The following is a 72,089-nucleotide window of genomic DNA, read 5'->3' as shown; positions in this document are numbered from 1 at the left end:
GCTAGGCCCTTCATTTGTAAGCAAAACAAATGTATCCAATTTAGGTAGCATCATATTCTCATGAACATTAGAATCGTTACTAAGAAACGAAAGTACCTGATAATTCAATTGGTGTGCGCGAGCTCTAGTAATTGGTCCAGTATGTATAGCAACAGGGGTTGTGGGTGTAACAATGGTATTGATGTCCTCATCAGGGAGCAAAGCAACCGTGAGTACTCATCCAAAGTACTCGTAAGCAAGGATCTACACTACATATGCATCAATGTCAATGAAATGGGTAGTGTCGGTGTCAAAACCGGCGGATCTTGGGTAGGGGGTCCCGAACTGTGCGTCTAGGATCGATGGTAATAGGAGACGGGGGACACAATGTTTACCCAGGTTCGGGCCCTCTCGATGGAGGTAATACCCTACGTCCTGCTTGATTGTTCTTGATGATATGAGTATTACAAGAGTTAATCTACCACGAGATCGTAGAGGCTAAACCCTAGAAGCTAGCCTATGGTATGATTGTTGTATCTCTCTATCGACTAGCCTGGCCCTGGTTTATATAATGTACCAGAGGCCTAGGATAACAAGAGTCCTAGCCGAATACGCCGGTGGGGGAGGAGTCCTTGTCTTGATCACCAAGTCTTATGGAATCTTCCTTGTATGCGGCAGCTGTCCGGACTGGCCCATGAGTATACGGCCATGGGGGTCCTCGGCCCAATCCAACTGATCGGGAGACGACGTGAGGAGTACCCCCTAGTCTAGGACACCGTCAGTAGCCCCCTGAACCGGTCTTCAAGTTAGGGACGCTCCTCGGTTCTTCCGAACTGCTCTTCATCTTCGGTCGTCGGTCTCGAAAATTGGTTCAATAAATCTTCTCATCTTCGATCTTGAGGATTGCCGAAATGCATTCGACGAGTTTATACGTCGGGTATCCGAGGAGCCCCTTTAAGTTTCCGGCCTTTATCAATGCGTTGTTATTTTTAGGCCACACCTCGGGTTTGAGGTTGTTCTCGGGAGGCAGTGTCCTCTTGCGTCCGAGCTCCAACACCGGACTGCATTCGAGGTATCTTTTGCAGACGAGCACCAACGTCGGACCGCTTCCGAGCTCCAATGCCAGAACGTATCCGAGCTCCAACACCGGACTGTATCCGAGATCCAATGCCGGACTATGTCCAAGCTCCAACGTCGGACTATGTCCAAGCTCCAATGCTGGACTGTCATAAATCACCTTGGTTCAAAAAAGTTGAAGGAGTTTAGCCGAGCTTAATGCCGGAAATGCCCTCTATGGAGCCAGCCACTAGCGCATGAGCTTTATGCCGGACTGCTTCCGAGGTGGTGCACCACCCCGACTGTGGGCCGATTTTTCGTCAATAGTTTTGATTGGTGCAATTTATTCTCTGCCGAGATATATAGCCAGTAGCCCTCAAGGTGTGTATCGGTCTAAAACCCGAGATGCACCTGAAGGATGACGTAAGACTGCTGATCCCAGTAGCCGCTGAGACTCAGGTTGATTTGCAAAATCGGCCTGAGGATCAAGTCCTAGCTCGGCAGAATACTTTGGGACAGAAAAAGCGGCGTGCTCAGTCCTCGAGGCTCAGGTTGGGTGCGGCCGACCAACCTAAGGATCAAAATCTTGTCGCAAACTGTATTGCACTTAAAATTTTGTGCATTGAACAGGCAATGCAGTAGCCCCCGAGACACTGGTCGGGTGGCAACACCAGATCAGGGGATCGATGTGCCCCTTTAATATTTGTAAATAATAAGCCCGAAGCCCAGTAGCCCCGAGCCTTAATGCGGGCACGGGTGGCCGAATTAAGGATCGATATCCATAGTAAAGTCACAAATTATGTGTAATGACTCTATGTATCGAAGTACTTTACGTCATTAATACTCGGATCCGCATTGTACAAAACTTTGTTGACCGACCATCGGCTTCCACTGTAACACCCCGGATATGACTTTTCTCAATATGTATTCCAACTCTTGCCATTTCCGGCATTAAGTTATTTTATTTTCTCGGGTTCGGGTTTTTGTCTCCGTGTGTTGTTGTCGTTGTCATGCATCTCATATCATGTCATCATGTGCATTGCATTACATACGTGTTCATCTCATGCATTCGAGCATTTTCCCCGTTGTCCGTTTTGCATTCCGACGCTTCGTTCTCCTCCCGTGGTCATTTCTTCCTTTCTTTCGTGTGTGGGGATTAAACATTTCCGGATTGGACTGAGACTTGCCAAGCGGCCTTGGTTTACTACTGGTAGACCGCCTGTCAAGTTTCGTATCATTTGGACTTCGTTTGATACTCCAACGGTTAACCAAGGGACCGAAAAGGCCTCGTGTGTGTTGCAGCCCAACACCCCTCCAAGTTGGCCCAAAACCCACCAAAACCCTCTCCATCATCTAGAGCGTTCGATCACGATCGCGTGGCCGAAAACCGCACCTCATTTGGACTCTCCTAGCTCCTCCTATGCCTATAAATAGACCCCCTCCGAAAATTCCCGTTCTTCTTCCTCTGAAACCCTAGATCCATCCCTCGTCCGCCGCCGGACATGTCCGAAGTCTGCCGGACAGAGCACCGCCGCCACTCGTAGCGCACCACGTGGCAGGCGCCACCACCTCGCGCCCGCGGCCCGCCGAGCCCGCTCGGGGCCCCCGCGGCCCAGATCCGTCCGCCGTCGCCCGCCTGCTTCATCCCCGTCGGCGATCCGCTCCACCCGCCGCCCGGTGCCTCCTCCATGCCGCCTTCGACTCCGGCGCCGGCCACCACCTCGTCGCCGGCCTCCGCACTTCTCTGCCCGGGCCCCTCGTCGCCGGCCATCGCCCCGGCCGCCGCAACGCCGCAAGTCCCCGCCGCCGACGCCGCTCCGCTCCGGCCGGCCTCCTCCAACTCCGGCCTCCTCCTCCCCTCACTCCGGCGAGACCTTCTTCTCCGGCGAGGACGAACCTCGGGAAGCCCACCGCTACAGTGCACATCCAGATCCAGATCTGGATCGGGTTGACTTTCTGCCCGGAACCCTAATTTTCTTGCTATGTTCATCGCATTGTATCTCTTCATCCGTAGCTCCATTTTGGGCATATAGCATATCAAAATGTTCATCTCAGAGAGTACATCATTTCATCTCATTGCATCATTTTCATTTGAGTTCATCTTGATGCCCGAAATGCTGTTGGAAGAGTGCTACTTGAGATAATTGTCAGATCTGCTGCTCCATTTAGATATTTGTCATTTTTGCCATGATTTTTGTGTGCATGATATGCCCATGAGCTCTACATATGTTTTGTTAAGGGTTTTTCCATCTTTCCATAGGTGAAACCCATGTATTTTTCTGATGTGTGTGGTGACTAGCACAAGCTTGCAAAGTGAGGCACTTGGTAATGCTGATTTCAGGGACTTAGCATTTCCACAAAGTCCTTGAGCCGTTTATCTCATATGGTCATATGTTCATGTTGTTTCCTAGTGATCCGTGCCTCTTTTGAGGATGATCAGTAAGGATGTTTTGTTAATCTTTTAGTGCTATATCCATCCATGTCTTTGTTTGCAATTATGGAGCACCCTAGCTTGAGTAAATCGAGCTCTACTTTTGCTACTTCGTGAATCTGGGAAGATTGTCTACTTGTTAGCGATTTTGCCGTGGATGTTGTAGTTGATCCATGCATGCTATGCTATTGTTCTTGCCATGTCTAGCTTTTATTTTGTGTATTCTTGATGAGTGTATGCTTAGTTTGCCATGACTTGCTCTGTAGTGAGTGCATCGAGCTCGTAAACATGCCTACTTGATATCTGTTTCAGCATGCTCCAGTTTTCACCAAGTCTGAAAACTGATTATGTTTTTTTCCATGTTCACATGCTTGCAAATGTATTTTCTGATCCCTTTTGGCTCAAGGTCACTAAGGGACTTTTGTTAAGCTCTTTGAGTAGCTCCATGCCATGCTTTACTTTGCCATGTTCAGGTCCTGTAGCATATAGTTTTCATGCTCCAAAGTGTGCTACCTGATCTGAAATTCCAGACAAGTGTTAATTTCACTAAGTCTGAGATCTGTTTGCCATATGCATTTTTGCCATGCTTGTTTGAACCTGTTAATGGATGAATTGGCCGTAGCTCAGTGCTAGACTTTTGTTAAGCATCATGAATGGATCCCTGCCATGTATTTTGATGCCATGTTTGGGTGCTGTAGCATGTTCATCTTGTTGCATTTAGATGGCTACTTGCTGTAAATCGCAGAACGTGGCCATATTTGAATCGCTTGCCATTTCCAAACCGTAACTCCGATTCCGGCGTTCTTTATATCGTTTTCAAGAGATTTCATCTCATATTTCCAGTGGCATACTTGGATTCCCAAGTTGAGGCCAGATTCTTGCATCCTTTGTCAAATCTTGCATATGCATCCCGCATCGGATCCCGCATAGCATACCATCTTTGCATCATATTGTTTGAGCTTTGCACGTGGTTGATTGTGTTACGTTTGCTTGTTTGTCTTGTTTGGGTAGAGCCGGGAGACGAGTTCGCTAACGAGGAGCCCGTTGAGTTTGCTTTCGAGGATCCAGTCAACTCTGACCACTTTGCAGGCAAGATGATCATACCCTCAAAATCACTACTATCTTTGCTTTGCTAGATGCTCGCTCTTTTGCTATGCCAATGCTATGATGCCTACCACTTGCTTTCAAGCCTCCCAAATTGCGATGTCAAACCTCTAACCCACCATGTCCTAGCAAACCGTTGATTGGCTATGTTACCGCTTTGCTCAGCCCCTCTTATAGCTTTGTTAGTTGCAGGTGAAGATTGGAGACTGTTCCTTGTTGGAACATTTATTTACTTGTTGGGATATCATTATATTATCTTGTTATCTTAATGCATCTATACACTTGGTAAAGGGTGGAAGGCTCGGCCTCTCGCCTAGTGTTTTGTTCCACTCTTGCCGCCCTAGTTTCCGTCATATCGGTGTTATGTTCCCGGATTTTGCGTTCCTTACGCGGTTGGGTTATAATGGGAACCCCTTGATAGTTCGCCTTGATTAAAGCCTTTCCAGCAATGCCCAACCTTGGTTTTACCATTTGCCACCTAGCCTCTTTTCCCTTGGGTTTCCGGAGCCCGAGGGTCATCTTATTTAAACCCCCCCGGGCCAGTGCTCCTCTGAGTGTTGGTCCAACTCGTCAGCCGCCGGTGGCTACCAGGGGAAACTCTGGGCTGGCCTACCGGAAGTTTAGACAATCTGAGTGTGCCCTGAGAACGAGATATGTGCAGCTCCTATCGGGATTTGTCGGCACATTCAGGCGGTGTTGCTGGATTTGTTTTAACCTGTCGAAGTGTCTTGAAGAACCGAGATACCGAGTCTGATCGAAACATCTCAGGAGGAGGTCTATTCCTTCGTTGACCGTGAGAGCTTGTCATGGGCTAAGTTGGGACTCCCCTGCTGGGATTTGAACTTCCGAAAGCCATGCCCGCGGTTATGGGCAGATGGGAATTTGTTAATGTCCGGTTGTAGATAACTTGAACCTTAACTTAATTAAAATGAATCAACTGAGTGTGTTACTGTGATGGCCTCTTCTCGGCGGAGTCCGGGAAGTGGACACGGTGTTGGAGTAATGCTTGTGCAGGTTGCTCTCTAGTTTCTCGCTCGCGCTTTGCCTCCTCTTCTCGCTCTCTTTTGCGAACAGGATACCCACCACATATGCTAGTCGCTTGCTGCAGCTCCACATATATTTACCTTGCCATACCTATTAAGCTTAAATAGTCTTGATCGCGAGGGTGCGAGATTGCTGAGTCCTTGTGGCTCACAGATTACTATTACACCAGATGCAGGGCCTGATGATTCCGCTCTAGGTGACGCGCTTGAGCTCAAGTGGGAGTTCGACGAGGACTCTCAACGATACTACGTGTCTTTTCCTGATGATCAGTAGTGGTGCCCAGTTGGGGTGATTGGGACCGTGTCGCATGTTGGGTTATCTTTTATTTTGGCGCCGTAGTCGGGCCATGAGTGTTTGGATGATGTAATGTTATTTATGTACTTGATTAACGTGGCGAGTGTAAGCCAACTATGTTATCTCCCCTTTTATCTTATATATATTACATGGGATGTTGTGATGATTGCCTAACTTGCGACATATGCCTTCAATGCGATTATGCCTCTAAGTCGTGCCTCGACACGTGGGAGATATAGTCGCATCGAGGGTGTTACAAGTTGGTAATCAGAGCCTTACCGACCTTAGGAGCCCCATTGCTTGATCGTTTTTAGCGGCCGAGTTGTGTCTAGAAAAATATTTTGAGTCATTTAGGAATTATATATCGGAGAGTTTAGGAATTCTTTTTACTTCCCAGTCTCCTCATCGCTCTGGTAAGGCATCCTGACGTAGAGTTTTGACTCTTCTCTTCTCAAATTTCACTAAAAAAAATTTAGGATCACGCGGGTATCTTGGAATCGTTCCGATGGTTTTATGACGAGAACATTGTCTTGGTGCCTCCTGTCAGGGGTTTTGTGGAAGTGTCCCGGGGAGTTGAGCTCTGAGGTGCTGTCGTCATAATTTTTTCGTTGCAGTTCTGGAATACCTGAGTCTAGTATGCCGACATCGAAAATCTCTTTTATGCAGTTCTTTGGTGAGATAACCTCGACGCCAGCCAGTACTGGGGCGGGAGTTCGGGAGTATCGCCATAACTTGTATAAGGGATGCTTTTCGAAGGTTGAGGTAGATGGTTTCCGAAGTTTTTCTCGGTTATGTGTTGAAGGATGGATACAGCTGGATGTAGGATTTGCTAGATTTGGGTGAGATATTATGCTTCCCCTGTATCCCCAACACCTGATTGCATAACCGGAAAGGTTCGGGAGTTTCATAGGTGGGAATTCTTGTAGCTCTAGTTCTTCTTCCACGGATATTTGGTTTGAGATTGGGATTTCTTACCGAGTATTCGTTCTTGATCCGTACCTTGTTGATTTATTTCTCTACCTAAATTCTAAGTGGCTTCTCAATTTATGGATATGTGACCATTTCAAGAGGAATGCATTCGTTCATTTTATTCGGATGTGAAGACTATATGTTGCAATTTTCATTCCGTTGGATTCAGCTTCATTTTATCTGTCTGTGTGCTAACGGTGGTCAACCTCTTCAGGATGGCTCCCACTAAGAGCACCAATCAGAATCAGAATCAAGATCTGCCACCACCTCCACCTCCTCCGGAGACATGGCAAGCTGTGATGGCCGCAACCAATGCAAACACACAGTTGATCATGCAAATTCTCCAAGAGCGCAATCAAGGCAACCAAGGGAACCAAGGCAACAATCAGAATCACTTTGCTACACTCAACCAGTTCCTTGCTAACGGGCCAAAGACTTTCAGCAATTGTGTTGAGGCAACCGATGCTGACGATTGGCTCGTGGATCTGTGCAAGCATTTCGAGTGCAGTAACGTCAGGCCTGAGGACTTTGTCAAGTTCACTTCCTTCCAACTCAAAGATCAAGCTGCAGAATGGTTCCAGCAGTACAAGGATTCCAGAGGTGGGCGTGTTATTACCTGGGATGAATTCCGTCAAGATTTCAGAGCTCATCACATCCCCCAGAGCGTGGTTGAAAGCAAGCGTGAGGAATTCCGCAACCTGAAGCAAGGCACTTTGTCTGTCTATGACTACAACAAGTTGTTTCAGAAGCTCGCCCGTTTTGCTAAACAGGACGTCCCTGATGAGAAGAGCATGATATACCAGTTCAGGGGTGGTCTCAGAGAAGAAATTCAGCTAGCTCTTGTTCTCTTTGAGCCCTTGAGATACGATGAGTTCTACAACATGGCATTGAAGCAAGAGGCCGCTCAACTGAGGTGTGATGCTTCCAAGAAGCGAGTCAGAGATGCTACTCCTTCTTCCTCTACTCAAGTGGCCAAGCAGCAGAAGTATTGGCTTCCTCCTCCTCCGTTCCGTCAGCCGTATCAACAGAAGAGCAAAGGTGGCAGTGGATCTTCCCACCCACCCAACCCTGGCTTTCAGAACAAGACTTCGTCTCAAGCTCCAAGATCGAGTGCTCCGTATCACCGTCCGCTTTCAGAGGTCACGTGCAACAAGTGCCAACAGAAGGGTCACTATGCCAACAAGTGTCTCAATCAGAGGCGTCTTCCTCCTCCTCCTCCTGTGAGATCGGCAAGTACAGCTATGGTCAAGCATAACCCCAAGTACGCCAAGGTCAATATGGTGAATGCAGCTCAGGCAGAGGATTCATCAGATGTCATCATGGGTAACCTTCCTGTTAACGATGTTCCTGCAAAAGTTCTTTTCCACACTGGTGCATCACATTGTTTTATCTCGAGACCTTTTGCATCTAAGCATGGTTGGTTTTCTCAAGTCATGCATAAACCGTTAGCAGTTGTCTCTCCGAATAGATGTTTGCTCGCTAACTACGAGGTTCCGGATATTTCTATCTCGATGGGTGATTTCAAGTTTCTGGCTTCTCCAATGATCCTTAGTAACTCGGATATTGATCTTATTCTCGGAATGGATTGGCTTTCTAAGCACAAGGCACATCTTGATTGTGCTGCCAGGCAGATTCAATTGACTCATTCGTCTGAGGATGTAATTGTCTTTGCCACTCGGGATAATACCATCCGTCTGTTTTCTCTCAATGAGAAGGGTGAACTGGATGCTATCTCGCAAATTCCAGTCGTTTGCGAATATCAAGACGTCTTTCCAGAAGAGCTTCCAGGAATGACTCCGCACCGGCCAGTTGAATTCGTCATTGATCTTGAGCCTGGCACGGAACCTGTGTGCAAGCGTCCTTACAAGCTCGGACCTGAAGAGTTGAAGGAGCTGAAGAAGCAACTCGATATTCAAGAGAGAATGGGTCTCATCCGGCCTAGTTCTTCTCCGTGGGGTTGTGGTGTTCTTTTTGTGAAGAAGAAGGATGGAACGGACCGGCTTTGTGTTGATTACCATCCATTGAACAAGAAGACCATCAAGAACAAATACCCACTTCCCAACATCAACGAGCTGTTCGAACAACTCAAAGGTGCCCAAGTATTCTCCAAGCTTGATCTCCGTATGGGTTATCATCAGATTCGAATCCGTGAACAAGATATTCCCAAGACGGCTTTCAGGACAAGCTATGGGTCATATGAATACACTGTCATGTCTTTTGGCCTTGTCAACGCACCTCCGACGTTCTCTCGCATGATGAACTTCATCTTCAACGCCTACACCAATGACTTCGTTTTGGTCTATCTCGACGACATCCTGGTTTTCTCGAAGAACAAGGAAGATCATGCCAAGCACTTGCGTTTGGTGCTCGATAAGTTGAGGGAACACAAGTTCTACGCCAAGTTCTCCAAGTGCGAATTTTGGCTCGATGAGGTTCTTTATCTTGGTCATATCATCTCTGCCAAGGGCATTGCCGTGAATCCTGAAAAGGTGTCTGCAATTGTGAATTGGGAACCTCCTCAGAACGTTAAGCAACTCCGTAGCTTCCTCGGTCTCGCAAGCTATTGCCGAAGATTCGTTGAAAACTTTTCCAAGATTGCGAAGCCTCTCTCAAATCTTCTCCAGAAGCACGTCAAGTACGTTTGGTCTCCGGAGTGTGGCATTGCTTTCAACACTTTGAAAGAGAAATTGATCACTGCTCCAGTTCTGACTCCGCCTGACGAATCCAAGCCGTACGAGGTCTTTTGTGATGCCTCTCTCCAAGGTCTTGGCGCAGTATTGATGCAAGAGAAGAAAGTTGTTGCTTATACCTCTCGCCAGTTGAAGCCCAATGAGAAGAACTACCCCACTCATGATCTTGAGTTGGCGGCAGTTGTGCATGCTCTTTTGACTTGGAGACATCTCTTATTGGGAAGAAAAGTGGACATCTTCACCAACCACAAGAATCTCAAGTACATCTTCACTCAGCCTAATCTCAACCTCAGGAAAACTCGATGGGTCTAAATGATTCAAGAGTATAATCCGAGTATCGAGTATACTCCAGGCAAGGCCAATGTGATTGCTGATGCATTGAGCAGAAAGGCTTATTGCAACAGTCTTATTCTCAAGCCTTATCAACCCGAGCTTTGTGAAGCTTTCCGCAAACTTAATCTGCAAGTTGTTCCTCAAGGTTTCCTCGCCAACCTTCAAGTCTCTCCCACCTTGGAAGACCAGATTCGCCAAGCCCAGCTTCTTGATGCTATGGTGAAAAAGGTGAAGATTGGGATTGCCAAGAGTCAACCCAAGTACAAGTGCTACCGCCTTGATGACAAGGATACTCTCTTCTTCGAGGATCGTATTGTCGTGCCCAAAGGTGACCTCCGTAAAGTGATAATGAACGAGGCTCACAATTCTCTCCTCTCCATCCACCCTGGGAGCACGAAGATGTATCAGGACCTCAAGCAGGCTTATTGGTGGACTCGAATGAAGCGCGAGATTGCTCAATTCGTGAATGAGTGTGATGTCTGCAGAAGAGTGAAGGCAGAACACCAAAGGCCAGCTGGTCTCCTCCAACCTCTTGCCATTCCAGAATGGAAGTTTGACCACATTGAGATGGACTTCGTGACTGGGTTTCCAAAGTCCAAGCGTGGCAATGATGCTATATTCGTTGTCATCGACAAACTCACTAAAGTGGCTCACTTTCTGCCTATCAAAGAGTCAATCACTGCAGCTCAATTGGCGGAACTCTATACCTCTCGAATTGTCTCTCTGCACGGTATTCCTCAAGTGATCTCTTCAGACCGTGGCAGCATCTTTACCTCCAAGTTTTGGGATTCTTTTCAGAAGGCCATGGGCACCAACATCCGCTTCAGCACAGCTTTCCATCCACAAACTAGCGGTCAAGTCGAGCATGTCAACCAGATTCTTGAAGATATGCTCAGGGCTTGTGTGATCTCCTTCGGCATGAAGTGGGGGGATTGTCTTCCTTATGCTGAATTCTCCTACAACAACAGTTTTCAAGCAAGTTCGGGCAAGGCCCCATTTGAAATTCTGTATGGCAGGAAGTGCCGTACCCCTCTCAACTGGTCTGAAACCGGTGAACTTTAGCTTTTGGGAAATGACTTAATCACAGAGGCAGAGGAAATGTGCAAAGTCATTCGAGATAACCTCAAAGCAGCCAAATCCCACCAGAAGAGCTACTATGACAGTAAGCACCGTGATTTGGCTTTCGAGATCGGAGATCATGTTTACCTTCGCGTCTCTCCAATGAAAGGTACTCGTCGCTTCGGTATCAAAGGGAAGCTTGCCCCTTGATACGTGGGACCTTTCAAGATTGTCAGCAAGAGAGGTGACCTCGCCTATCAACTCGAGCTTCCTTCAAACTTTGCAAATGTTCATGATGTGTTCCATGTCTCTCAGGTCCGTAAGTGCTTCAAGACTCCTGACCGCACCGTCAACTTCGAGGACATTGAGCTCCAAGAAGATCTCTCTTATCGTGAGCACCCAGTTGCTATTCTTGAAGAGACTGAACGCAAGACTCGCAACAAGTCAATCAAATTCCTCAAAGTCAAGTGGTCACACCATTCCGACCGTGAAGCTACCTGGGAACGCGAGGATCACCTCCGTTCTGAGTACCCGGCGTTCTTTCAGTCCTAGATCTCGGGACGAGATCCTTTCGTAGTGGTGGAGTGTTGTAACACCCCGGGTATGACTTTTCCCAATATGTATTCCAACTCTTGCCGTTTCCGGCGTTAAGTTATTTTATTTTCTCGGGTTCGGGTTTTTGTCTCCGTGTGTTGTTGTCGTTGTCATGCATCTCATATCATGTCATCATGTGCATTGCATTACATACGTGTTCATCTCATGCATTCGAGCATTTTCCCCGTTGTCCGTTTTGCATTCCGGCGCTTCGTTCTCCTCCGATGGTCATTTCTACCTTTCTTTCGTGTGTGGGGATTAAAAATTTCCGGATTGGACTGAGACATGCCAAGCGGCCTTGGTTTACTACCGGTAGACCGCCTGTCAAGTTTCGTATCATTTGGACTTCGTTTGATACTCCAACGGTTAACCGAGGGACCGAAAAGGCCTCATGTGTGTTGCAGCCCAAAACCCCTCCAAGTTGGCCCAAAACCCACCAAAACCCTCTCCATCATCTAGAGCGTTCGATCACGATCGCGTGGCCGAAAACCGCACCTCATTTGGACTCTCCTAGCTCCTCCTATGCCTATAAATAGACCCCCTCCGAAAATTCCCGTTCTTCTTCCTCTGAAACCCTAGATCCACCCCTCGTCCGCCGCCGAACATGTCCGAAGACCGCCGGACAGAGCGCCGCCGCCACTCGTAGCACGCCACGTGGCAGGCGCCGCCACCTCGCGCCCGCGGCCCGCCAAGCCCGCTCGGGGCCCCCGCGGCCCAGATCCGTCCGCCGCCGCCCGCCTGCTTCTTCCCCGTCGTCGATCCGCTCCGCCCGCCGCCCGGTGCCTCCTCCATGCCGCCTTCGACTCCGGCGCCGGCCACCACCTCGTCGCCAGCCGCCGCACTTCTCCGCCCGGGCCCCTCGTCGCCGGCCATCGCCCCGGCCGCCGCAACGCCGCAAGTCCCCGCCGCCCACACCGCCCCGCTCCGGCCGGCCTCCTCCAACTCCGGCCTCCTCCTCCCCTCACTCCGGCGAGACCTTCTTCTCCGGCGAGGACGAACCTCGGAAAGCCTGCCGCTACAGTGCACGTCCAGATCCAGATCCGGATCGGGTTGACTTTCTGCCCGGAACCCTAATTTTCTTGCTATGTTCATCGCATTGTATCTCTGCATCCGTAGCTCCGTTTTGGGCATATAGCATATCAAAATGTTCATCAGAGAGTACATCATTTCATATCATTGCATCATTTTCATTTGAGTTCATCTTGATGCTCGAAATGCTGTTGGAAGAGTGCTACTTGAGATAATTATCAGATCTGCTGCTCCATTTAGATATTTGTCATTTTTGCCATAATTTTTGTGTACATGATATGCCCATGAGCTCTACATATGTTTTGTTAAGGGTATTGCCATCTTTCCAGAGGTGCAACCCATGTATTTTTGTGATGTGTGTGGTGACTAGCACAAGCTTGCAAAGTGAGGCACTTAGTAATGCTGATTTCAGGGACTTAGCATTTCCACTAAGTCCTTGATTTGTTTATCTCATGTTGCCATATGTTCATGTTGTTTCCTAGTGATTCGTGCCTCTTTTGAGGATGATCAGTAAGGATGTTTTGTTGATCTTTTAGTGCTCTATCCATCCATGTCTTTGTTTGCAATTATGGAGCACCCTAGCTTGAGTCAATCGAGCTCTACTTTTTCTACTTCGTGAATCTGGGCAGATTGTCTACTTGTTAGCGATTTTGCCGAGGATGTTGTAGTTGATCCATGCATGCTATGCTATTGTTCTTGCCATGTCTAGCTTGCATTTTGTGTATTCTTGATGGGTGTATGCTTAGATTATCATGACTTGCTCTGTGGTGAGTGCATCGAGCTCGTAAACATGCCTACTTGATATCTGTTTTCAGCATGTTCCAGTTTTCACTAAGTCTGAGAACTGATTATGTTTTTGCCATGTTCACATGCTTGCAAATGTATTTTCTGATCCCTTTTGGCTCAAGGTCACTAAGGGACTTTTGTTAAGCTCTTTGAGTAGCTCCATGCCATGCTTTACTTTGCCATGTTCAGGTCCTGTAGCATGTAGTTTTGTTCCTCCAAAGAGTGCTATCTGATCTGAAATTCCAGACAGGTGTTAATTTCATTAAGTCTGAGATCTGTTTACCATATGCATTTTTGCCATGCTTGTTTGAACCTGTTAATGGATGAATTGGCCGTAGCTCAGTGCTAGACTTTTGTTAAGCATCATGAATGCATCCCTGCCATGTATTTTGATGCCATGTTTGAATGTTGTAGCATGTTCATCTCATTGCATTTAGATGGCTACTTGCTGTAAATCGCAGAACGTGGCCATATTTGAATCGCTTGCCATTTCCAAACCGTAACTCCGATTCTAGCGTTCTTTATATTGTTTTCAAGTGATTTCATCTCATCTTTCCAGTGGCACACTTAGATTCCCAAGTTGAGGCCAGATTCTTGCATCCTTTGTCAATTCTTGCATATGCATCCCGCATCGCATCCCGCATAGCATACCATCTTTGCATCATATTGTTTGAGCTTTGCACGTGGTTGATTGTGTTCCGTTTGCTTGTTTGTCTTGTTTCGGTAGAGCCGGGAGACGAGTTCGCTAACGAGGAGCCCGTTGAGTTTGCTTTCGAGGATCCAGTCAACTCTAACCTCTTTGCAGGCAAGATGATCATACCCTCGAAATCACTACTATCTTTGCTTTGCTAGATGCTCGCTCTTTTGCTATGCCAATGCTATGATGCCTACCACTTGCTTTCAAGCCTCCCAAATTGCGATGTCAAACCTCTAACCCACCATGTCCTAGCAAACCGTTGATTGGCTATGTTACCGCTTTGCTCAGCCCCTCTTATAGCTTTGTTAGTTGCAGGTGAAGATTGGAGACTGTTCCTTGTTGGAACATTTATTTACTTGTTGGGATATCATTATATTATCTTGTTATCTTAATGCATCTATACACTTGGTAAAGGGTGGAAGGCTCGGCCTCTCGCCTAGTGTTTTGTTCCACTCTTGCCGCCCTAGTTTCCGTCATATCGGTGTTATGTTCCCGGATTTTGCGTTCCTTACGCGGTTGGGTTATAATGGGAACCCCTTGATAGTTCGCCTTGATTAAAGCCTTTCCAGAAATGCCCAACCTTGGTTTTACCATTTGCCACCTAGCCTCTTTTCCCTTGGGTTTCCGGAGCCCAAGGGTCATCTTATTTAAACCCCCCCCCCCCCGGGCCAGTGCTCCTCTGAGTGTTGGTCCAACTCGTCAGCCGCCGGTGGCTACCAGGGGCAACTCTGGGCTGGCCTACCGGAAGTTTAGACAATCTGAGTGTGCCCTGAGAACGAGATATGTGCAGCTCCTATCGGGATTTGTCGGCACATTTGGGCGGTGTTGCTGGATTTGTTTTAACCTGTCGAAGTGTCTTGAAGAACCGAGATACCGAGTGATCGGAACGTCTCGGGAGGAGGTCTATTCCTTCGTTGACCGTGAGAGCTTGTCATGGGCTAAGTTGGGACTCCCCTGCTGGGATTTGAACTTTCGAAAGCCATGCCCGCGGTTATGGGCAGATGGGAATTTGTTAATGTCCGGTTGTAGATAACTTGAACCTTAACTTAATTAAAATGAACCAACTGAGTGTGTTACCGTGATGGCCTCTTCTCGGCGGAGTCCGGGAAGTGGACACGGTGTTGGAGTAATGCTTGCGCAGGTTGCTCTCTAGTTTCTTGCTCGCGCTTTGCCTCCTCTTCTCGCTCTCTTTTGCGAACAGGATAGCCACCACATATGCTAGTCGCTTGCTGCAGCTCCACATATATTTACCTTGCCATACCTATTAAGCTTAAATAGTCTTGATCGCGAGGGTGCGAGATTGCTGAGTCCCTGTGGCTCACAGATTACTATTACACCAGATGCAGGGCCTGATGATTCCGCTCCAGGTGACGCGCTTGAGCTCAAGTGGGAGTTCGACGAGGACTCTCAACGATACTACGTGTCTTTTCCTGATGATCAGTAGTGGTGCCCAGTTGGGGTGATCGGGACCGTGTCGCATGTTGGGTTATCTTTTATTTTGGCGCCGTAGTCGGGCCATGAGTGTTTGGATGATGTAATGTTATTTATGTACTTGATTAACGTGGCGAGTGTAAGCCAACTATGTTATCTCCCCTTTTATCTTATATATATTACATGGGATGTTGTGATGATTGCCTAACTTGCGACATATGCCTTCAATGCGATTATGCCTCTAAGTCGTGCCTCGACACGTGGGAGATATAGTCGCATCGAGGGTGTTACATCCACCTCCTCGGCCAGTAGCCGAGGAGTGTTTGTCCTACTTTATAAAGCCTTTATGAGGGCAAAGATTTACGACAAACAAGGCAATCTGGCCATACGGTTTTATAAACAAAGGTACATAGAGAGATATGTTATATTAGTGTTTAACATAAGAAATGTCTTCCAAAGAAAATAGTCCCGCTATCGGTTCCTTTCTTTGGGTTGTCATGCTAAGCATGAACATGAAACCTCAGCTCTAATGTAAGAGCAAAATATCGAGGATTTAGTTTGGGACGCCAGTTAATAGCCCCTGGTAGTGTTCGGCGACAGTCGAGGTGAAGCCGTAAACACTTCGGCCATTGTTATGAATGGCCCGTCATTTAAACAGTCATCGGATCACTGACCAGTTTACGCTTATTGTGACAGTAAGTTTTCGGCTTTCTCCACTGAGGTGCTTAACCATGTGAGCTGGAAGCACAGTCGCAGTGGTTCTTCCTTTGCACGCCTAGACGAACAAAGCGGAACGTAGGAAGCAAGTGCAGGAGCCGGGCAACCCAACTATTGACCGAAGACACAATTCGAAACCAATGCATACATAGCAATATCCGAGAATGTTTTTGCCGAATCTCTAAAGGTGTCTAGCGTTGCACTGCGAGACTTGTGCTGAAAACACACAAATAGTTTAAAAGTGTCATAAGCTTGGAAAACCAAAAAACGTCAATAAAAAGTTGACGTCCGAACAAGATCAAGTGTTCGGTGCCAATCCGAAAATTGGTCTTAGAAAAAAAAAAGAGTGCTTTTGTCGTGCCTTAACATGTCACATCCTATCTCAAGACTTCAAGCGGGTCAGCCTACGGCTTCAACCTCCTATCCCGAAGGCGGAGTACTTCTCATTAGGCCAGTTTAGCAAACTAAACTCTAGTGGCTTTGAGAGCGAAATTAGGCTCCCCGGCTAGTGACCACACACTCGTGTCGAAAAAAGGAGTGATGAATAATAATAATAGTAATAAAAACTTTGCAACAACTAAGAAGAAGAACACTTATTATAAAACAGCTCAAATAAATTTAAGAGCCCCCAAGTGACTTGGGTAAAAGAATTTTATGTATAATGATTGTATGTACCGAAGTACTAATATCATATCTTTGTTCATCCGAACTTTAAACGCGTCTTAACCGACCGTCGGCTTCTCCCTCTTCGGTCAAGGACCGAAAAGTGTTATGTACTCCACCTGTCGAGAATATCGACAATGTTTTCGATAACCAGGCAACCGGGCCCTAAGGCTGTAACAGACAAAGCGCGCTTAGAGAACTTATGCTATATTACAGACGAAGTGTAAGAAGCATCTTCGAAGAAAATAGTACCCACACCGATACCTTTCTTCGGTGCTCATTATTACTATGAGACTTGTGCAATAGATTTTTTGTACTCATGAGTTCCGTTGTGTGCCGACCATGATTGAAAATAATAAGAGCGCTAGCTTTCGGCTTCACCCAGTCTGAGGTCAGAGGTCGGAGGACCCGGTCGTGACAATCGCAGAGGTGCTCCCTTTACTCCCTAGCCGAAGAATCGGGAACGTAGGGGTAAGCACAGGAGCCAGGCAACCCAGCTTGCAAATCGCTTAACTCAATATGGTGCATATTGTGGCGTAATACACGAACAAGGAACGAAGCCGTACAAGTATAATCATATGCAAGAGGAAAAGCTTCATAAAGGAAGCCCCCAAATAAACGGGGTATTTGAATTTGTGCGTCACAAACAAAGTTTGGACAAGGAAATTTTTTACAAGCAACTTTTTTCCAAAAAAGTATAATGCTTGGTCGAACCGAACACAAGTTAAAAATTTAAAACTTTGAACATGAAGGCAACTTAGCTGGTTAATGTGTTCGGTATTGATGACGCGGTCTGAGCTTGATGGGGGACAAGGTTCCATCCTCCAAGCCGGTCCCAAGGTGGCGGAGCAAAGGGCTCGGCACTCCGAAGTGGTGATATAGCACAATCAATGCAAGCTGGCAGAGTGATGCCGAAGTCCCCGGCATGGGGTAATGAAGTGTTGTCGAAGCCCCCCGTCCAGCCGAGGTGACGTGGTATGTCAGTACGTCGAGTTGACGATACTGCCCAACCCGGATCATTTTCCTGTGCACAAGAAATAGTGCAAACCGGAGATAATAGTAATGATAAAAAAATGTTGCATAATAAATAATTTATGTAAAGTGAGTAATAAAAGAAATATGGCCTGGCGCCGAAGTCAATGTCGATGCAGGGCGTCGGCGTGATGCGGTAAAGGTGTGGCAAAGCCTGAATTCACAGGTCGGTCCGAGTTCCGGATGCGGCGTTCGCCGGACTATGTACAGAAATTGACCGAACCACCACGCGACCGTCGTTAGTGCGGACATCATTCGATAGACCTGTGTACAGGAACAAACCAGAGTAATAATTTCTTGGGAAACATAAACTCCAACGAGCAAAAATTACTAGGATTAATAGCACCTGATTTATTTGTTGTAGCAATCCGAAGAAAGGTGACTCCTAAAATTGGGACTCGATCCACACCCATTGCCCGATGGGCGATAAAGCGACGGCATGGTGATGCTCGCAAAGGTTGGCTTGCGGAGGCAAAGCCCTCGGTCCAGCTAACATGACGAAGCTGATCGGCTAGTGATGCTGAAGTCTCCGGAGTAGGTTGATGAAGAGATGGCGAAGCCCCCGGTCCAGCCGAGATGTCGAAGCCTCGATGTCAGACGATGAGTCGAAGTAGGTCGTCATGATGGACATCGGCTTGAAGAAGCAATAGTGCGGCCCTGCCGATGCCGGTCGTGACGTGGTCGATGCCGGCTTGATGAAGTGACCGTGCGGCGATGCCGGTGTACCCGCTCCGTGTAATCTGTGGGGCGGCGATGTTGGTGATGATTTATCCATCGCGATGCCGGACTCTTGTTCGGCTCGCCGAGATCATGATCCGAAGAAGTTGAGCTCGGCTCAACAAAGTGACGACGTGTCTAGCGCAGGTCGGCAGCCTTGGAGCAATATTGTCGGACTGGTTTGACACCAGCATGATGATAAAGATGACCTTAGAGGAGGTTTAACAATTTATGGGCACGTGTTTAAAAACAACGCGCAATACCCTAGAAGATAATTCCTCTAAAAAGGTTGTCCAATATCACGTTCATAAAGAAACATGAATTTGGGTCGCATCCGTATTCGCGCAGAAAACAGATCCGAAAATTGGTCCACTCATCGGAAGGTTTCCAGAGTTTGAACCGTCGGATCGAGCTGAAATTTGGAGGGGTGGTAGATATGGGAATGCCGTAGTAGATGAACGGTTCGATCTTCCAAAGGACCTCCGAGCTGGGATCTGGATACCACGCCCTAAACTCGTCCAGATTCCCGTCCAGGTTTGACAGGACTCCGGTATATCGTAGATTGTCGGAGATTCCTCCATCGGAACTCGACGAAATTTTGCATGGCTGTTGTAGATGTAATTCCACACTATTACACTGAAGCAATCGTCAAATTGACGCTCGAGGAGGTGGTGATGGCGGATACGAGTTCGCTGTCCATAAAAACAGCATGGCTACCCCAGGGCAATGTTGACGTTGAGCCCTCGAGCTCCATGGATGATTCCTCTATGATCATGATAGAGATCCGAGTTGATGTTGAAGAAGGCACCCATCTGAACATGACGATCGGAGATGGAGCACGGTCCTCGGTCGAGCCAAGCTGACCTGTCGAGCCGGCGACAAAGATGCCGGTGTCGCAGTTGACCTGCGGGCGAGCCATTGATCCTTTTGCCGATCACACAGCGGAACTCTCAATGAAAGCACCAATGTCGGTGTCAAAACCGGCGGATCTCGGGTAGGGGGTCCCGAACTGTGCGTCTAGTATCGATGGTAACAGGAGACGGGGGACACAATGTTTACCCAGGTTCGGGCCCTCTCGATGGAGGTAATACCCTACGTCCTGCTTGATTGTTCTTGATGATATGAGTATTACAAGAGTTGATCTACCACGAGATCGTAGAGGCTAAACCCTAGAAGCTAGCCTATGGTATGATTGTTGTATCTATCTATCAACTAGCCTGACCCTGGTTTATATAATGCACCAAAGGCCTAGGATAACAAGAGTCCTAGCCGAATACGCCGGTGGGGGAGCAGTCCTTGTCTTGATCACCAAGTCTTGTGGAATCTTCCTTATATGCGGCAGCTGTCCGGACTGGCCCATGAGTATACGGCCATGGGGTCCTCGGCCCAATCCAACTGATCGAGAGACGACGTGATGAGTACCCCCTAGTCCAGGACACCGTCGGGTAGTATCTGTGGATTGAACTGCAGAATGCCTGAAGAGAAGGGGGAAAGCCTAGCCTATCAAAGACTATCATCTTCAAGCAGCTTCAACAATCTTGCAACATCCGAAGAGATAAGAGTAGCATAAAGTAAAGTAGTAGCAGTGTTATCAACCTCGTCCAGAGATCGTTTCTCAACTCCCTACGAGAAAGCAATCCCACAGCCATATTATCCAGTTATCACCTCAAGTATCTAGTTCTAGTTGTATCGATCGGGATATAACTCCAATTGTCCGTTACCGTAGGGCAGGCTATCGATAGATGTTTTCTTCCCTACAGGGGTGCACCAACTTACCCACCATGCTCGATTAACTCCGGTAGACACACTTTCCTGGGTCATACCCGGCCTCGGCCAAACAATACGCCGCAACCCGACCTAGGCTTAATAGAGAGGTCAGCACGCCAGACTAAAGTTATGCCCCTAGGGGTCCTGGCCATCGCCCCAGGAACTCCTGCATGTTGCATACGCGGCCGGTGAGCAAACCTAGCTACCTCCTTCAAAAAGGCAGGTGCTTACCAGTCCAACCCGGTGCGCGTCGCTCAGTCGCTAATGTCTATTTAGCGTTGGCTGATGCATACGACGGAGAATGCCCATACTATGCCCACGTGATGGTTAGTGCTATCAGGCCAGAGGCCCCTCGGATCAAATATCCAAATCATAGTGGATTAGGAACGCGTGGTAACAAGCAGAGATTCACGAAAAATGTGACCCCGCCACCCCGTCTCGAGGACCTGCGGCAAGGGCTAAGAATGCCCAGCCACGCCTCGTAAGTATCTCGCGGGCACCTTCCAGGTCAACCTGACTCCACATCACTCGCAAATAAGCTCGTGCGGGTACCCCTCAGGGTCGACCCGTCTTTAGTAACATGGTTCAGTGTAAAGTCATAGTAACCATAGTAACTGTGTGTCTAACATCAAGGGGAACCCTGAGGAACAACCCTCGGTAGATTCCACTTGATGTAATTATCAAGGTGAACATAAGAGGAACCACCCTCGAGGTTCACACTTGAGGGGTTGCACGACAGAGTCGTATCGGAAGTGGTTAAGGAGGAAATCACCCTCGATGACCACGACTGAATAGCTACACTACAGAGATCTCATCAGGAGTGATGTATGAGGTGTCACCCTCGGCATTCGATAGTAACTCTACAGAGTCATACAACCAGGGGGTGATGTGATGTGAGGTGTCAGGCTCTGGTCGTCGATCACGTTGATCGAGTCGTTGATGATGAAGCAAGGGCAAAAAGGACAAGGTGGGGGTCACTGATGGATCACTAACCAACCTATACTAAGCAGTTTAGGATAAGCAGGTAAGGTAACAATAAGCAGGTTACAAAAGCAGGCTATGCATCAGAATAGGAGCAAACAATAATGGTACCAAAAACTAATGCAAGCATGAGAGAATGGAATGGGCGACATCGGGATGATCAAAGGGGGGGCTTGCCTGGAAGCTCTGCTGAAAAGGGAGAAGTGTCGTCGGTGACGTAGTCGATCACAGGGGCATCATCGGTCTCGGGGTCTACCGGAGAGAAGAGGGAGAAGAAACAGTAAATACAGAGCAAACAAAGGTACCACTAAGAATGACATGACGAAAAGTAGAACTAGGGTCGACCTAACGTAGTACTACATGATATAGGTGAAGGGGGGATTCAACGGAGAATGTATTCCCGGTTCCGGACGTGTGTCAAACAGATGACAGAGGAGGAATGTTCCATGTTCGAATAGTTAACAGCGTCTGACAGGTAAACGGACCGGGATTCTTATCGTCGTTCTAAGCAACTTTCATGTAGAAAACATTTTCATCCGAGTTACGGATTAATTTCTATGATTTTTCAATGTTTTAAACATATTCTGAAATGATTAAAATAACAGAAAAAGAGTTACTGCGTCAGTATGACGTCAGCAATGCGTCAGCATTCGGCTGACCTGCTAACTCGTCAAACTGACAGGTGGGGCCCACCTGTTAGCCTCTTTGGGTTAAACAGTGGGTTAAACTAATCTAACAGACTAATTAGAGGGGTGGGCCCCAAGTGTCAGTGACTAACTAACTACTAATTAAATAACATATTTTAACTAGTAGTTTTATTTATTTATAAAAATGTTTAAGCTAGTGGGGCCTGCATGTCAGTGGGTCAGAGTGCCCAGTCAGCAGTTGACCCAGTCACAGGGTCAACTGGGGCCCATGGGGCCCAACGGCAGTCTCGTAGGGAGCCAACTTGTGAGGCCATGTCGGCGACGACCGGAGACGCGACACCGGCGACCAAAATAGTGGCGGGGCTTGCCGGATTTCGCTGGAAATCGTGCACAGGGGGTCTTTTGGCGCGGGACTTGGCGTGTTCGAACGAGCGCATGAAGGCGGGTTGACTGGGGGCAGTGGCGTCGCCGGAGCGGTGCCGACGAGCGGCGAGGGCGGCGGTCGTGCTCGGGCGACGATGAGGGTGGTGCTACGGGGCACGGCACGGGATGCGGTCCAGGGCGCTGGGCTGCGAGGAGCGAGCAGAGCACGATGCCGTGTTCGGCTGAGCTCACCGGCGGGTTTGGCCACGGCGACGAGCTACGGCGACGGCGAAGGCGATGAGCTTTCTAGGGGGAAACACGCGGTGCGAGTAGAAGAATGGAGTGAGGGAGGAGCTCAACGAGCGTCTATGAAAAGCCTGCGACAGCTTAGGAGAGCAGAGGTGGCTTGAGACGACAGCGGTCACCGGCGACAGAGAAGATGGGGACGAGCTCGATCCCGACCGTGCGGTCGTCTCCAAGCTCGATGGCGAGGCGTAGTCGAGGTAGAGGTCGATGGCGCGTCTCGTGGACGTTCTGGCGAGGCGCGGGGTGGGCGGTGGCCGCGGCTACGGCACAGCCATGGCGACGGCGGCGCTCGGTTGAGGTGGGGAGCAAGAGGAAGAGCGAGGAGGGCGAGTAGGGGAGTGGGTGGAGGTAGGTGGGGGGAGGACTCGAGGATCCGGAGGGGGTGCTCTTATCCACCCGCGACATTGTCGGCGAGGTGCTCGGGCGATGACGAGCCCCTTTAGCGGCGTGCATCGGGGGAACAGGAGGGAGGGGAGAGCGACTCGGGAGGGGGCATGGGCTGGCCTGCTGGGCTAGCTGGCTCGGGTGGGCCGAAGCCCAAGTGGGGCAGGGGCTTTCTCTCCCCTCTGCTTTTCCTTTTCTCTTTTTTTGTTTTTGTTTTTCTAGCAGCTTTTGCTTTTTAGCCACAAATGACTTTGCAAAAAAATATGCCACTGGCCAGAACAATTTCAAAGAATTATTGTGCACTGCCACAAAAAGATTGTGAGGCTTTTGAAAAAGGTTGCAATTTTTATAAATTAAAAAGCCATTTAATCTATTGTTTTAGCCACTGCTTTATTTGGTTTAGGCCATTTAAACACCTTGCAAAAATGTTGGTTCACCACCAATACTAACAAATGAATATTTGCCACAAGATGAACATTTTAGTTTTCATGTCTGACAAATATGAATTTTTGACTTCAGATTGGATTTGAATTTGAATTTGAATTGTGATTTGGATCAAGTGAAAGATTAGCAACAGTAAATGTGGTGACATGGCACCATTAACAAGGGATTACTGTAGCAATGACACTGGGGGTGTTACATCCCATTCATCAAATGACAACACATGTCTATGGTCAGGAAACTTAACCATCTTTGATTAACGAGCTAGTCTAGTAGAGGCTTAGTAGGGACACGGTGTTTTGTCTATGTATACACACATGTATCAAGTTTCCGGTTAATACAATTCTAACATGAATAATAAACATTTATCATGATATAAGGAAATATAAAATAACAACTTTATTATTGCCTCTAGGGCATATTTCCTTCAAAATGGTTCGCTGCTTCGCGTGAACTGAGATAGGTGCTAGCCAAGCAACTCATTCTCCTGACGAATTTGAGCGAATCCTAATAGCAACCCCAGTGAGCATCAATGAAGAAACTGATCAAAGTTCACTAAAGACTTGTTAATCTTGAAGATTTTACATCTTCCAGACAGTTAGGTGTTTTTTCAGAGCCTTTGGCCTATGGGCTGGTTAAAGGGCAAGTCGGTGATGGTTTGAAGATCACCAGAATATCTACCCTGAGTAGTTGGGCGGCTTCTAAGTGAACCTAGCTCGAAGAGAATAGGGTAATACTTTTGTGTCTTCTGAGCTTTGGCTAAGCCCTCCAACCATACATAGAGTTGTGCCAGTAACTTGAACTGGGTCAACAAAATCATGTGTTTTTACCGAGCTGATGGGTTCTAATTTCTTCATGTCAATTTACTTCATGTGCTTTGCATGTTCCAAAGAAATCGCCCATTTCCCTTATCTGAAAACTATATTGAATACTTCTCTGTTCTGCTACTTAGCTCAACGCTTTGTTCTATATTTATTTTTGATGTACTGAAGTGTGTGTCTTTTTGTTAGACTCGTCTATCTATCTGGTATCTCTACTCCTAAAGGGGGAGTTGGTATCCTCCCCTCTACAGTTTTTTTGTCTGATTTTTTCGTCTCACCTCCCACCGTCCCTTCCCACCGGATTTTCTCCCTCTCATTAAAAAACCAAATCCCATAAAAGGGGGACATCTTGTTTCGTTCTTGCTTTAGCAGGTGCGGCTTTAATTCAATCACATAAATGATAGGTAATTAAGAATTCATAAATCACATCATACGTGTGATATCACCTTTCTAAAAGACACACATGAGATTTTTCTCGATAACCTTCCAAAATAAAATAAGATATTCCTTAATAACAAATTGCCAATCCCGCGCGTTGCTCTAGATCTCTCCCCTCATATCAGACCTCAGTCGTCGGTGGGCGATAGCGGCGAGTTGTGGTTGTGGCTCCATGGGAACTGACAGGAGATACTGCACCGGCCAAATAAGACATGGGTAATTGGTTAATGCGCAACTAATGATTTCTTGACAATTGCTTTGATGCTTTTTCCCTGTCGTGTGTACGTGTGTTTGTACTCAAATTCACCCAAGTACATGTGTTTGTACTCAATTTGATTTCCATGTATGATTAACCATTACTGATATGTATAGATAAAGTGATAGTACAAAGCAATAGCAGTAAGTCATGCGATTGTATAGATAAAATGATAGTATTTGGATGTACTATTGAACAATGACATAACCATGTGTCTACTGTAGCATATTGCTCATTAGGTGTGAGGGTCGATAGTAGTAAGGTCTTTTATCGCCTCACGTCCTCCCTTTCCTCTAGCCTCATATCACCTCCCTTGAGTCCATTGGTTGGAGTCCACATACCAGCTTTCCCCTTCATGTGGTATGGATCCGCCGAGAACTCGCAGTGACCGAGATTATGTTATTCGAAAGAAATTCATTATATGAATGGTTGTATGGCATCTATAGTTAATTAATATTGTCCACCTTTAATTTACACACTTTCATTTGATAATGGCTATAATTGTAGGGAATAGCAAAGCATGAGCTCAAGTGAGCTGGTTAACTGAGTTTCCTCATAGACATATACGAATGTGGAGCAACAATTAGTGGGATGATGATCATTTTTTTATTTTGTGCTGATGTATGTCATGGAAGGACGGAACCACCATATTTTCAGGATTACTTTCTGTTTTGCCCTTATATTATTCCCTCCCCAACAACATATTCTATCGTATTGTGTTGTAGGAAGCTCATCACCCTGCACAACAATTCAGCTTCTCTTTTGATTAATAGATATATCATATCCAAGGAATTTATGTTTATTTTACATCCTGTTTTTATCCATTATAAGTAGTACCTATTCCCTCATTGCATTTGATTACTTGTGCTCCTCCACTGATGACGGTTGTTGTTCAGAAGACTGATTGTCTAGACTAGGTGATGCTACATTTCCACTGCTTTTAGCCTAATTTAAGGTGTTGTTATGCTACTATACAGTAGTAATGAGATTATGTTGTCGGTTACTTAAAATTAATTGTTGGCATTTTATTTTCATATGTTAGAATTTTGCAATGGGATATTCTTCATCGCAGGGTGATATTGATGAAGGAAAAAAGACAAGAGAAGCGCTTAGTTAAACCATTCAGGCTTGAAATTGGTTTTGCATCTACGGAAGTCATGGTAAAGTTAAGTTAAATCTTTCACTTTCTTACCATGTTCTTTTGGTCTGTATTACTTTCCTAACATAACAAAATGACTATTGTCAAGTTTTAGTTATCCTGTTGAGTTGATCTCAATCAATACCTCTAGATACATCACTCAGTTTAGCATTCTCATAATAGGATCATCTCTGAAGTGAGAGAGCTCTCTTTTAGTATCAGAAAATGTATGAAGGCTTAAAATGTATTTCCTTCCTGTGTGCTCTTATTTGCATTGTTGGAACACACTAACAAAGCTATCCGGTCCATTTGTTTCAGGCATAGCTTTTGGCTAATAATTTTTTCCAGTTCCAAATGCTTGTTTTTACCTATGTGTACATATTTACATATTAATGATGGCAATATCATGTTGATGGGAAAGAAAATAAATATGTGTTATGTTGTATCTTTGTTGCACTGGTTGACCCCTGGATGTAAAAGGACATATAAATAATTCCATCGCATTGGTAGGATTGCACACTTGTTTAAAATGTTATGCCAATGAAAATAACATGCACACATATGTTGCTCCTCGTCTTTTCTTCCGAGTTGATGGATAATAGTGCCAAATGAAGACACTGCCACTCCATCTTCGTCGTCAGTGGCGGAGACAGGACCCAGGCCGGGGGGGCCTGGGCCCGGGGCATGAGGATTTGTTTCTTTGGTGGACTGTAGCGATTTTGCACTGTTGAGCACTGTTGAACACTGTAGCTCTGAAGCAGGCCCGAGGCGTTGGGTTAGCCTGGCTCCGCCCCTGTTCGTCGTGGTTGCTAAATATTGGAGAATGCTATAGCTTGTTACATGGCCCTTCTTCTTCATTATCAATTCACCATCTTGGTGGGAGCCATGGACGTAAATGGAAAGGACTTGTGGACGGTGTACAAGGAGATGCGAATGGAAAAGAGATGAGTGGAGTGTGTGTTTGGAGATGTCAACGAAAAGGAAATGGAGGGTGTATAGTGGTCAAGATGGAGCCAACCCTATGTCACAAGACATGTTGAACATTTGGTTGATGTCACAAGAAAAGAAATATATTTGCTTGGTGCATTCGATTATCTCTACTACTAATGTCTGAGTTGGTAGGATTGCGCCCATGGTTTATTTTCGTCTGGTTATATTTCGTCTGGTTTATTTTCGTCCGGTTTATTTTCGTCTCACATCCCATCAGCATCTCTCCTCACGTTGATTTTTTTACCCTCAGAATAAAAACTTTCCTAATCTTTCCAAAGTTTCCTAACTAGACACGTTATAAACGGGCAGGAACTGATAGCGCGTTACCAATCAATAAAATTTAGTTTCATCACAATCAATTCCAAATCCTAATTTTTAAACTTTCCTAACTAGGCACGTCACAAACAAGCATGTAATAATATCACGTTACCAAACAATAAAACCTTATTTTCATAAAAATCAAATCAAAATCCTAACTTTCCTAACGCATCGATTGTTACCTTTCCTAATCTCTACTCTTAGTATGTCGTTCGTTCCTGCCCAACGTACCATCGATCGAAGGCATCCCCGCTATCGATTCTTTTACCGCTTCTTTGACGGTCGTCGGTTCGTCCGTGCCCGCACACCCATACATGGGCCAAGCGCTGCAAGAGAATGAGATCCAACCCACGTCTCTGTGTCAACAAAAGCACGGCACGCTAGGGTTAGCAGCTGCCAGCCACACCCGCCGCTCGATTGGCTCCTCCGCATGCGCCATCGTGCTCTCGCGCACGACGCTGGCCGCTGTCCTCAATGTCCCCTCGCACCCGCCAACACACCACCGGCCCACGTCGCTTTTGCTGCCTCTCCTTATCGATACCTCCTCGCCGATCTTCCTCTCATCCTCCGTCCTTCGTCGTCGTGCAGCACATCATTGCGATGGACTCGAACTTCTGATGCTACGGGGAAGCTGGATCCAATCCCACCCTAAGGGTTTGACCTTCTCAACCTGAGGCTGCGGTGAGTTGCAGAACTCCTCGGCGACAAGCCCAACAGCGATGTACTTCGCCCGCACAAGCACCATTGGGTCAACATCATTGCCAGCGGCTGCAGCCATGCTTTTGGAAATTCCATGGCATGATGCATATAAATTGGATCTGTAGGTGGATTAGGATAATAGGGTTCAGACGATGATTTTCTTTCTATGCTTCCCCTATGGTGGGTTCGGTTTTGCATTACTGAATTTTGCTAATCTGTTGTTTCTGCAATGTACCTTACATTTTTTAGTATACTAATTTCAAATAATTAAATCATTTTCTATTGATCAGATTCATTAAGCTCCAACCGAGCAAGAAGTTTCAGTCCACCTATACTCATGGCCTCCCCTTCTGGTTTGGTAACTCACGTGCCCATTTTGTCCTGAAGATAGCACAAACTAATCTTTTATGAGGCCACAAATGCCATGTCCTAGCACTGGCCAAAATCCTTTTTTCATGTGTGAACCATATACACAAAACTGCATGATACATGCTGAAATCTGGAGCTCACTTTTATAATAGCTGATTTTTTCACCCAGCAAGTGAACTTAGGAAAGCTGTTTTTTTTCTTTTGTAATGAATTTTTTCCAGTCCTTTGGGTTAACAACTGGATTTTTCTTTCCCCTTTAGGTTGCAGAAGTGCAACTGCAACTGTATGCGTTCACTAGCGACAACACTCATAGATAACAATACACGTCTATTACATGTTGATGCTGCCCGCTCTTGTTATACATTTATTTTGCAGCGGTCGCTCTGTTCAATCATGGTCCATGCTATGTTTAATGCACATGTCGGATCAAAATCAATATGAGGTTATTGCAGATTGTCTAACCACATTCGGACTCCAAATTTCAAGTTTTTGTCTTGCTGTCAAGTGCAACCAGGCCTTGGCAATCTGAACAAGCTTTATGCGACTGGCACTCTTGTTGATCCCTTATCACTCTTTCAAGCCGTTTTGAGCGCAAGGTCGAGATAGTTGGGGCATGTAACTGTGTTTTGGTGAGCTTCTTCCTTTCTTTGAGGGTTTCCCAATCCCTCCTCAATCCTAAGTTCTGGCTCAGGCTGTGATTATAATGCTTATTTGCCTAGATCTGATGGTGATAGTTAGGAATAATTCAACTTTTTTTCAGAGTATATTGAACTGCACACATAAGTAATATATATTAACCTATGTTAACACTAATATTTGTAATTTGTTGCACCATGATGTTTAATATCGCCAGGAGAAAGACATGCTGATAGCACATCCGGTTCCAATTATCATCACACTGTGTACTAATATATGCTCTCAATGATAATATGCCAACTTGCGTTGATGACACACATAGCATGTTCTTCTTTAGCATAATTATACACTATAAAATTATTGTATGCTTACCTTTTCTGGAATTTCAGAGTTGAAAGGACATGAAGTTCCGATGCGAGGGGAGTTAATTTTTGTTGTCCTTTGTTTCATAAAAAATGTTGGTAGCATTTAGAACTATGTTTAGTTGGTGTAACAAGAAGTAATCACTGGTTAAAATATACGAAGAGTCTCTCTATTGGAAGGGAAAAAAATGTTACACACCATTTATTTTTCTGCTCGCTTATGCATGAAATGTATCATTTGGCCTTGATTTAATGTACTGCACTTTTCTTCGTTGCTCTATGTTCTTCAGTAAGTTAGAATCATATAGAACCTGATATTTCTTGGTGATGTCTTCAGAACCCATGAATGTCATTTTGCACTGAAGGCTTGTAACCACTGGGAACTATTTGCCCTGATGTATCAAGTTGCCATGGGGGTGAGGAGGTGAAAGCTAGCAAGCCATCTCCTGATATTTGTCATTTTGCACTGAAGGCTTGTAACCACTGGGAAGTGTTTGCCCTGATGTATCAAGTTGCCATGGGGGTGAGGAGGTGAAATCTAGCAAGCCATCTCCTGATATTTTTCTTACTGCTATAAGGAGGTTTGAGGTATTAGAATTATTGTTTTAGAGGTCCTTTTCTTACTAGCAAGCTTAAAGCGGAACACTTATATTTCAGTACTTGTTTTTTTAACCATGTTATTTATCTGCGGGTCTCTTCTTTGTCCAAAGTATGTGGTACTTATATTTCATTAATTGATACACCATTTGATACATCTGTTTACAAAAATAAATATGAACATCTTTGTAGTAGTTACATTAAATAGCTACCTACTTACCTTTAATTTCTTTGTGAATTACTGTAATTTTATTCCAACAAAGTTTGAGAAAAAATATAGTAGCAGTAAGTACATCTTGATCATTGCTGATAATGAATACTCCCTCTGTCCCAAAATAAATGTCTCAATTTTATACTAGCTTTAGTACAAAGTTGTACTAAGGTTGAGACACTTATTTTGGGACGGAGTGAGTATGTATGACCATGTTTTAAAGAATCTCTACTATATTCAAACGTGCCAAGTTATTTCTGGGTTATATTGAAGCTTACCTATTCTCCAATTGATATAGACATCAAATATTCTAAGCTTTCCTTTTGTTAGCAAACAACTTCTCAAACAAGTCAGCATTATCATTCACTCAGTAGGTTATTGCAAATGGAGCTGGGAGGAACCTCCTCCTACCGCTCAGAAAAACTCACCTCTCTACGACCCAAAATGGTGACAGATTCTCTATACTAAATTATTTCTTGCGAAGAACAAGTGAATACAGCGGTCAAGGCCTTTTCTAGGTTGTTAAAGATTCTCTTCATAGTTTTTTTACAATTGGTCAAGGGGTAGTTTTCTTTTCTTTGTTACCACAACAAAAAATTCGGTTATATGTAGCTTCAATGTAAATTATAACAAGATGTACCTTTCCATTAGCTTTATTTATTGAGAACTATGTATATTTCATATTCATCTCAATATAGTTCTATGAATCTACTAAAATATATTGAAATTTGATTGTTAGCTGGATGTGCCATTGAGTATGGTTGCAAGAATGTATTAGATAGGCGGAGATGGTGGGTAGAGGAAGAAGAAAAAGGGTGATGAGTTGGTAAATAAGTTGACAATACTAAAATACATGGTTGACACAATTGTTTATGCCCTATTTGCAACACACGGGCAATGACCTATTTTATTAGAATGCCTCTCCATCTCATGTTGCATCCTGTAAAGTTTTTCTTCCTATTTCTTTGTCCATATTGCGATTATGGCCAATTGGTTCTCCCTTCTTTTACTATGGGGAAAAAGTTGACACTTTAATCCCATATGCTCGAACAATTTTCATACTGTGATGATTTTAGATGAACAACAATTGTACTATACTCGGCATTTTTTTGCCATTTACTCTAACTGAGTTCAGTCCATTTATGCTTGTTATTGCAGAGAACTGTACTTGACCATGAATAGAAAATGCACGTTAGGATGAAAATCCACCTTCAATCTATAAAATTTTATTCTTACACATACTCTAGGAAAAAAACTGGAAAGAAAATGTCTCAGTAAATGTATGCGCATTACAAAGGTTAAACTATTTACTCACTCCCTTGGAGGTTATATTCCTTGTAGTTTACACAGCCGGTCCCTTTTATTAAGTTGTTGGTATTCTTATCACAGTGCCTCGCTCCACTTGAAAAGCTCACACCTCCATGCTCGAAGAACAAAAATGCTGGTACATTGTTTGATTTTTTTTTTGTGTTCCACTGTTGTGTTAGAGCCCGGGATGAATGGTGGGTCCAATTTAGAACTAGGAGGTACTAGAACTAAGATAGAAAGGTGGTTGTTGTCCTTGTCCCTTGTTGTCCTACTGCGGCGTCATCGATCACTGGCTCACTAAGAACATGAGTTAGTGGATTTTTTTATAAGAGTGAGGGTTTAGAGTGAGCGGGGCGGGGGTTGGGATTGGTCTATTCAGTTATGAGCGGAATAATTTCCCTACTTTAAAAAATATGGCAAATTGCATTTCATTAGAGATGGCTTTGAAGCAAATTGCATGAGCAAGCAATTCATATATTGTTTTTGATCAAGTCATACAATTTTCTGGTTAGGATCGAAAGGTAAATGCATTGGTTTATTACTTCAAGAGTTAATAATGGACATGGTAGCATATCAGTTGCAAGCCCAATAATGGACATCATATTTTGTTTCGTGATAACGCACGACATTCAACTGTATGTTACAATGCGGCAATTTCTCAGAAGACATTGGATCTGTATTCTTGGCTTGTGGGCGGGGGCGGCACACGCCTCGTCCTCCTTGATGATGGTGGCGGATCGACATGAACACGGGGGGAGGGGATCAGGGCAGAGAGCGGGGTGGTTGGTGGGGAGGGGGCTCTATGGTGTGAAGGAAAGAAGTGCCATGACGAAGGTGGCGTGGGCGTCATACGGTTTTAAAGGATAGGGCTCTAGCGGGAAATCGAGTGGGAAGGGAAGGGTTCGACAGGAAAAGGGAAAGTGCGTCGTGGGGTTGTGTTTTTGTTGTGGGGACCAGGTGTTTGAGATAACATGGTGAATTGTTCGGTTAACCAGTGTTGTGGGGACCAGGTGTTTGAGATAACATGGTGAATTGTTCGGTTAACCAGAACCCTCTATATGGGTTTGAATTGGGGGTACAGGCGGTTGGATTTTTGGGAGCCTACTGGACACTTATTTGGTGTTCGAACATGCTTGGACGTATGAGGAAAAAATGAGCTTCGACCTTAAAGATGACCTTAATCATTTGTTTATTTTATTTACATGCATTGTAGCCCGTAACAACACACCGACATTCTGCTAGTATATTTTATATCATGCTGGAACAATATTGTTTAGGTGCACGTTGATCATAATGAGGGCCGAATTTGTTTTTTTGAGCGGGTTCCCCCTGTACTTTCATTTTTTTAGGGGTCCCTGTACTTTCATGAGGCAATAGAATATTATCCATAACTAGGTCAAGCCCAACCCTGAATCTAACACTATTGTTGAGGAAATCGTTAACTGGTAACTGTTCGGTTGGCTGGCGAGTAGGAATTAATAGGCTAATCGGCAAGTTAATTGGTTATTTAATCAATTAATCGGACGATTTATCAGTTTATCGGCTACTCGGTGACCCTATGAGTAGGGATTAATCGACAAGTTAACTGGTTAATCGGATGAATTCTTGAACAGGGCCCAACACACACCCACACGGGCCAGCATAATATTATCCATAATTAGCTCAAGTCCATCTCCAAACCGAACACACACCCTAACCACCCACGGGCCGTATTGAACTCTAAATCGGTCGACTCTCCCGTAACCCAACCCCAGCCCACGCGCGAAGATCTCTCTTCGTCTTGCACGGCCTCGAAGGGAAACCTAGATCTATTTTTGCCCCTATATATGCTGGTCAGACCGAGAGCAAACCTCAAATCCCAGCCCTGAAACCCTAGCCGCAATCTGCCTCGACTTCTTTCCAACCTTCATCCATGGTACTTCCCTTTATCCATCTTCGTGTTTTCTTGGTGTATGATTGGGGATTGCTTGTGATGATTCAGGTCCGAGAGGATCTTAGCGGATTTCGGTGAGGCGGATTCGTCCGCCGTTGATCGATTCATGTTGTTACACACGCTGAAGCTTTCCCTCCAATTCGATTGCCGATCCCTTGTCTTCTCTGGTGATTTCTTTTCGTTTATCGAAGTAGGTTGGGTCGTGATGGTTCATCTCAAAATGTCGGTGTGGCGGATTCATCCGCCGCTGGTCGAATCATGCTCTTACACACGATGGAGGCCTTTTTATTCCGATGTTTCCGTTCTCACTTTCTCTTTTCTTCTTGGTTTTCCTGAGATGCGACGCGATGATGATTCATATAGGTTTTTCGGCAGTGGTGGCATATGTCGCCGTGAGCTTTCAAACCAAAAACGACTTCTCTTTCCACTGAGCATCGCCCTTTTAACATGGTTCTTGCCTCGTATGTTTTCGTTCGTTTCTTGAATTCATCTCGTCTCGGTGAAGAGCTCTCGACCATAGGAAGTGCCGTATGACACTGTAAACAGCAGCTGCTTCTCCGCCGCTGCAAGTGTCCGTCCTCTTTATCATAACCTCTGTGGTTTGGTCTGGGATGGAAATACCCATTTGCACCAGCTTGATTCAGCTGTGTGCGTGATTTTAAACGGGTCTCTGAGGGACTTATGCAGCGCCTTCTATTCTTTCTCTTAACCTAGATCGTTTTGGTGTTTTTGATTGGGCCCGATGCCACGTCTCCGGTAGCTACAGCCTTGACCGGAGATGCTACATTGTGCCGAGAGGGAGTTCTTGGACGTTTCACATTTGATAGGAACCTGTGGCTGTGAATCAGTTGGTACACAGAGCCGTTTTTTGTGATTACACATTTTGATTGCATAACCATAATATAGTACTAGTTGCTGTAGGTGATTTGAAATTTGGGTAAATCATTGGCGATGATGATAAAATTTAGGCTTGTTTCTGAAAACATTCGCAGTTGCCGTCTAAGAGCTTTCGCCCTGCCAGGCTTGAGAGCTAATGCTGCTAATTCCTTCCTTGGATGTCTGAGCCATGTTGATTTCCCCAATTTAATATTCTTTTTTGGTGTCTGCTTTATGCTTCTGTGTAGAATATACGAATAAGGTAGCTGTGCAGAGAGCAGCTGGAGATATGAATGAATGTTAGCAAAACCATGAATTTCAGCTGTACAAACTACCATTAGATGCACAATTTGCTCATTAATTTTGCAGTTTATAACCTGGTTTTAGATACAATGAACGAAATTGTTTGATTTTTGTTGAGGACGGTGAAGATTGATATTTGGTCTCGTTCGTCGTAACTGGCATTCGTTTGCCTTGCCGACCATACTGCTATATCACCACCCATATTCTGAGTCCTCCAAATAAATGTTTCACATTTTTGGGATCTTCATTTTGTCTGATGTTTGGTGGCTGTTGTCTCATTTTTTTGAGTAGTATTTTATGTTGTTTTAAAAAATTGTTCTTCATACCTATGATGAGTTGCGAACTGTATTGCCTACATTGTTTGATACTATGAGAAGCTTATGCAACTTCTGAGGATGAACCAATACAGAAGAATAAATGGATTTTAAAAATATAACATCTTTTTTGTTTTGCAAGTATTTTAATTTTGTTTTTCAGCCAGAGGAGATTCATAGTTCAGATGGTCTAACTGTGATCAGTTGAACAAATAGTCTTCTGCTGCTATCTGATGGCTATTACAACAACTACTTTTGCTCTGCTGTATGTCTAGTGCAGTTGGAACTGAATTAGAGGGTGTTTGTTTCCAGGGACTTATTGGTTTAGGGACTTAAAAAAGTCCCAAGTCCCATCTAAACCAAACAGAGGGACTTATAGGGACTTAAATTGGGCACCTGGGACTTATGAAATAAGAATCTGAGGGACTTGTAGGGACTTATAGTTGTAATATGGTTTTTTTAGTCCATCTTAAGTCTCAGGAACCAAACAGGTAGGGATTTTTTAGGGACTTAGTTGGGACTAAAAAAACCCTAGGACTTGTGAACCAAACAGGGCCTCAATTTATTCCGGAATCTGGATTCTGCCGCAGCTTCTGCTAGACCTTCATATGTTGATGAAGTTGGTGGACTGCTGCACGCCCTAAAGCTGTCTGATCTCCATGTCCTCGACCGAGCAGTGCTTGGTTACATAATTGCTGAATTGATTTTGGCTGCTGGTCGAACTTGGTCATGCATGGCATATCAAGGGAAAGAGCTGTAATTTGTTTGTAAGTTGTGACTTTTTGGGTTTGTTATTCAGAGGTCTGTACTCATGAGAGCTTGTGACATATCAATGCACCGAAGGAGCTTCAATACAGCGCTGATTCATCCCAGCGAAGCTCTATTGCAATGCAGCACGGGCAGTGCAACCAGCAGCTTAGGCAACATCGTTTGAGTTGCAGCACCGCCCGGAGGCTGTGAGGGCCTCCAGCGATGCTCCATTGCAACCGGCAGAGCCCCCCTGGTTAGCATGTGCTGTTTGCCAGAGGCAAACACACCCCTTGCCGTTCGACTCCAGAACCGGCTCCTCTACCGTGCCTCTGGGCACGGCAGAGTGCCGTGCTTATTACGCACCACCAGCGTGCACATTGATATGGGCCAGAAAGAGAAGTGCAGCGCTGCACGCAGCGCATCCACCGCTGGTACTGCGTCGCGATTTGGACCAGCTGTGAGTGCTACTTGGCGTATAAGAGCGGCGAAAGCGAGCGCTGTGCTGCGTATTTGCTGTATTCGGTGTACCGTGCACTGACAGGGCGACTGACGCACACCTGCAGAGCACTGTGCGGGCGCAGGATGAAGGACGCAATATTACCGTTGTGATGAACACTGTAACGGAAAAACTTTACCAGCTGCATGTATGTAAGGCCCATGCACCAGCTGTGGACAGTACCAATCGTTTTGCCCGTTCTCCTTCTAACACGCACACAAGCACCTCGAGTTGCCGCGTTCCGTCGACGCCGCCGTGCCGCGATGTCCTAGAGCTCATCTTCCGCTCGTCGTCTTCGGACACCCCCGTCCCTGCTGCCATTGATCCTGTGCCCGAGGTGTGCCGGGACAAGGACTAGATGGTTTGTCTCCGGGACAGACCGGAACCCTGGCGTCCGTTTTTACAAGTGCCTGAACCAGGGAGTAAGTCTGTTTTTTGAACACCCATCCATCAGATGTTGCCGTTTTCTGCTGTTGCGTTGTGTTTTCTTGTTCATCATTCAGTTTTGGAACTGACGCAGGACGGAGGCCCGTGCGACTTTTGGTTGTGGGATGCATAATGCCGGGGCACGCGTGCTTCTGCAACCAAACACGGGTTCATAATTACAAAAACGATTTCTAGGACCTTTTTCCGCCAGGATTGATTCAGACTATATTCTCCCCCATATCACACATTCAGACTGATGCAAAAAAAGTGACCAAACTTCTACAAACGGATGTTCAGCGGCGAGAATGAAAATTTTGGACAAAGTAACTTAACCATACAAGTCAACTGGTTCCCAGTACTAGCAGTTTAATCCTTCTCTGTCAACGGAACTTAAACCATTATTTTTACTGCAGTGGCAATGATAATTTTCAGCAAACGAACGACCGGGTATGGCTTAAGGAAAACTAAGAACTTTTCAGCTAGTGATGTTTGAGCGCCAGTCTTTATCCCCAATTTGACCAAACTAATGAAACTTCTCTCATCAGCTCGTATGAATGCGATCAAGAAAATACACATTTGCCCCAGGCGACAGAAAAATTAGTATGTACCTGCGCTTCCAGCCAACGCGGATGGTGGTGTTAGCCGAAGCCGGGCCGCTGTGACGTAGGGACTGCACGGCGCAGCTCGAGACGGCGGCCGGCGTCTCGTCGCCGACTCGTGCCGACGGCAGGACCACGACCCCAGAACTGAATGTCGTGCACGAATCCGCCGCGCCACTGCGGCCGCTGGACTGGACGGAGTTGTGCGAGATGACGGCAGGGGTCGCGCACCCGGACGCCACATCTCCGCCTCCAGAGCTGAAGGTCTTGCAGGACGCCTCGGAAAACTCGCCATCGGCCAAGCCACGCCTTGATCCAACTGACCCACGCCCGGCGAGACCGGTCAGACGGCCGAATCCGACGAGCCTGCGGCCGAATCGGGCGCAGCGTCGCCGCCCCCGCCCAAAACGCACGGCGCCTCGTGCACCACTGGATCCCTAGCAGCCAAGATTGATCTGCAGCACCGGCGACCGGGGCGAGCTCGTTAGATCTAGATTTTGACCAAGAGGAAGGGATTCACTAACCCAGAGTCCAACGCCTCCGGCGTAGTCGCTCCAGGGATCGGCATGAGCAGATCCAGGCGGAACAGGAAGCAACCCGGCTGCTATTGTGGCTCAGCTTGTTCTTCGCCCAGCAAGAACGGGAAAGGGGCTCGTGCGAGACGAAGCACATGCGCTCAATCTGTGTCGCCACCAGTCCAGTCCGTACATAGCTTTAGGCCAAATCGCCGGCCCCGCGGAACAGTAAACCAATGCCCCCACATTGTACGTCTTGCACAGCACACCCACTTTTTGTGTCGGATAAGTACCACGGCCGGACCCCACGAGGTCGACGTGCTGCAGGGTATTTGCATGTATCACGCGTTGTATCTCTATTTTACTCCTTTTGCTAATCAAACTGCACGCATCACCACACCGCGCGCGACCGGCCGGATAACTGCGTGCAGCTCTTTTTTTTTTGAGACAAACTGTGTGCAGCTGCCGCTGCGTGCAGTTCGTCCACTCTCGGGCCAGAAAGGCTTACCTCCTGACCGAAAGTCTATCTTAACTAGCCCAGACGTTCAGCTGCATCACGCTTTCCTTTAAAAAAAAACTAATGCATCAAGCGGCTGGACAGGTAAAAAGAAAAATTAACTATTTTCCTAACTATTTCCCAACCCCTCAATAAACTATTGCCCCTATAAAATACTAATTTATTATTATTGTCTCAAAAGACTAATTACCTATTAATTATTTTTTGGCAGGACCTATTAATTAATTAATATACACGAGCAACATTTAAAAATGAAAAAGAACTCATATTGGCTAACATGTTTCCCCATACATGTATTAATTTGTACAACTATTTTTTCATAAAAAATGGTTTCTTAATTTATTTTAATTTTATCAGTTTTATTGGTATATTTTTATTTTGGTGGATTTGTTTTTTTTTCACGCTACTTGTGTAACTACAGCATGTCCCGCTATCGCACGCTCACAATCACAAGGTCGTCGGTCGTGCACAACTATATGTTCACCTATCTTTCATCTTTCATAGATGCCAATAAGAGCAGTGGAATTATTTTACCCGTGGGTTGAGTGCTGCTAAAACATGTTAGGGAGGGTCAGAAGATTATTTTAAAACATGTCCAACAAACATGACTGCCGCTGAGGGTCTCTCCTTGCTCCTCCCTCGCCGTCGCCAGGGGGTGCGGCCAGGCGAAGCCTGGTTGTCGCCTGCTGCTATGAGCCCTTTGTTGCTTCCTCGCGTGGGCGCTGTGGCGCGGGACGGGGTGCCCTTGCCGGGATGTGGCGCGGACGGCGGGCGCCGCGGCATTGGTGATACCCCGATCTAGACCTAGGGTGTTGGGCTCGTCACGCTTGTCCCGGAGACCTCATGGTGGCGCGTGTGACTCGGCATTGTATGGGAGCTGCCCCTCCGTCTTGTATCATTCGGCCATGTACTTTATTCGGGTGTTGCTTTATATATAAAGTGGGACGAAAGACTATTTCGAGACAAACATATTGGCTAAAAGAAATTTTTGAATAAAACCTTGAGACAAAACAATACAAATAAAACCATTTTGATAATATTAGTTCATTTTCATTTTATGCATGTTGCTCATGTATATTAACTAATAGGTAATTAGTCTTTTGAGACAATAATAGTAAATTAGTATTTTATAGGGGAAATGGTATTTTTTTAGGGGTTGAAAAATAGTTAATTAGTTTTTTAGCAAGGGAAATCATCAATTGGTTTTTTTAGTTGATGGAAATCATTTTTTATAGTCAAGGAAATCGTTAAAATATTGAACACAAGGAAATCGTTAATTAGTTGACTTTTGCAGCCACCACATCCAACAGACGAGCTAGCGAGGACGTCAAATACAAGGACCAAGAGAAGAAGCTGCCAGAAATCTACAACCACCGGACGACCGACGCTGACCGGACGTCCGACATCCTCCAGCGCCCGAATGACCGGCCATGTCCGGAAATCCGACGATGGCTTTCCCGAGCCAAAACGCCGGACGTCCGACAAGTACCGGACGAACGGACCCTTGCGAGCCACCGGACGTCCGACGTCTGTCTGTGCACAGTGTATCGGGTCGACCCCATGTATCCCTTCGCCCTCACTTACCCCTTCATGACCCTAGACTATATATACTCCTCCACCTCCACCATTTGAGGGTTAAGGATTAGCTCATATTTCGTGTGAGAGCTTTGCTCATCCACTTGTTTACCTTCTCCTCGGAGATCCGAGCCTCCTACTTAGAAGATCCCCTAAGCGGATTCAAGACCCCTTTTTAGGGAAGAACATCAAGACGTCCTCACGAAGAAGACCGTTTACCATGTATCGTTCGTTGTTGACTTTGGATCGTGTATCTTTCCCTTTGTACTTGAGGACCTAGCACATGTGTAACTTGTTTTTGTTAGTTTGAGTGTTCCTCTTGTGTTTCCCTTGTGTTTTTCCTCGTTCCCCTTGTCGTGTTCTTCGTGTTCGTCGCGGGATCCGCTCCTTTCATGAAAGATCGGCCGATTAGGGTTCTACCCTACATCATCTTGGTATCATGAGCCACGTTGATCACGATTTCGGAGCCTCCCCTTGTCGTTTTCTAGCCTAATTTTGTTGTGTTCTTCCCCAATTTCAAAAATCCCCACCAAAAATAGCCTCAATTTTTTGTGATTTGTTGGTTTGATGAAGTTTTGTTGGATTTGATCCATAGATTTGCTTGGTTTCAAGTGGATCTAGCATCTCCCCAAGTTTCCCCATCTTTCATCCATGAAATCTCATCAATTTTGACCCTAAAATCTCCATTTTCCACCCAAAATCGCATCTCGAAACTTGCATCTCGCGTTGACCCCGACCCATCGGACGACCGGCCTTTCACGGACGTTCGGAGCCCCTGAAACGACCGGACGTCCGACCTTTTCCGGACATCCGGAACCCCTAACCCGAGCCAAATTTATGGATTTTCGAGCCCGCCCGGACGTCCGACCATCTTCGGACGTCCGATACCTGTACATTCCCATTTCGGCTAATTTTTGTTTTGGCCATAACTAATTCATCCGGAGTTCGATTTTCGTGTTCTTTAGCTCGTTGAAAATCTCCTGACATCCCCCTTCCCACAAAAATACCACCAACATCTTTTGACTCCATCAAATTTTGACAATTTTGGCATCTTTGCCTAGGGCTTCCACCACATCATCCGCTACTCCACCACCGACTTCCGCAACCTAACCAATATTGATCCCCATTGCATTAGTGGTTGCTTGAGGAGTGATTTGAGTCTCCTAAGGTGTCTAGGCTACTTAGGGACGGTTGCTTCTTCATCAACCACCACCACCATAACTTCCGCATAGGCTTGCCCACCATACACTTCCGCCACCCCAACTTAACCCAATTTTGTTTGTGTTGTGAGTTGTGTCTCCTAAGGTGTTTCGGCTACTTAGGGACCGTGCTTTCAACTCCGACACTCGTGTATAGTCCACCACCATACCCTCCATTTCCGCAATCCCATTGAGCTTCCGCTACCACCATTTTGACATTTGAGATTTTGAGTTCGCGGTTTTTCTGTTTCCTAAGGTGTTTCGGCTACTTAGGGACGAGTCTCCATCATCTTGGTATCTTCATCAAGATCACCGCCACTCATCATCGACACGGACGGTAACCTCCATATCATCTTGGTATTGTGGTATCTCTCCATTGTATATTCCCTTGCCATTGCATTGATAACCCCTAGCCCATTTTGCGTCACTTGCCTATCGAGACTTGTCTTTGAGTATTGCCGGCAACATTACTTGTGCACATTAGTGATCCGCCCATACATTGCATATATACCGTATCATATTGGTATCATCATATCATCTCTTGTGCCTCAAGTTTGTTCCCGCATATATACAATTGCTATCTTGGTTTGTGCATTGTGCCAAAGTGGCCATACAAAAAAAACAAGAATAAGCTTTTAAGCAAAAGAGTGAACAAAGAGCTCGTAAGCAATAGCCATAGCATCATACCACATTGCATATAAGATCATCTTGGATCACCTTGTGAGAAACACCGGAACCATACATACATAGCATACTTGGGATAGAAAGTTATCCATTTTGCATCTTATAGGTTGTGCACAAGTGTCGTATCCGCCTATTGAGCAATCGTGCTAGCGTCTCTCTTGAGTTGTGCAACATGAGCGTTTTCTGTGGATTCCATATTTTGTGCTCATCCTTGGTTGCACGACCCCATTTATCTATCCGTGTGTGTATTTCCGTGTGCCACATATTGCTATTGGTCTACTTGTTTCACTTGCGAATTTGTGAATCTTTTTCAACATTATTGACTCTTGCTAACATTTTGCATCAAAAATTTTGTGCCACTATCCTCACCGAGCTCCACCATAAGCCTTACTTGTGTAGGTGTGAGAAACCGACAAGAATTGGTACCAATTGTGCTATTTCCTTGTCCACATTGGAGTGATCATTGATCCACTTTCAACTTCGGTCAAGGTACATTTGCTATTCGTTCTTCTCTTTCTACCACTCACATTTTTCTCTTGGAGTGATGGATAGGCAAGACATTTCATCTCCGGTCTTCCACAACAACGACGTCGTGAACAACTACATCACCAAAGCGTCAATCTTCGATCTACAACGACAAATGCAAGGCGCACAATCAAGATTGCGGGAGCGCATCGAGAACCTCTCCATCGACATTCGTCACTCCGAAGCAAGGAAAAGGGACTACATCGACAACAAGCTTTCCCCACAAAAGGAGGAGCAAGATGCAAGGATGGAGGAGATTCGGACCTTGTTGATCAACCGTTCTTCCCCTTCATCATCCTCAAGGCGGCGACGTTCAAGTCACAAGTCTTCGGAGCGCAAAAATGATGCAAGCGCAAGTCGTCCACGTCCACATCTCCATGGCGACCACCATCACGTTCGTGATCCACCTCGTCATGAAGGACAAGTCACCTCCAAGCAACATGTGCACGGCGACGACGAACGACATCTACTACGAGCTCAAGTGCGACAACGGCACCATCATCATTAAGATGCTCACCAAGCGCAAATGTACAAGTCCCAACAAGCTCTACTTCACGCCAAGCCCAAGCCTCAGGAGCACAAGAGAAGACCGCGAGACAAGCACCACCAAGAGCACGCTACGGATACTACCATCACCACTTCGGCATATTCGCCAAGTGTTCTCAAGGAATCTTCGCCTTCGGAAGCACGTCATCTTCGCCTACTTCCCATGAGTTCGCCTGCATCGACATCTTCAAGTACAAGGCGACCACCTACGAGCGAGGGCGACACTTCCATCTTCGGAAGCCCCTCAAGGAAGATGGCCGAGCATGGGAAATTCCCTTCGGTCATGGAGACGAGCTACGAGGTGCCACATCATATGGGCCTCCTACAACAAGACGGCGACAAGAAGGTCGAGCAAGGGCCATCCCCTTCGACCACGACGACGCGCACAAACCTCTTCAACAACATGAAGACAGCGCCCATATTGGACTCATACTCCGAGTCAAGTTACGAGACCGCACATAAGACCTTACCTTTGGTGATGTAGGGTAGAACCCTAATCGCCCGATCTTTCACGAAAGGAGCGGATCCCGCAATGAACATGAAGAACACGAGGAGGGAAACGAGGGAAAAATCACGAGGGGAACACAAGAGAACACTCAAACCAACAAGAATGATCAGACATGCGCTAGATTCATGAACACAAAGGAAGATACAAGATCCAAAGTCAACACAACGGACGATACAAGAGGTAACCAGTCTTCTCCGTGAGGAGGTCTTGAAGTTCTTCTCCGCAAGGAGGTCTTGAATCCAAAGGGATCTTCTCCGTAGAGGCCGCGGTCTCTCTCGTGGAGTAGATCCGATGTGGATGAGCAATGCTCTATCTCTAAACATGAGCTAAACCAATGCTAACCCTTAAATGGAGGAGGTGCATGAGTATATATAGTCTAGAGCCACGAAGGGGTAAGTGGGAGAGGGATACAAGGCCAAAGGCCTGGCTGCGCACAGGCAGGTACCGGTCGTCCGGTGGCTCAGGAGGGACCGTCCGTCCGCTAGTCGCCGGACGTCCCCTCGATCCGGTTCGGTTGAGGAGGCACCGGATTTTCGGAGGTGGCCGGTCGTCCGGTGGCGTCGGACATCTGCTGGTTTGGCTCGGGTGCGGTGTCACCGGTCGTCCGGTCCTGGCCAGACATCCGCTCGCTGTGAGAGGCTGGTCGTCCGGTGTCGTCCGGATGTCCGCTCGCTGGAGCTTCTTCGGTAGTTCTTATACTTGGTGTCCTCGCCGTCTGGTCCATGGCCTTCCTCTTTGTTCCTGGTCATTCATAGCACATATATATGAGGTAGTAGCCATGTCTCACATGTGGAAAGTGATGGTTCGAAGAGGAGTGAGTTCACCTTGCGTCCAATGGTGTATGTACGAGGTCTCGTCATATGTCCTCTTGGGGCTTGGAGAGTAGTCGGAGTGTACATGGGGATGAACGTGGGATGCTCCGCATCATCTCCCCCCTTGGGAAATATCCTACCTCGGATCGTGATCCTCTTCACTATGGAAACGGTAGTCGTGGACGGACTTGTAGTTGGACGGAGTGGAAAACATTGCGCAATCCAAGTACTCCAAGGTGTCGCCGAAGTGGTATACATGCAAAAAGAGCAAACACAAACGACACTCGGAAATACAATGGTTAGAGCACACAAAGTGTCCATCATGTAAGAATGAGTCCGTTCGGCAATATTGTTTGTGACAAAGCGCATGAAGCTTATCAAGATGATATGGAATGAGATGTAAAGCATTCATGGGAGCAAAAGCATTCATTGTGCACACAAATGTATTGTGATTATGATCAAGGCAACCACGGTGCAAAATGATGTCATAGTGAGACGGCTTATCAATAGCATGAATGTGGCAATGGATGCTCAAAATGAGCATGTGATCATGCAATTGATGATGGGCAATATGATCATGATGTATGAATATGCCATCAAGGTATATCACAACAAATTTGCTAAGGAAATGCACAAGCTCATATATCATGGATGACATGGGAATACGGGATGCAACAAGGAAATCATAATGTGAGTCAATCCATGCATAGGATGCAAATTTGTCATGTGTGTGAGATGTCTAATGAGCATGACATGTGTGAGCACAATCAACAAATATGGAGGTGTTGGTGTACCAATGCTCGATGTCGTGGCATGAGTTGATATTCGAAAGTGCATCCAATAAGTCCGAGCGCTCCTCAATGCAAAGGTCCATAGAGCCAATCTTCAATGTTGGTCCTCCATCCAATAGGTGCAACATGTAGACAAGAAGAAGGAAACAACAATGAAAGAATGACCCATCCAATATGCGTATTTGAGGATGGCTCAAAGGGAAGGAGTTCACCTTTAGGAGATTGTCGCCAAAGTTGGTGTTGCACATCGTGTATGCCTTCGCATGACCAAGTTGTGTCATGAAGGTATCGCCTTGTGAATCCTTCAACATGAAAGAACATGACAAACACTCGGAAAAACAAATGAGGTTAGCGGAGATGCAAAACCTATCATTCGTGTGGTAAAATACCCAACAAGTGTATGCATCATGCTCATCATAAGAAAGGATAAGGGAGCATTTCATAGTATGGAGGCATATGATGCGGGAACAACCAAATACAATACACTCAAGTAACAAGCATGCATCACAAGTAATATGGCCAAGTCTCCATGATCAATAAGCATAGATGCAACAATTGGAGGTAAGCGACAATGAACAAGATGTATCATGTGGGAGGCATGAACATATACGCCATCAACCCAAGAAAGCAAGTAAGAATGGAACATGGGTGATGCGACAAAGCAAGCAATCATGTGAATCAAGGCAAGCAAGCTAGTAGTGCGAATATTCAACGTACTAGAAGGAATCATGGCAATCATGTCGTGTGTGCAAATGGTGGGCATGAATAATGCACAAGACATATCACAAGCATGAAAGGAGGATATGAGCAAAATAACATCAATAGCATGAGGCACATGATAAACATGGCAATAGCAACAAGGATCTCTACCAAGCATGCAAATACACATAGGAGCATAATGATGAATCATGGGTAGATGCAAGCAAGGGTCACAATTGCATGGCAAAGGCATAGAAGCAAGCATATCATGCAAAGTGAACACGATAAAATGAGCATGAAGCGACAAGCAGTATATAGCCCATAGCCGTGTGAGAGCCAAGTGAGGGAGATGCACGTAGTCGGTACGCGAAGAGAGCGGTGGGAAGGATAGTTCACGGGATCCTAAGTCATCTTTGCTCTCAAGAGCTCGTTTCGTCAACTCTTGGGATTGAGAGGTTAACGAGTATACGTGAGTACCTACACAAAACAAAGACAAAGGAAAAATTGTGTGTGCATGGTATATGTACACATCATCCATCATGATGCGCATGTGTTTGTGTCGGTTAGCACAAAATATCCAATGCTCAAATAAATGAGATGCGTGATATAGAAACATGTCATCCATCATGATAGGTTTGTTGTTATGTATAGCACAATGGAGACTCAAATTGTGTAATGAATCATGGGATATATGTAGAGCATTGCTATTCATGGAATGCATATGGTGCAAGCAATTATGGGAATCATGCAAAGTATGGAATGCATCAAAATCTCCTAATATGTATGGGGAAACTATGGGGGTCTCCTCATGAGAATTAATGGAAACATCACATGGAGAATATTGACAACATCCAAAACAAAGCATATTTGGTTCTATGTGATCATGGCATGGCATAGTAGATGAATTGCGCAAATCATGTAAAGGAAGCATGGCAATATCATCACATGAAAAACAAAAGCCAATGACCATCATCTCGTCATCTATGCCATAAGTGCAAATGGGATTTATTTTAATGGGGCATGCATAGTCACTATGTTGAGATTGAAATGATGCAATGTGGGAGATCTCATTCATAGCATATGAAAAGTTCAAAGGATTATCAAACATGATGTGACCAATAGAATTTTCACATGATATCTTATGGAGCATAGCATCACAATAGGCAAATCAATATGCTCATAATCATATTCATCATAAATTGGCAAGTCATGACATGAAGAATTTGCACTAGCGTGAAGCATGGTAATAGGTGTGTCAACATCATGCAGGCAATCATTCGCAAAATAGTCCACTAGTGGGACAAGAGAAGCACCATCACCTATGTTACCTTTGGAGCATCGCTCATGTGTTGTAGGTGAGGTGTCGAAGACCGAGTCGTGGTCATCTTCATCTTGATGGAACCATGTGGGGGGTGCATCATCGTCCACCATGGCCATCGTTGTCTCCATTGGAGGCATGGACTCGTCGAGGATAGGCGTGTCGTCATGTATGAGACCTAGCACCAAAGAAGAAAACACACTAGGAGTAGAGGTTAAGTCGTTAGAAATCAAAGTGGCCTCACATGCCGTGTCAACTAACTCACTTACTAAGTGTTTTGGCTCACTCACTCCCTCTTGGATGCTCTCACTCATATGGTTGGTGGAGTCACTCAAATGGCTCTCAACCTCACATAGAATGTGTGGCATGCTCTCAAGTGTGGGGCTAGTGGTGGTCACACTCATCCTCTCATAGGAAATGCTCTCCATGTCACGTATGGTGGAGTCACTCATCTCACTCATTGGGTGATGGCGCTCCTTACATGGCAATTGGGGCATCTCATGATATATGGGTGTCGTAGAGATGTAGGTGCAAATGTCTCCATGCTCAATCATGTCGTGGTCGTAGCCATAGATGAAGGCCGAAGATGGCACATCATCACTATCCTCCAAGATCAAAGATAAGGTCTCATGTGCGGTCTCGTAGCTTGACTCGGAGTATGAGTCCAATATGGGCGCTATCTTCATGTTGTTGAAGAGGTCCGCGCTCGTCTCCGTGGTCGAAGGGGATGGCCCTTGCTCGACCTTCTTGTCGCCGTCTTGTTGTAGGAGGCCCATATGATGTGGCACCTCGTAGCTCGTCTCCATGACCGAAGGGAATTTCCCGTGCTCGGCCATCTTCCTTGAGGGGCTTCCGAAGATGGAAGTGTCGCCCTCGCTTGTAGGTGGTCGCCTTGTACTTGAAGATGTCGATGTAGGCGAACTCATGTGAAGTAGGCGAAGATGCCGTACGTCCGAAGGTGAAGATGCCTTGAGAACACTTGGTGAAGATGCCGAAGTGGTGGTGGTAGTAGCCGTAGCGTGCTCTTGGTGGTGCTTGTCTCGCGGTCTTCTCGTGTGGTCATGAAGTTTGGACTTGGCGTGAAGTAGGGCTTGTTGGGACTTGTTGGTAGGCGCTTGGTGAGCATTGTCATGATGATGTTGGCGTTGTCGCACTTGAGCTCGTAGTAGATGTCGTTTGTCGTCGTCGTGCACATGTTGCTTGGAGATGACTTGCCCTTCATGACGAGGTGGATCACGTAGGTGATGGTGGTCGCCATGGAGATGTGGACGTGGACGACTTGTGCTTGTGTCGCTTGGGCGCTCCGAAGATGATCGATTTGCTCGCCGCCTCCTTGAAGATGACGAAGGGGAAGTAGACTTGATCAAGGACCGAATCTCCTCCATCCTTGCATCTTGATCCTCCTTTTGTGCGGAAAGCTTGTTGTCGATGTAGTCCCTTTTCCTCTCTTCGGAGTGGCGAATGTCAATGGAGAGGTTCTCGACGCGCTCTCTCAATCTTGATTGTGCGCCTTGCATTTGTCGTTGTAGGTCGAAGATTGACGCTTTGGTGATGTAGTTGTCCACGCCGTCATTGTTGTGGAAGACTGGAGATGAAATGCCTTGCCTATTCATCACTCCAAGAGAAAATTTTGAGTGGTAGAAGGAGAAGAACGAATACCAAATGTACCTTGACCGAAGTTGAAAGTGGATCAATGATCACTCCAATGTGGACAAGAAAATAGCACAATTAGTACCAATTCTTGTTGGGTTCTCACACCTACACAAGTAAGGCTTATGGTTGAGCTCGGTGAGGATAGTGGCACAAAAATTTGATGCAAAATGTTAGCAAGAGTCAATAATGTTGAAAGAGATTCACAAATTCACAAGTGAAACAAGTAGACCAATAGCAATATGTGGCACACGGAAACACACACAGAGATAGATAAATGGGGTCGTGCAACCAAGGAATGAGCACAAAATGTGGAATCCACGAAAAACGCTTGATAACCCACAAGTATAGGGGATTGCAACAGCTTTCGAGGGTAGAGTATTCAATCCAAATTTATTGATTCGACACAAGGGGAGCCAAAGAATATTCTCAAGTATTAGCAGCTGAGTTGTCAATTCAACCACACCTGGAAACTTAGTATCTGCAGCAAAGTGTTTAGTAGCAAAATAATATGATAGTGGTGGTAGCGGCAACAAAAGTAAAGACAACAAAAGTAATGTTTTTGGTATTTTCTAGTGATTGTAACAGTAGCAGCGGGAAAGTAAATAAGCGTAAACCAGTATATAGAAAACTCATAGGCACCGGATCAGTGATGGATAATTATGCCGGATGCGGTTCATCATGTAACAGTCATAACATAGGGTGACACAGAACTAGCTCCAATTCATCAATGTAATGTAGGCATGTATTCCGTATATAGTCATACGTGCTTATGGAAAAGAACTTGCATGGCATCTTTTGTCCTACCCTCTCGTGGCAGCGGGGTCCTATTGGAAACTAAGGGATATTAAGGCCTCCTTTTAATAGAGAACCAGAACAAAGCATTAGCACATAGTGAATACATGAACTCCTCAAACTATGGTCATCACCGGGAGTGGTCCCGATTATTGTCACTTTGGGGTTGCCGGATCATAACACATAGTAGGTGACTATAGACTTGCAAGATAGGATCAAGAACTCACATATATTCATGAAAACATAATAGGTTTAGATCTGAAATCATGGCACTCGGGCCCTAGTGACAAGCATTAAGCATAGCAAAGTCATAGCAACATCAATCTCAGAACATAATGGATACTAGGGATCAAACCCTAACAAAACTAACTCGATTACATGATAAATCTCATCCAACCCATCACCGTCCAGCAAGCCTATGATGGAATTACTCACGCACGGTGGTGAGCATCATGAAATTGGTGATGGAGGATGGTTGATGATGATGATGGCGACGAATCCCCCTCTTCGGAGCCCCGAACGGACTCCAGATCAGCCCTCCCGAGAGGTTTTAGGGCTTGGCAGCGGCTCCGTATCGTAAAATGCGATGATTTCTTCTCTCTGATTTTTCTCTCTCCGAAAGCAACTATATAGAGTTGGAGTTGGCGTCGGAGGGCATCCAGGGGGCTCACGAGGTAGGGGGGCGCGCCCTAGGGGGGGGGGGCGCCCCCACCCTCGTGAGAAGGGTGTGGGCCCCCTGGTCTTCATCTTTGGCGAGGATTTTTTATTATTTTTTCTAAGATGTTCCGTGGAGTTTGAGGTCATTCCGAGAATATTTGTTTTCTGCACATAAAACAACATCATGGCAATTCTGCTGAAAACAGCGTCAGTCCGGGTTAGTTCCATTCAAATGATACAAGTTCGAGTCCAAAACAAGGGCAAAAGTGTTTGGAAAAGTAGATACGACCGAGACATATCAACTCCCCCAAGCTTAAACCCCTGCTTGTCCTCAAGCAATTCAGTTGACAAACTGAAAGAAAGAAAGAAAAAAACTTTTACAAACTCTGTTTGCTCTTGTTGTTGTAACTATGTCAAGCCAGCATTCAAGTTTTCAGCATAGATCATAACTAATCACATTTGCAATAATTCTCAGGTCTCATAATTACTCATATCAATAGCATAATCAACTAGCAAGTCATAATAATAAATCTCGGATGACAACACTTTCTCAAAACAATCATAATATGATATAACAAGATGGTATCTCGCTAGCCCTTTCCAAGACCGCAAAACATAAATGCAGAGCACCTTTAAAGATCAAGGACTGACTAGACATTGTAATTCATGGTAAAGGAGATCCAATCATAGTCATACCCAATATAAATTAACAGTGATGAATGCAAATGACAGCTGTGCTCTCCAGCTAGTGCTTTTTAATAAGAGGGTGATGACTCAACATAAAAGTAAATGGATAGGCCCTTCGCAGAGGGAAGCAGGGATTTGTAGAGGTGCCAGAGCTCAGTTTTGAAATAGAGATAAATTGTATTTTGAGCGGTATACTTTCGTTGTCAACGTAACAACTAAGAGATGGCGATATCTTTCATGATAAACACATTATAGGTGGTTCCCAAACAGAATGGTAAAGTTTATACTCCCCCTCCACCGACAAGCATCAATCCATGGATTGCTCGAAACAACAAGTGCCTCCAACATACATCAGGTGCCAGGGGGAGTTTTGTTTGCAATTAATTTTGATTTAGTTTGCATAAAGCATGGGACTAGGCATCCCGGTGACCATCCATTTTCCCGTGAGTGAGGAGCGGAGTCCACTCCTCTTGAGAATAACCCGCCTAACACAGAAGATAAGGACAGCCTTGGTTGATACATGAGCTATTCGAGCATACAAAACAGAATGTTTATCTGAAGGTTTAGAGTTTGGCACATACAAATTTACTTGGAACGGCAGGTAGATACCTCATATAGGTAGGTATAGTGGACTCATCTGGAATAACTTTGGGGTTTAAGGGATTGGATGCACAAGCAGTATTCCCGCTTAGTACAAGTGAAGGCTAGCAAAAGACTGGGAAGCGACCAACTAGAGAGCGACAACAGCCATGTACATGCATTAAAATTAATAAACATTGGATGCAAGCATGAGTAGGATATAATCCACCATGAACATAAATATCGTGAAGGCTATGTTGATTTTGTTTCAATTACATGCGTGAACATGTGCCAAGTCAAGTCACTTAAATCATTCAAAGGAGGATACCACCCCATCATACCACATCATAATCATCTCAATAGCATGTTGGCACACAAGGTAAATCATTATAACTCATAGCTAATCAAGCATGTCACAAGCAACTACGATCTCTAATTGTCATTGCAAACATGTTTATTCATAATAAGCCGAATCAAGAACGAGGGACTCATCATATTTACAAAAACAAAAGAGGTCAAGTTCATACCAGCTTTTCTCATCTCAGTCAGTCCATCATATATCATCATAATTGCCTTTCACTTGCACGACCGAACGGTGTGAATAATAATAAGAGTGTACGTGCATTGGACTAAGCTAGAATCTGCGAGCATTCAATAAACAGGAGAAGACAAGGCAATATGGGCTCTGGGTTAAATCAACAATAATGCATATAAGAGCCACTTCAATAATTTAATTATGGTCTTCTCCTACTGACCCCCAAAGAAAAGAAAAGAAATAAAACTATTTACACAGGAAAGCTCCCAACAAGCAAAAGAAAAACGGGAAATATTTTTGGGTTTTCTTTTTAATTATTACTACTACAGCAGAAAAATAAACTACTACTAATTTTTTTTGGTTTTTCTTAAGGTTTAACAAACACACAAGACGAAAGCAGGAAAAAGAAAATAAACTAGCATGGATATTACAGTGAAAAAGTATGAGCACCGACATTTAGCAATGAGTGTGTGTGAACATAAATATAATGTTGGTGAGAAATACGTACTCCCCCAAGCTTAGGCTTTTGGCCTAAGTTGGTCTATGGCCACGGCTGGCCTGGCGGATATCCATAATAATAGTTGTTGGGGTCGTACTGTGATGAGGAAGAATTGTTGGGATCATACTGATGTGCAGCGGTTATCGCCTGCTGAGCTGCAGCATGGAGTCGAGCTGCCTCCGCTCTCCTCTTGTACTCTTCTGCCTCCTCTCTGGTAATAACATATCTTCTTTTTGTCTGTGAATCAAAGAAGGCAGGAGCAGGGAGAGTAATATGGAAAACACATCGTTTATCAAAAATTAAACGATATAAGAGAGGTGATTCAGGCCTCTCGACAAACTAGTGCGAAGCCATAGAGTCATAATCTAAATATGCAGGAGGCAACTCGGTATCACCCTCATGAATGTCTATCTCAATAAAATGAGCTAAGCGGGTTGCATAAATTCCTCCAAAGAAATCTCCATTATGTCTATTATGATGCAACCTACGAGCTACAATGACTCCCATATGATAAGATTGGTCTCCTGACACAACACTTCTAAGAATGCTAAGATCAGGGACACACATGTGACATGCTTCATCCTTAGCATTTATACATCTATCGATGAAGAGAGCAAAATAATGTATAGCAGGAAAGTGAATGCTCCCTATGGTAGCCTGCTTTATATCTCTAGATTCCCCCACAGTTATACTAGCAAGAAAGTTTCTAAATTCAGATTTAGGGGGATCCCTAACACTACCCCATGATGGAAGTTTGCAAGCAGAAGTGAAATCCTCTAAGTCCATGGTATAAGATTTGTCATAGAGATCAAACATGACTGAAGGAGAATTACGCAAAGATGAATACTCAAACCTCCTCACAAAGGAACTTGTGAGATCATGATACTGCGGGAATTTGTTAGCCTCAAAATCCTCAAGACCGACATTGCGCAAATATGCTTTGAATTCTTCTTTAATTCTCGCACGTTCCATAAAATTTTCCGACGGCCATTCGCAAGGCCGTACTGGAGCGTCTCTTGATGGATCCTCGTCAGCATCGCGCATAGAAATCCTGAGTCCTTGCTTCTTAGAGGAATCACCTTGGAACATCTTCCTAAGCATATTGTTTTTCTCTGAAAAATTCTGAAATTTTTAGTAACTTCAAACAAAAGTGAACCAACTTCAATAAAACTGATAGCAACTACTCCTACAAGTGCCTAGAGCCTATATCAAGCATTAGAACTACTTGGAACCATATAAATTTGACATGCAAGCTCAAGAACATGGTCACCTATGCAACACAAATTTGCAAAGAATAAAGCACTAGAACAAAAACTAATTGGACCAATGGAGGAGTCACATACCAAGGAACAATCTCCCCAAGAAGTTTTGCGAGAGGTGCTTTGAGCAAGGAGATCGAAAATCACAGCAAAAGTGGCTGAAACTCGTGCTTGAGTTGGTTTTTCGGGTTTGTGTGAGACAGAGGAAGAAGATGGGTGCTGGGATAAGTGGAGGAGGGCCACCATGGGCCCACGAGGCAGGGGGCGCGCCCTAAGGGGGGGCGCCCACCACCCTCGTGGACAGGTGGCAGCTCCTCCCGCGGTAATTTTTGCACAGTAAATCCTCAAATATTCCCGAAAAATCATATTAAATTGGCATGTCATTCCGAGGACTTTTATTTTCGGGATATTTTTATATTGCACGGATAAGTCAGGAAACAGACAGAAAAAAAACTATTTTTACTTTATTTCTACTAATTAACAGAAAGTATAGAGAGGGTACAGAAGTTTGTGCTTCTAGTTTCATCCATCTCATGCTCATTAAAAACAATCCACTAACAAGGTTGATCAAGTCTTGTTAACAAACTCATCCCGATAATCATGAAACCGGAGAAATTTCGAATAACACTAAGTTACCTCAACGGGGATATGCACATCCCCTATAATAAGTATATCATATTTCTTTTTGACAGTAGGAAGAGGAATTTCAAAACCTCCAAATATAATCGATGGAATTTTTCCAATGGAGTTGATACTGTGAGCTTGAGGTTGTTTCCTCGGAAAGTGTACCGTATGCTCATTACCATTAACATGAAAAGTGACATTGCCTTTGTTGCAATCAATAACAGCCCCTGCAGTATTAAGAAAAGGTCTTCCAAGAATAATAGACATACTATCATCCTCGGGAATATCAAGTATAACAAAGTCCGTTAAAATAGTAACGTTTGCAACCACAACAGGCACATCCTCACAAATACCGACAGGTATAGCAGTTGATTTATCAGCCATTTGCAAAGATATTTCGGTAGGTGTCAGCTTATTCAAGTCAAGTCTACGATATAAAGAGAGAGGCATAACACTAACACCGGCTCCAAGATCACATAAAGCAGTTTTAATATAATTTCTTTTAATGGAGCAAGGTATAGTAGGCACTCCGGGATCTCCAAGTTTCTTTGGTATTCCACCCTTAAAAGTATAATTAGCAAGCATGGTGGAAATTTTAGCTTCCGGTACCTTTATTTTATTAGTAATGATATCCTTCATATATTTAGCATAAGGATTTGTTTTGAGCACATCAGTTAATCTCATACGCAAAAAGATAGGCCTAATCATTTCAGCAAAGCGCTCAAAATCCTCATCATCCTTTTTCTTGGATGGTTTCGGAGGAAAAGGCATGGGTTTCTGAACCCAAGGTTCCCTTTCTTTACCATGTTTCCTAGCAACAAAGTCTCTTTTATCATAACGTTGATTCTTTGATTGTGGGTTATCAAGATCAACAACAGGTTCAACTTCTACATCATTATCATTACTAGGTTGAGCATCATTATGAACATCATCATTAATATTTTCATTAGGTTCATGTTCATTACCAGATTGTGTTTCAGCATCAGACATAGACATATCATTTGGATTAACAGGTGGTTCAGCAATAGGTTCACTACAAGTATGCACAGTTCTATCATTTTTCTTCTTCTTCTTTTTAGAAGAACTAGGAACATCAATATTATTTCTTTGAGAATCTTGCTCGATTCTCTTAGGGTGGCCTTCAGGATACAAAGGTTCCTAAGTCATTCTACCAGTTCTAGTAGCCACTCTAACAACATAATCATTTTTCTTACTATTCATTTCATCAAGCACTTCTTTTTGAGCCTTAAGTACTTGTTCTACTTGAGTGGTAACCATAGAAGCATGTTTGCTAACAAGTTTAAGTTCACCTTTAATATTAGCCATATAATCACCCAAGCGTCTAATCATATAAGCATTTTCTTTTAATTGTCTACCAAAATAAGCATTGAAGTCATCTTGCTTAAACATAAAGTTATCAAACTCATCCAAGCACCGACTAGCAATTTTAGTAGGAGGGACTTCAGCTTTATCATATCTATAGAGAGAATTTACCTTTACTACCTGTGTCGGGATATCGGGATCAAGAGGTTCTTCAATAAATAAAGAATTGAGACCATATGTTTCTTCAACAGCGGTATATTAAGACCATGTATTTCTTCAATAGGAGGTAAATTCTTAACGTCTTCAGCTTTAATACCTTTCCTTTCATAGATTCTTTGCCTCTTGCATATCTTCGGGACTGAGAAATAGAACACCTCTCTTCTTCGGAGTTGGTTTAGGAATAGGTTCAGTAATTGGAGCAGGAGTTGGCTCAGGAGCTGGCTCAGGAGGTGCCCAATTATTTTCATTTGTCAACATATTATTCAATAGAATTTCAGCTTCATCTAGTGTTCTTTCCCTGAAAAGAGAACCAGCACAACTATCCAGGTAATCTCTGGAAGCATCGGTTAGTCCATTATAAAAGATATCCAGTATTTCAGGTTTCTTAAGAGGATGATCAGGCAAGGCATTAAGTAACTTGAGAAGCCTCCCCAAAGCTTGTTGGAGACTCTCTTCTTTAATTTGCACGAAGTTGTATATTTCCCTCAAAGTAGCTTGTTTCTTATGAGCAGGGAAATATTTAGCAGAGAAATAATAAATCCTATCCTGGGGACTACACACACAACCAGGATCAAGAGAATTAAACCATATCTTAGCATCACCCTTTAATGAGAATGGAAATATTTTGAGTATATAGAAGTAACGCGATCTCTCATCATTAGTGAACAGGGCAGCTATATCATTTAACTTAGTAAGATGTGCCACAACAGTTTTAGATTCATTGCCGTAAAATGGATCAGATTCAACCAAAGTAATTATATCAGGATCAACAGAGAATTCATAATCCTTATCAGGAACACAAATAGGTGAAGTAGCAAAAGCAGGGTCGGTTTTCATTTTATCTCTAAGTGATTCTTTGTTCCATTTAACTAATAACCTCTTAAGCTCATATCTATCTTTGCAAGCTAAAATAGCGGCAGAAGATTCCATATCAAAAAGATAACCCTCAGGAATAACAGGCGTATTTTCATCATCACTATCATCATCGTATTCAGATTCAATAATTTCTTTTTCTCTAGCCCTAGCAATTTGTTCATCAAGAAATTCACCAAGGGGCACAGTACTATCAGGCATCGAAGCAGTTTCATCATAAGTATCATGCATAGCAGAAGTGGCATCATCAATAACATGCGACATATCAGAACGAATAGCAGAAGCAGGTGTAAGTGTCGCAAACTTACTCATAACAGAAGGTGAATCAAGTGCAGAGCTAGATGGCAGTCCCTTACCTCTCCTCATAGTTGAGGGATAGATCTTGGTTTTTGGATCTCTCAAGTTCTTCATAGTGATAAGCAGATATAAATCCCAAGTGACTCAAAGAATAGAGCTATGCTCCCCGGCAACGGCGCCAGAAATTGGTCTTGATAACCCACAAGTATAGGGGATCTCAACAGCTTTTGAGGGTAGAGTATTCAACCCAAATTTATTGATTCGACACAAGGGGAGCCAAAGAATATTCTCAAGTATTAGCAGCTGAGTTGTCAATTCAACCACACCTAGAAACTTAGTATCTGCAGCAAAGTGTTTAGTAGCAAAATAATATGATAGTGGTGGTAGCGGCAACAAAAGTAAAGACAACAAAAGTAATGTTTTTGGTATTTGTAGTGATTGTAACAGTAGCAGCGGGAAAGTAAATAAGCGTAAACCAGTATATGGAAAACTCGTAGGCACCGGATCAGTGATGGATAATTATGCCGGATGCGGTTCATCATGTAATAGTCATAACATAGGGTGACACATAACTAGCTCCAATTCATCAACGTAATGTAGGCATGTATTCCGTATATAGTCATACGTGCTTATGGAAAAGAACTTGCATGACATCTTTTGTCCTACCCTCCCGTGGCAGCGGGGTCCTATTGGAAACTAAGGGATATTAAGGCCTCCTTTTAATAGAGAACCGGAACAAAGCATTAGCACATAGTGAATACATGAACTCCTCAAACTATGGTCATCACCTGGAGTGGTCCCGATTATTGTCACTTCGGGGTTGCCGGATCATAACACATAGTAGGTGACTATAGACTTGCAAGATATGATCAAGAACTCACATATATTCATGAAAACATAATAGGTTCAGATCTGAAATCATGGCACTCGGGCCCTAGTGACAAGCATTAAGCATAGCAAAGTCATAGCAACATCAATCTCAGAACATAATGGATACTAGGGATCAAACCCTAACAAAACTAACTCGATTACATGATAAATCTCATCCAACCCATCACCGTCCAGCAAGTCTATGATGGAATTACTCACGCACGGCGGTGAGCATCATGAATTGGTGATGGAGGATGGTTGATGATGACGACGGCGATGAATCCCCCTCTCCGGGGCCCCGAACGGACTCCAGATCAGCCCTCCCGAGAGGTTTTAGGGCTTGGCGGCGGCTCCGTATCGTAAACTGCGATGATTTCTTCTCTCTAATTTTTTCTCTCCGAAAGCAAATATATAGAGTTGGAGTTGGCGTCGGAGGGCATCCAGGGGGCCCATGAGGTAGGGGGGCGCGCCCTAGGGGGGGGGGGCGCCCCCCCACCCTCGTGAGAAGGGTGTGCCCCCCTGGTCTTCATCTTTGGCGAGAATTTTTTTTCTAAGATGTTCCGTGGAGTTTCAGGTCATTCCGAGAATATTTGTTTTCTGCACATAAAACAACATCATGGCAATTCTGCTGAAAACAACGTTAGTCCGGGTTAGTTCCATTCAAATCATACAAGTTAGAGTCCAAAACAAGGGCAAAAGTGTTTGGAAAAGTAGATACGACGGAGACGTATCAACGCTTGTGTTGCACAACTCAAGAGAGACTCTAGAACGATTGCTCTATAGGCGGATACGACACTTGTGCACAACCTATAAAATTCAAAATGTATGAACTTTCTATCCCAAGTATGCTATGTATGATGTTCTGGTGGTATGATCCAAGATGATCGGATATGACAATCTTATATGCAATGTGGTATGATGCTATGGCTCTTGCTTACAAGCTTCTTTGCTCTTTCTCTTTTGCTTAAAAGCTTATTCTTTTTTTTGTATGGCCACTATGCGGAATGCGCAAACCAAGATAGTGATTGCGTATATGCGGGAACAAACTTGAGGCACACGAGATGATATGATACCAATATGCCAATATGATATGGTATGTATGCAATGTATGGTGTAGATCACTAATGTGCACAAGTAACGTTGCCGGCAATACTCAAATGGCTAGTCCCGATAGGCAAGTGACGCAAAATGGGCTAGGGGTTAACAATGCAATGGCAAAGGAATATACCATGGAGGGATACCACGATACCAAGATGATATGGAGGTTAGCGTCCTTGGCGATGATGAGTAGCGGTGTTCTTGATGTAGATACCAAGATGATGGAGACTCGTCCCTAAGTAGCCGAAACACCTTAGGAAACGGAAAAACCGCGAACTCAAAATCTCAAACATCAAATGTCAAAATGGTGGTAGCGGGATGCGGTGGTGGTTGCGGAAGCTCAAAGGGATTGCAGAAATGCAATGATGGGTTGTGGAGTACGCAATGCGGAAGTGGAGGGAAGGTGGTGGACTATACACAGTGTCAGAGTTGGAAGCACGGTCCCTAAGTAGCCGAAACACCTTAGGAGACACAACTCACAACACAAACAAAATTGGGTTAAGTTGGGGTGGCGGAAGTGTATAGTGGTCAAGCCTATGCGGAAGTGGTGGTGGTTGATGAAGAAGCAACCATCCCTAAGTAGCCTAGACACCTTAGGAGACTCAAATCACTCCTCAAGCAACCACATATGCGATGGGGATCAATATGGGTTAGGTTGCGGAAGTCGGTGGTGGTGTAGCAGATGATGTGGTGGAAGCCCTAGGCAAAGATGCCAAAATTGTCAAAATTTGATGGAGTCAAAAGATGTTGGTGGTATTTTTGTGGGAAGGGGGTGTCAAGAGCTTTTCAACGAGCTAAAGAACATGAAAGTCGAACTCCGGATGAATTAGTTATGGCCAAAACAAAAATCACATAGTCACATTGAGCACCAATTGCCATATTCATGCTATTGATAAACCGTCTCACTATGACATCATTTTGCACCGAGATTGCATTGATCATATTCACGACACATTGGTGTGCACAATGATTGCATTTGCCAACATGAATGCTTTACATGTCATCTTACATCATTTGGACAAGCATCTTGTGCCTTGCTATGAACAACTTCATTGGACGACATTATGCTTACTTGATGGACACCTTTTGAGTGCTAACCATTGTATTTCCGAGTGTCGTTTGTGTTTGATCTTTTTGCATGTATACCACTCCGGCGACACCTTGGAGTACTTGGATTGCGCCATGTTTTCAACTCCGTCCAACTACAAGTTCGTCCCCGACAACCATTTCCATGGTGATGAGGATCGCGATCCGTGGTCGGATCTTTCCCAAGGGGCGGGGGAGATGATGCGGAGCATCCCATGTCCATCCCCATGTACACTCCGACTACTCTCCAAGCCCCAAGAAGACATATGGCGAGACCTCGAACATACGCCATTGGACACAAGGTGAACTCGCTCCTCTCTGAACTTTCAATTTCTACATGTGAGACATGGCTACTACCTCCAACATGTGTGCTATGCATGATCAGGTACTTAGAGGAAAGCCACGGAGCCACCACATCCAACGGACGAGCTAGCGAGGACGCCAAGTACAAGGACCAAGAGAAGAAGCTGCCAGAAATCTACAGCCACCGGACGTCCGACGCTTGGAGTCTTCACCAGCCAGTCCAAATCCCAGCCAGCGAGACCTACAGCGGTCGGACGACCGATGCTGACCGGACGTCCGACATCCTCCACCACGCGGACGACAGGCCCTGTCCGGAAATCCGACGATGGCTTTCCCGAGCCAAAATGTCGGACGTCCAACAAGTACCGGACAACCGGACCCTCGCGAGCCACCGGATGTACGGTACCCGTTGGACGTCCGACGCCTGTCTGTGCACAGTGTATCGGGCTGAACCCATGTATCCCTTCGCCCTCACTTACCCCGTCATGACCCTAGACTATATATACTCCTCCACCTCCACCATTTGAGGGTTAGCAATGGATTAGCTCATATTTCGTGTGAGAGCTTTGCTCATCCACTTGGTTACCTTCTCCTCGGAGATCCGAGCCTCCTACGGAGAAGATCCCCCAAGCGGATTCAAGACTCCTCTTTAGGGAAGAACATCAAGACCTCCTCATGGAGAAGACCAGTTACCGTGTATCGTCTGTTGTTGACTTTGGATCGTCTATCTTTCCCTTTGCACTTGAGGATCTAGCACATGTGTAACTTGTTCTTATTAGTTTGAGTGTTCCTCTTGTGTTTCCCTTGTGTTTTCCCTCGTTCCCCTCCTCGTGTTCGTCACGGGATCCGCTCCTTTCGTGAAAGATCGGCCGATTAGGGTTCTTCCCCAATTTCGAAAATCCCCAACAAAAATAGCCCCAATTTTTTTGTGATTTCTTGGTTTGACGAAGTTTTATTGGATTTTATCCATAGATTTGCTTGGTTTCAAGTGGATCTACCATCTCCCCAAGTTTCCCATCTTTCATCCACAAAATCTCATCAATTTTGACCCCAAAATCTCCATTTTCTGCCCAAAATCGCGTCCCGAAACCTGCATCTCGCGTTGACCCTGACCCATCGGACGACCGGCCTTTCACGGACGTCCGGAGCCCCTGGAAGGACCAGACGTCCGACCTTTTCCGAACATCCGAAACCCCTAACCCGAGCCAAATTTACGGATTTCCGAGCCTGCCCGGACGTCCGGCCACCGGTCATCCGACCATCTTCGGACGTCTGATACCTGTACATTCCCATTTCGGCTGATTTCTGTTTTGGCCATAACTAATTCATCCGGAGTCCGATTTTCGCGTTCTCACGATGATGTGGAGCATCCCAAGGCCATCCCCATGAACCTAACTACATCTCCTACGACACCTCTTGGATCCATGACACGAGCACGTGCAAGAGCCCTTGAAACCGAGGTGACATCTCTCCTCTCACATTTCCACTTTGATGCACATGAGACATGGCTACTACCTCATACGGACACTTTGTGCATTCTCAGGTATCATGGAGAAGCTAAGGAGCAAGGAGAAGAGGAAGAGGAAGATGGACGTGAAGACGGAGACGAAGAATAAGAGAAGATCAAAGTCTCCAGGCTCCGGACGACCGACGAACCCCGGACGTCCGACGACCTCCAGGCTCTGGACGTCCGGACCCCTCCGGACGACCGACACTGCCACATCCGAGCCAAAACAAACGAACGTTCGACGCCACCCGGACGACCGACAACCCTCGGACGACCGACCCTGACCGGACGTCCAACTGAAGACCACCCGAGAAGAATCTACGGACGTCCGACAGGCACCGTACGTCCGGACCCTCGCGAGCCTCTGGACGACCGGTGACCCCCAGACGTCCGACGCTTGAGCACCGTTCCGAGTTGGGCCGCAGCCCATGTACCCCTTCGCCCCCCTCTTTTGCACTAGGACTATATATACTCCACCTCGTCCAACTTTCTAGGGTCAGCAAAGGATTAGCTCATATATCGTGTGAGAGCTTTGCTCATCCACTTGGTTACCTTCTCCTCGGAGATTCGAGCCTCCTACGGAGAAGATCCCCCAAGCGGATTCAAGACCCCTCTTTAGGGAAGAACATCAAGACCTCCTCACGGAGAAGATCGGCTACCGTGTATCGTCCGTTGTTGACTTTGGGTCGTGTATTTTCCCCTTTGTACTCAAGGATCTAGCACATGTGTGACTTGTTCTTGTTAGTTTGAGTGTTCCTCTTGTGTTTCCCTTTTGTTTTCCCTCGTTTCCCTCCTCGTGTTCTTTGTGTTCGTCGCGGGATCCACTCCTTTCGTGAAATATCGGCCGATTAGGGTTCTACTCTACATCATCTTGGTATCATGAGCCACGTTGATCATGATTTCGGAGCCTCCCCGTTGTGTTGCTAGCCTAGTTTTTGTTGTTTTTCGTCCTAATTCGAAAATTCCCCACAAAAATAGCCCCAATTTTTTTGTGATTTGTTAGTGTGTTGAGATTTTGTTGGTTTGGATCCGTGGATTTGCTTTGTTTTGAGTGGATCTACCTTTCCCCCCCTTTCCCCACCCTTTCCATCCACAAAACCCCCCGGATTTGACCATTTTCGCCATCTCCACCTAGAACCCTAGCTGTTCATCCCGTGCCCGAAATTCGTCCAGGCACCGGACATCCGAGCCAGCCCGAACGTCCGACAACCGGATGACCGGCCCAGCCCAGACGTCCGACCGACCCTGACGAAACTGAATTTTTTCTAGTATAGTCACCACCACCGCCCCACATTTCTGCATACGCACTCCCACCACCAATACACCATCACCACTTCCGCATACCACCACCATTTGGACCGTTTCGCACTCCAACACGTGTTGCCACTTTGAGCTTTGAGAATCTGAGTTGCGGTTCTGTATCCTTTTGTGTTTCGGCTATCTAGGTACGGTTCGACATCGACATCACCGCCTCTCATCTTCGCCACAGACGCCTCATCAACAATGACCACCTCGACTACACCTTGGTATTCATGCCACCATTTTGACACCATACCGGAAGCAAGACCGGTAACCTCGTCTTGGTATTGGACATATGACTCTTGCCATTACATTGATAGCCATCATAGCCTTACTCCTTTGCGTTGCTTACCCATCGATACTAGCCATTGAGTATTGCCGACAACGAGACTTGTGTACATTAGTGATCATACTTCCCATAGCATACATACATCATTGTTGCATATATTGGTATCATCTCTTGTGTCACAACGTTGTCGTCGCATACACAATTGCTATCTTGGTTCGTCAATCATTGCATGAGAAAAGAGCTCCAACATCAAAGAGCCAAACAAGCTTTTAAGCAAAGAGCTTTTAAGCAAGAACCATAGCATCATACAATGTTAAGATTGTCATACTCGGTCATCTTGGATCATATCATAGAAACACCTTGCATAGAGCATACTTGGGATAGAAGTCGTTGCATTTTTGCTAAGTAGGTTGTGCACAAGTTCTTGTATCCACCTATTGTGCAATCGTGCTAGCGTCTCTCTAGTGTTGTGCAACAAGAGCATTTTCGTGGATTCCACATTTTGGCTCATCCTTGGTTGCCCAATCCCACTTATCTTTTTGCGTGTGTGTTTCCGTGTACCTTATATGCTTGGTCTACTTGTTACATTGCATCTTGCAAATCTTTTCCAACATTATTGAAGCTCACTTACAATTGCATCAAATTTTGTGCCACCATCCTAACCAAGCTCCACCATAAGCTTTTACTTGTGTAGGTGTGAGAAACCGACAAGAGCTAGTACCAATTGTGCTATTTCCTTGTCATACATTGGAGTGATCATCGATCCACTTTCAACTTCAGTCAAGGTACATTTGGTATTCGTTCTTCTCTTTCTACCACTCACATTTGTCTTGGAATGATGGATAGGCCAAGTACTTCTACCAACCCACTCTTCATTGAGCACGACGACGACATGAACTCCTACGTCACCAAGGGCCACCTCTTTGGTGCACAACATGCTTTGCATCAAGAGCAACAAGCTATGAGTGAACGCATCGACAACCTCACCGCCGACTTGCGACTCTCCGAGCAACGTACAAGGGACTACTTCGACCACAAGCTCGATGATCACAAGCAAGAGAATGACACAAGGATGGACGAAATACGCTTTGTTGCTCAACCGCTCTTCTTCCACTTCATCCTCATCAAGAAGGACCCGCTCAAGTCGACACTCCGACTTCACCCTCTCCGGCTCAAGTACACCAACATTGAACACTCTACGCCATGCCGCGCGCAACGATTGTCAAGCAAGCCTCAATCCCCTACGTGACACCGACTCTCAAGAGTGCCGACAACGTCAAACTCAAGAAGCCTTTGCGCTAGCACGAGAACGACAACGACAACGCCAACATGAAGAGGAAGAGCGAGCGCGTCTACACCACGTTGCACAAGACGCTGATGCACAACGCCAAGAGGAACAACTCCGTGAAGCTCAAGCACTTGCCGCGCAACAAGCCCTCCAAGATTCAAGTAGAGTCGTATCCAACCGAGACCGACAAGCTCGAGAACAAGAAGAAGCACTTCGCGAAGAAATTCAAGAACGGAGATTACAAGCTCGCGTGCATCGTCAAGTTCCTCAAGCTCCTCCTCGAGCTCGACAAGCTCCTCCACACGCTCACCAAGAACATCAATTTCATCAAGATCATGACGACAACGGAAATCCTCCATGACAAGAGCAACATGAGGTTGACAACCCTCCTCACCAAGAGCGACACGAGCTTGACAATCATCTACAACACGGGCGTCATCATCCTCGACCCCAACACAATGAAGAGCAACACTACGGAAAGCTCAAGTTCACCATGCCCAAGTTCAATGGAAGCAACGATCCCGAAGAGTACCTTTCATGGGCACTGAAGGTCGATAAAATCTTCTGTTTGCACAACTATGAAGAAGAGAAGAAGATCGCGATGGCATCCCTTGAATTCCAGGACTATGTCCTCATTTGGTGGGAACAAGTCATAGAGCGCCGAGAGGCAAGAGGTGAACCACCCATCACTACTTGGGCGCAAATGAAGGATGTCATGAGAGCATGCTTTGTGCCCACCTACTACAATCGCGACCTCTTCAAGAAACTCCAACTACTCAAGCAAGGAACCAAGAGCGTTGAAGAGTACTACAAGGAGATGGAGATTTCCATGATAAGAGCCAATGTCACGGAAGATGATGAGCAAACAATGGCACGTTTCTTGAATGGACCCAACCATCCTATCAAGTAGATCACCGACTTCCAACCATACTCGAACCTCATCGAGCTAGTGCATCAAGCTACCAAAGCGGAACGCCAAGTGCAAGATGATTTCAAGTATGCCAAGTTCTCTTCCAAGACATACGGTTTCTCCAACAACCAAGCTTCAATGACTCCAACACCGACTACCAAGCCTTCTACTAGCAACATCGACAAGTCGAGTTCCAAGAAAGCTTCGTCAACTCCAAGTCATCCTCCTACTATGAGCAACTTCAAGCTGAGAGCTTCATCATCATCCACTCCAACCGATGATACCGTCAAGACAAGTTCCTTCAAATGCTTCACATGCGGAGGCCGAGGCCACAAGTCCTATGAGTGCACCAACAAGCGGACCATGATCCTCAACGATGACGGCACTTACGACTCAATGAGTGGTGAAGAAATGGACGCCTTCGAGCAAGTCACCATGCACCGGCAAGTGAACGATAAAGAGGAACAAGTCTTTTGCGATGAAGATTCAAGTCCCGCCCTTGTTGTCTCCAAGGTCTTGACTCTCCAACATCACCAAGAAGAAGACCAAAGATGCCACATATTCCACACCAAGGCCGGCATCAATGGATGATCCATCAAGGTCATCATCGATGGAGGGAGTTGTCATAATATCGCAAGTGAAGAACTTTGCTCCAAGCTCCAATTGCCCAAGACGAAGCATCCACATCCATACAAAGTGCAATGGCTTAGCGACTCCGGCACTATCCAAGTCGAGCATCGAGTACAAGTCTCCTTCAAAATTGGCGCCTACGAAGACACCTTGGAGTGCGATGCCATTCCAATGACCGTTTGCCATCTTCTCCTTGGACGCCCATGGCAATTTGATAGAGGAGTCATCCACAATGGCCGAACGAACCACTACATCTTCAAGATGAAGGGCAAGGAGTATGTACTTCGTCCCATGTCTCCAAGCCAAGTTGTCGCCGATAAGCAAGCCACCCATCGTGGAGATCATAGTGAGAGAGCGAGCCACCAAAAAGAGAGTGAGCGCCACAAACCCAAACCGAACACCTCCATGATGAGCGACAAGAAGAACTTAGTTCTATTTGCCACCAAAAGTGAGATAAGAGGAGTGTGTGAGAACCCATCTAGTGTCCTACACTACGTTCTTGTGTGCAAGGACAATGCACCACAAACTAACACTTCTCATACTCTTCCTCTGGTGTTGTCCTCTCTTTTGCAGGAATTTCACGATGTTTTCCCCGACGAGCTACCTCCGGGACTACCTCCACTACGAGGCATTGAGCACCGCAGCGACCTCATCCTTGGAGCACCGCTTCCGAACAAAGCTCCCTACCACGTCAACCCCGAAGAAGCCAAAGAAATACAAAGGCAAGTAAAGCATCTCATGGACCATGGACATGTGCGTGTAAGTTTGAGCCCTTGTGCCGTCCTGGTCATTCTTGTGCCAAAACGAGACGGTAGCTTTCGCATGTGCTCCGATTGTAGACCTATCAATGCTATCACCATTCGCTATAGGTATCCCATTCCACACCTTGACGATATGCTTGATGAACTTAGTGGTGCAACTATCTTTTCTAAAATTGATCTTAAGAGTGGTTACTATCAAATCCGCACACAAGAGGGTGATGAATGGAAAACCACTTTCAAAACCAAGTTTGGCTTGTATGAGTGGTTAGTCATGACTATGGGTCTATCAGAAGCACCGGGTACTTTTATGCGTCTTATGAATCATGTCTTTCGCCCTTACATTAGAATATTTGTTGTGGTCTACTTTGATGATATCCTTGTTTTTAGCAAGTCTCTCAAAGAGCATGTCATCCATGTTAGAACTGTTTTGCAAACTCTTCGAAAAGAGCATCTCTATGCTAATATGGAGAAATGCCTTTTTGGCATTGACAAGCTCGTTTTCTTGGGTTTTGTTGTTTCCTCTAAGGGTGTTCATGTTGACGAGTCCAAGATCAATGCTATTAAGACTTGGCCACAACCAACTAATTTGCAACAAGTGCGTAGCTTTCTTGGCCTTACGGGTTTCTATCGTCGCTTTGTGAAGGATTTTAGCACCATTGCTTCGCCTTTGCATGCTTTGAGCAAGAAGAATGCGCCTTTTGTTTGGGGACCATCCCAAGATATCACTTTCAATGAGCATAAAAACTTGCTTACTCATGCTCCCATGCTTGCTTTACCCAACTTTGAAAAACCCTTCGAGATTCATTGCGATGCTAGTGGTAATGGCATAGGAGGCGTGTTAACGCAAGAGAAGCACCCCATAGCTTAATTTAGTGAGAAACTCTCCGGCGCACAACTCAATTACCCCATCTATGACAAAGAGCTATATGCTTTAGTCCGCGTTTCGCATGAATGGGAACACTATCTTCGCCCTCATGAGTTTGTCATTCATACTAATCATGAAATGCTCAAGTATCTTAAGGGCCAAACAAAGTTGAACAAGCGTCATGCTAAATGGAGTGAATTTATTGAATCTTTTCCTTATGTCATCAAGTACATTAAGGGTAAGGAAAACATTTTGGTGGATGCCCTTTCCCACATATGCATGCTTATTACTCAACTTGAGCTAGATGTCATTGGCTTTGAGCATATCAAAGAATTGTATTAGCATGGTCCTACTTTTGCTACTCCTTATGGCAAGTGTTTGACACACACATCTTGGGAACGCTATTACATCAAAGATGGATATCTTATGAAAGCTAACAAACTTTGCATCCCCGAGTCTTCTCTTCATTTGTTGCTTTTGCAGGAATCTCATGGAGGAGCCTTAATGGGACATTTTGGACGCGACAAGACATTCTCTACGCTCTCGAAGAACTACTTTTGGCCAAAGATGTTTCGCCACATCAATCGCTTCACCAACCGTTGCTCTACATGTCGCAAAGCTAAGTCCAAAGCTCAATCTCATGGCCTTTATATGCCTCTACCAATTCCATATCAACCATGGGAAGACATTAGCATGGACTTTGTACTTGGTTTGCCTAGGACTAGAAATGGCAAGGATTCGGTATTTGTCGTTGTGGACCGTTTCTCAAAAATGGCACATTTCATTCCTTGCAACAAGATAGACGATGCTTCACATGTTGCTACTCTCTTTTGTAGGGAAATATTGCGTCTACATGGAGTGCCAAAGACTATCGTCTCGGACCGCGACGTCAAGTTCCTTAACTACTTTTGGAAGACCCTATGCGCCAAGCTAGGAATCAAGCTACTTTTCTCTACGGCATATCATCCACAAACCGACGGCCAAATGGAAGTTACCAACCGCACACTCTCCTCTCTACTCGTTTACTCATCAAGAAGAACATCAAGGAGTGGGAGGAGTGCCTACCTATCATCGAGTTCGCCTACAACCGAGCAAAACACTCAACAACCGACAAGTCCCCCTTCGAGGTCGTCTATAGTTTCAACCCTTTGTCCCATTTGAACATTCTCCCTCTACCACTCCAAGAGCACACCAACTTGGACGCAGGTGCACGTGTGACACATCTCAAGAAGGTGCATGAAGATACAAGAAACACAATCGAGCGCCAAGTTCAACGCCTTGCGACCAAGCTCAACTTCAACAAGCAACCTATGGTCTTTAACATTGGTGATCTCATGTGGCTACACCTTCGCAAGGACTGCTTTCCACAAGAACGCAAGTCCAAGCTCCAACCCCGAGTGGATGGACAATTCAAGGTGCTCGCACGATACAACGACAACGCTTACAAGATCGACCTCCCGCGCGACAAGTACAACGTGAGCGACATCTTCAACGTCAAAGATCTTTCTCCCTCCCATGGTGATGAAGAATTTGATCCGAGGACGGATCTTCCCCAAGGGAGGGGAGATGATGCGGAGCATCCCAAGGCCATCCCCATGAACCCAACTACATCTCCTACGACACCTCTTGGACCCATGACACGAGCACGTGCAAGAGCCCTTGAAACCGAGGTGACATCTCTCCTCTCACATTTCCACTTTGATGCACATGAGACACGGCTACTACCTCATACGAACACTTTGTGCATTCTCAGGTATCATGGTGTAACACCCCGTATGTAACTTGCCATATTTGTATTCCAACTCTTGCCATTTCCGGCACTAAGTTATGATATTTCCTCGTTGTCGGGTTTTTGTCTTCGTGTGCTTTTGTCTTTGTCATGCATCTCATATCATGTCATCATGTGCATTGCATTTGCATATGCGTTCGTCTCATAAATCTGAGCTTTTTCCCCGTTGTCCATTTTGCATTCTGGCGCTCCTATGTCCTCCGGTGTCCCTTTCTACCTCTTTTTGTGTGCGGGTGTCCAACGTTCTCGGATTGGAACGAGACTTGTCATGCGGCCTTGGTTTACTACCGGTAGACCGCCTGTCAAGTCTCGTACCATTTGGACTTCGTTTGATACTCCAACGGTTAACCGAGGGACCGAAAAGGCCTCATGTGTGTTGCAGCCCAACACCTCTCCAAAGTAGCCCAAAACCCACCTAAACCTCCTCCATCATCTAGATCGTTCAATCACGATCGCGTGGCCGAAAACCACACCTCATTTGGAGCCTCATATCTCCCTCTACCTATAAAACTAGCCTCCCCCCGAAAATTTCGGATCTTCCTACCCTAACCCTAGTTTCCCTCGTCTCTCCGCGCGCCGGACGTGTCCGGGCGCGCCGGACATTCCTGCCGCCGCCAACCAAAGTCCGCCACCTGTCGCCACCGCGTCGTCCGCCGCCGCGGCCTGCGGAAGCCCGCGGCCGGCCCTCCTGCGCCGCCACCGGGCCGCGCCCCGCCGCGCCTCTCCTCCACCCTTGCGCCGCCCGTCCGCCTCCGCCACTTTGCCGCGCAGCTGTCGATGCCCCTCGCCGGCGATTGCCGCCCTTCGCCGCCTGGCGATGTCCGCCTCTTCCTCCAACCACCGGTGCCGCCCCGCTGCCGGCCAGATCCGGCGTCCCCACGCCCGGATCCGGCGCCCGCGCCCCTCTCCGGCGAGGATCCGGCCCTCCTTCGGCGAGCTCGGATCCGGCGACCTCGTGACGTGTGCGAACCCTAGTTCTCGAGGGTTGACTTTCTCTCCTGTCCCAGTAATTTTGTGCATTCTTCGCAGCGTCATAACTCATCATCCATGGCTCCGTTTTGGGAGTGTAGCATAATGAAATGTTCGTCTCGACGAGTACTTCATTTCATCTCATTGCATCATGTTCATTTGAGCTCATCTTGATGCCCTAAATTCTGTTGGAAGAGTGCTAGTTTCTGTTAGTTTCAGACTCATATCAGTATTTGGACATTTGTCATTTTTGCCATGATTGATGTGTGCCTCCTATGAACTTGAGCTCTACATGTGTTTTGAAGTATGCCATGCCATCTTTACAGGGGTGTATGCCATGTATTTTTGTGATCTCTGTGGTGACTAGCACAAGCATGCAAAGTAGACCTAGTAATGTTGCTGATTTCAGGGACTTAGAAATATTCTGTCATTGCCCTGTTTATATTTTTATACCATGTATTCATGTTGCTACCCAGTGATCCATGCCTATTTTGAGCATGATCAGTAAGGATGTTTTGTAGATATTGTGGTGCTCTATCCATACATGTCTTTGTTTTCAATTATTGAGCACCCTAGCTTGAGTCAATCAAGCTCTACTTTTGCTATAAAACGTTCCTGGTAGAATGTTTGCATGTTAAGCATTTTTGCCGAGCTTGTTGTAATTGATCCATACATTCTATGTTGTTGTTCTTGCCATGTCTAGCTTCTATGCCATGTCTACTTGCTGGGTGTATGCTTAGTTTTTCATGCAATGCTTTGTGGTGAGTGCATCGAGCTCGTAAACATGCCTACTTGATATCTGTTTTGCCATGTTCCAGTTTTCTACTAAGTCTGAATCTGTTAACGATAATTGCTATGTTCACATGGTTGCCATTGTATTTTCTGATCCCTTTTGGCTTAAGGTCAGTAAGGGACTTTTGTTGTATGATTTGAGTAGCTTCATGCCATGCCTTGCTTTTTCCATGATATGTTCTTGTAGCATGTTGTTACCTTGCTCTAAACATTGCTTCCTGATATCAAATTCCTGACTTGTTATTCCCACTAAGTCTGTAACCTGATATCTTTTTCACTTTTGCCATGCTTGTTTGAACCTGCTATTGAGTGAATTAGCCGTAGCTCAGTGTTCATCTTTTGTCAAGCATCTTGAGTGGATCCCTTCCATGTATTTTGATGCTATGTTAGAGTGCTGTAGCATGTTGTTCTTGATGCATTTAGATGGCCTCGTGCTGTTAATCGCAGATCGGTGCCATATTTGTTTTGCTTGTCATTTGCAAACCGTGCATCCGATTCCGGTGATCTTTATATTGATTTCGACCGAAATCAACTCCTCCTTCCAGTGGCACTCTTGGTTTTCCAAGTTGAGGCCAGGTTCAATCTTTCCTTTC

The 72,089-nt window shown here is 45.5% G+C and overlaps 1 long non-coding RNA gene and 7 other non-coding genes across 8 annotated transcripts; 7 read left to right on the top strand and 1 right to left on the bottom strand.

The window, feature by feature from the left end:
* Positions 1-33,620: 33,620 nt before the first annotated feature.
* LOC125541946 lies at positions 33,621-33,720 on the top strand. Its single transcript, XR_007297738.1, has one exon. It is a non-coding gene; the product is annotated as a small nucleolar RNA R11/Z151 (small nucleolar RNA).
* A 211-nt stretch (positions 33,721-33,931) lies between these two features.
* Positions 33,932-34,026, top strand: LOC125541947. Its single transcript, XR_007297739.1, has one exon. It is a non-coding gene; the product is annotated as a small nucleolar RNA Z152/R70/R12 (small nucleolar RNA).
* Positions 34,027-34,083: 57 nt separating this feature from the next.
* On the top strand, positions 34,084-34,269 carry LOC125541944. The gene has a single exon (XR_007297737.1). It is a non-coding gene; the product is annotated as a small nucleolar RNA Z112 (small nucleolar RNA).
* Positions 34,270-34,326: 57 nt separating this feature from the next.
* Positions 34,327-34,472, top strand: LOC125541977. The gene has a single exon (XR_007297766.1). It is a non-coding gene; the product is annotated as a small nucleolar RNA snoR2/U65 (small nucleolar RNA).
* A 64-nt stretch (positions 34,473-34,536) lies between these two features.
* LOC125541992 lies at positions 34,537-34,657 on the top strand. Its single transcript, XR_007297778.1, has one exon. It is a non-coding gene; the product is annotated as a small nucleolar RNA SNORD14 (small nucleolar RNA).
* A 229-nt stretch (positions 34,658-34,886) lies between these two features.
* Positions 34,887-34,982, top strand: LOC125541942. Its single transcript, XR_007297736.1, has one exon. It is a non-coding gene; the product is annotated as a small nucleolar RNA Z43 (small nucleolar RNA).
* Positions 34,983-35,089: 107 nt separating this feature from the next.
* Positions 35,090-35,168, top strand: LOC125541854. Its single transcript, XR_007297697.1, has one exon. It is a non-coding gene; the product is annotated as a small nucleolar RNA SNORD34 (small nucleolar RNA).
* Positions 35,169-36,439: 1,271 nt separating this feature from the next.
* Positions 36,440-38,142, bottom strand: LOC125536535. Its single transcript, XR_007295074.1, has 2 exons — positions 37,364-38,142; positions 36,440-36,907 (listed from the first exon to the last, which is right to left on the bottom strand). It is a non-coding gene; the product is annotated as an uncharacterized LOC125536535 (long non-coding RNA).
* Between the last annotated feature and the right edge of the window lie 33,947 nt (positions 38,143-72,089).

The sequence above is a fragment of the Triticum urartu genome, chromosome 2 (genome assembly GCF_003073215.2).
Source record: "Triticum urartu cultivar G1812 chromosome 2, Tu2.1, whole genome shotgun sequence".
NCBI lineage: Eukaryota > Viridiplantae > Streptophyta > Magnoliopsida > Poales > Poaceae > Triticum > Triticum urartu.
The sequence above is the reverse complement of the archived record's forward strand: the minus strand, read 5'-3'. Positions and strand labels throughout refer to the sequence as shown.